This window comes from Populus nigra, chromosome 12 (assembly GCF_951802175.1).
Source record: "Populus nigra chromosome 12, ddPopNigr1.1, whole genome shotgun sequence".
In the NCBI taxonomy this organism is placed as follows: domain Eukaryota; kingdom Viridiplantae; phylum Streptophyta; class Magnoliopsida; order Malpighiales; family Salicaceae; genus Populus; species Populus nigra.
The window spans coordinates 14,604,283-14,664,999 of NC_084863.1; the positions used below are offsets into that span (position 1 = coordinate 14,604,283).

At 30.8% G+C, this 60,717-nt stretch overlaps 3 protein-coding genes, 1 long non-coding RNA gene and 1 other non-coding gene across 8 annotated transcripts; 3 read left to right on the forward strand and 2 right to left on the reverse strand.

The window, feature by feature from the left end:
• Nucleotides 1-16,650: 16,650 nt before the first annotated feature.
• LOC133669352 (probable protein phosphatase 2C 52) lies at nucleotides 16,651-21,165 on the forward strand. 4 transcript variants are annotated; one of them, XM_062089451.1, is made up of 7 exons: nucleotides 16,653-16,816; nucleotides 17,961-18,031; nucleotides 18,163-18,665; nucleotides 18,749-19,096; nucleotides 19,225-19,342; nucleotides 19,433-19,656; nucleotides 20,446-21,165. In XM_062089451.1, the coding sequence occupies exons 3-7, from the start codon at nucleotides 18,408-18,410 to the stop codon at nucleotides 20,917-20,919; spliced, it is 1,422 nt and encodes a 473-aa protein (XP_061945435.1). In that variant the 5' UTR covers nucleotides 16,653-16,816; nucleotides 17,961-18,031; nucleotides 18,163-18,407; the 3' UTR covers nucleotides 20,920-21,165. The 4 variants fall into 4 exon arrangements, with proteins under 4 accessions (XP_061945432.1, XP_061945435.1, XP_061945436.1 ...); XM_062089452.1 differs by lacking the exon at nucleotides 16,653-16,816 and adding an exon at nucleotides 16,851-17,749; XM_062089448.1 differs by lacking the exon at nucleotides 17,961-18,031 and having other exon boundaries at nucleotides 16,651-16,816.
• A 1,036-nt stretch (nucleotides 21,166-22,201) lies between these two features.
• LOC133669353 (putative cell wall protein) lies at nucleotides 22,202-22,831 on the forward strand. The gene has a single exon (XM_062089453.1). It carries the CDS (start codon nucleotides 22,260-22,262, stop codon nucleotides 22,548-22,550), a length of 291 nt encoding a protein of 96 aa, XP_061945437.1. The 5' UTR covers nucleotides 22,202-22,259; the 3' UTR covers nucleotides 22,551-22,831.
• Nucleotides 22,832-23,603: 772 nt separating this feature from the next.
• On the reverse strand, nucleotides 23,604-25,517 carry LOC133669354 (uncharacterized). The gene is made up of 2 exons (XR_009833884.1): nucleotides 25,039-25,517; nucleotides 23,604-23,918 (listed from the first exon to the last, which is right to left on the reverse strand). It is a non-coding gene; the product is annotated as an uncharacterized LOC133669354 (long non-coding RNA).
• Nucleotides 25,518-30,012: 4,495 nt separating this feature from the next.
• TRNAQ-CUG (transfer RNA glutamine (anticodon CUG)) lies at nucleotides 30,013-30,084 on the reverse strand. The gene has a single exon. It is a non-coding gene; the product is annotated as a tRNA-Gln (tRNA).
• Nucleotides 30,085-41,117: 11,033 nt separating this feature from the next.
• Nucleotides 41,118-44,671, forward strand: LOC133669121 (indole-3-acetic acid-amido synthetase GH3.10-like). The gene is made up of 4 exons (XM_062089147.1): nucleotides 41,118-41,795; nucleotides 42,179-42,280; nucleotides 42,469-43,289; nucleotides 44,053-44,671. The coding sequence occupies exons 1-4, from the start codon at nucleotides 41,470-41,472 to the stop codon at nucleotides 44,589-44,591; spliced, it is 1,788 nt and encodes a 595-aa protein (XP_061945131.1). The 5' UTR covers nucleotides 41,118-41,469; the 3' UTR covers nucleotides 44,592-44,671.
• The last annotated feature ends 16,046 nt before the right edge of the window (nucleotides 44,672-60,717 follow it).

Here is a 60,717-nt window from a genome sequence, read left to right on the forward strand (position 1 = left end):
TAACATGCTAAAGTAAAAAAAAAAATTATTTTGACATATTTTCAAGAGAAATATATTTTGGCAAAACACCCTACACCATAATACCAAACCCAATATTAATCTAATATTATGCACTCTATAGTTTTCTTTCCTAAAACAAATTTTGAGTCTAGTGGCTACAATTTCTCTTACTATATATATATATACTCTAATTAGTGGTGGGCAGTGAAATATAGGAGTTTTCTTCTTGATTGTGTATCCACTATTGATCAAGACAAATTATATATGTCAATTAAATGATTTTATTATCGATTTCATAAAAAAACTTGTGAATATATAATAGTTTATTAAGAGATTTTAATGGATATGTAAGTATATTTTAGAGGTCCAAATCTGTTTCTTTTTTTTTCTTTTTCTAGTATTTATATATGTCCAAAACTGTTTAGTTGAAACTTCACCAACAAAAAAACTATGATTTTTTTTTGAGATAAAGAAAACTAAAAAACTCTAATAGGAAAAAAAATGAAGTTTACAAAGAAAAATATATTGTTAATTTGGAGTTGAGATACAATTAGTAAGCTAAATTGTATTGGTTTGCTGCTTTTTTCATCAAACTGATGTTGTGGTTAATTATGATATAGTTTGTTTTCAGGTGATGTACGTGGAGCTTTGGCAGCTTGCATTGATCATTTAAAATTAAAAAAATAAACTTGCATTGACAATTTTATATGATCCAAATTGCAAAACACTTTTGACAAAAGTATATATTTTTATTGTATCGTATAAAGTGAAAAAGAAAAGAAATATATTAATAAGTACGTAGCCAGTTCATGACCAGAAGAGACACACGCATATATATATATATATATATATATATATATATATATATATATATATATATATATATATAAAAAGTATAAAAACGGGTAGAAATTTGTTGAAATTAAGCTAAACATGGGCGGCCTAATTAATTTTTTAAAAGTACCTCAGTTTTATTGCAAGAACATTATCCAATTAATTCTGTGTCCCAGAATCTGTCTCTGACTGTAAGGAAATTAAACAGGTTACTAGCTAGGCTTCCATTGTGTGCCAAAGAGAGGAAGAATATGTAGCCAAAAACAACATAAAAGAGAGAAGACTTAATTTCCTTTGGATTTAATAATTCACCATTGACGTGTTTTAATTGCAAGAATTTGTTGCCTTCTACGTACGTACAAGTGAGTGTTTCACTCATTGAAAATGTAAACCACATTTTTTACGTTATTATTAATGAAATAGAAACTTCTGTCTCTAGACAAAATCCACGGCCAAATTTATGTATAACTTCAAAAAAACAAAATTGATGTATTGGCTTTCTTTTTTACAATAAAATATTCCAACTAATCTGAGGGATAAAACATATATTGCTCTATTTACTTTACAAAATACGTGATGAAGTAATGAAAAAATCTCAATATTTGGACTTTACTGAAGGTGACTTATACCTGCAAAATAATTTTTTTATCGGAATAAAAGATCTTTCAATATTTAAATTAATAAATATATGAGGGATAAAACATGTATGTGAAAAGAGAGTATGGAGTAGAGAGGGTGATATATGATGTGAATTTGAGTGAAGTTGTATTTGAAATCTTCTTCTGTTTATCTAGTGATGGGGTGTATTTAATATTTATATAAATAATTTAAATAATTTTTTTTAACTCACAGCATTATTTGAAATCTCAAATTTTGTTTTTTTATTCTTGAAACTTTTAAATAAATCTTGAACTTGATTTTATTCTATTTATGATTTTTTATTTACTTTTAATTCCACGTAAAATATGAACAGTAACAATCATACAATATTTTGTTTTTAAAAAAACAAATAATGATTCCAGTTAATAACTTTGTGTTCATTAAAATAAACAAGAGATATATTAATAAGAAAATTTATCTATAAAAAAAATCAAATTAATTATATTTTTTGATTTAATAACAATAATAAATAATCCCTTCATACTTGGATTTTTTTTTATGTTTAACAAAATTTTGATTTCCCTACAGCGTAGTGCAAACATACAAACTACTAACTCCTACAAAAACCTAAGGTTTGTTAAGATTCTTCACTATTCATGTAAATAGTTAAGCACCTTTCACTATTTTTTTTTTAAATCTTCCTTAGATTTTTTTTTATTTGATCCTTTTGGAGCCTAATTTTATGAGATAAAAGTTTTCAATTGAATTAGAAAGATAAAATTTGAAGTGAGAAGACTACAATAAAAAACATAGAACTCATCATAAAACAATAAAGTTATTTATTTTGCCACAAACTGACCACGAAAAAATAAGAATCCTTGTGTGAATGAGTTTCTAATAAATGTGGTTTCTCTCTCTAAACATAACATCGTAGGAAAAGTATATTGGTTTTGGTTTTGTTTTATTTATTCGATTGATTTTTGTTTTATAGTGATTTTGGAGTGAGAAGTGGTTTATATAGGGTTTTATGATGTTTTTTAGGTATTTTAAGGTGACAATAAATAGAAAAATGATTTTTAAGGAAATTCCCTGAATTTTTAGGCACCACAGATATAAATGTATTCTAAGTAGCGGCTCAACAAGTGACATGTCATCGGCCATTGCATGCGATATATTGCCTGCTTAATAAAAAAAAATGGACACAGCATCGTCCGCTCCTGAGACAAAAGGAAATAAATCTAGACACAAGCCTGAGTTTTTTTTATTAAGGCTAGGTGCATTGGCCTTGCCTTTTTTATTTCCTTTAATTTAAGTTTATTTTTAAGAAAATAATTAATTTAAAATATTATTAATTTATTAATTTATTAAAATTTTAAATTAATTAAGAATATATATTAGATATGATTTTATTAAATGCCATTTATTTTTTATTTTATTTTCGAATAAGAGTTTATCAGTTTTTTTATACTATTAGCAATTTGTTTTACAGCCCATCATCATTTCTTAAAATTATGTTCGGTTGATTTCTTGATAGCATATTTTTTTTTTATTGTAATATAACTAAATAAAAAATTTATAACTAAATAAAAACTATTTTAAAAAATTGATTTTATTAAGCTCAGTTAAATTCATTATCTAATTCACGGCTTTAGAAGGTTATCTCAGATGGATCAGGATCGATCAAAAATATCACTATCTTGATATTTTTTTTAAAAAAAAATACTTATATATATATATATATATGAAAATAAATTTTGATCATTTAAAATAAAAGGTTTAAAAAGGTTGTGCTAATAGCAATTTCTTGATTGAAAACGTAAATGCCATCTCTATATATGCAAGCATTAATTATATAGAAACTTGAGTCTTGAGACAAAATCCACAGCCAAATTCATGTATAACGTAAAAAAGTTGTTATCCAGAAGTTCAAATGCATATTTCCTAAGGAATTTGATTCATTTGAAAATGTAAATGTTATCTGCTAGTAAAAACACCACCACTACTACTACAACAACAACATAAATAAATAATAGCCTATAAATATAAGAAAGTTATCTGTTATGAGAGATAAATATATCTTACATATATTAATAAAACAATAAAAATAATAAGTCTCTTAAGAGATTTTATATATACCTATGAGTATAAGAAAAACATTACATCAAGACAAACAATTATTTTAGATGGAGAGACATGATAGTTTCTTATACTTTAGTACTTTTTTTTAAAAATCGTTTAGGATCATACACATAGCCTTAATTAGAACTTGGTAATTGTTGAATTCAAATGCTTTATGCCATACCCAGGTTTTCTTGAGCTTAGCTGACTGCCAAGCTCAGGATTTTTAGATCTGGCATGTTTGTCAAACATACGTTCTCTCTTAGGCTTTGCTGACCATAAAGTCTAGGTGCTTTGGGTTTGACATGTTTGTCAGACTCGTTCTATCTCTAACTTGGCTAACTATCAAGTTCAAGCTCTTTAGTTCTGTCATATTTGTCAAACTCGTGTTATCCTATAATTGATTGACTACTAAGTCTAAGATTTTTTTAGTCTGGCATATCTTGAGCTTAGCTGATTGTCAAGCTCAAGTTCTTTAAGTATGGTTTGTTTGTCAAACCCAGACTATCTTAGACTTTGCTAAATACCAAACCTAAATATTTTTATTTGACGTGTTTACTATATCGATTTTACTTGTGTAAGATTTTTTTTATTTATAGAAATCTTAACCAAATATTTTGAATCAACAATTAGTATTGTGACCTGCAACTGAAATTAGAGAGAGTCCAAAAGGATTTTAAAAAATCCTTATAAGTTTAGATAATTAAATTTATTGAGATAGTGAAATGGTATATTAATCTCAATTAGGCAGCTCAACAACGATGAAAATCAATCCACAATGTCGGTTTACATGACCTTCATTTTTGGGCATGCACAAATCCACTTCAAATTCTGCATTATGCTTGCACTGATTAGCAGACTCCCATTATGAAAAGGCCTTTGAAATCCAGCAAATAATTGACTAATAGCAAAAGCTAAAATGATGATCAATTCTTTATAGAAATCTAATACGTAGACAACAGTACTCTACCTGGTGGATTCGTAGGTCAATGGCCGTATATCCGCAAATAATAGAATAATTAGTAGCAGGAAATAGGAGGTAGTACGTAGGTGATGCTGATTGCTGAAGATAGAATAAATTTCTCCGATGTATGACATGAGTCAACTTCTTCTTATTAATTTCAGACTAGCAATGGCAATTTAATTCAAAATTGATAGATGTCGATTCAGTTCAACCCCATTGGTTGAGTAAATTTTAGACCTGATAAATAATAAGTAAAATAAAAATATTATCAAACTTGATCCGTTTAGTTTATACTCATCAAAAACCCAAAATCCGATAAACTAAATATAAATACCAAAAAAATTCGACTCGCGGTAGCTGTTATCATCCCTAGCTTCTTTATTGGCAGTTAAGAAGCCCGGGGCCGAAACCCTTGCTTTTGAGCCCTAACTGTGTTCGCACAAGAAACCAGGATTAAGACAGCCATCCTCTCCATGCAGGACTTCCACGCCGGGCTAGGAACATGCCCTAGCTCATAAGGAAGGCATGACTCCAAAGAAAGTTCAAAGGGGTCCAACAAGAAGGGCCGACTTATCCAAGAGCCTGAGTGGCTCAACAGTGAACTCGTGGTGGAACTCGACTCGGCTCTGACATTGGAGAGGGTCATGCGTTTATGCGATTTGCACGTCATCCTGTTATAAATGAGCTCACACAGCGATGGTGGTGATGCCAGACACATTTGCGCTCTGTAGACGGCTGAGATGATAGGGTTTTTACTTCGAATAGAGCACCACCACCAGTTAGGAACTGATATCCTGGGCTAGATAATGCCTTGCCGTTTGTATCGCCTTCTCCATGTGTTTCACAGTTATAGAACCCCACAAAACACCATATCAGGCTGGTAAAAAGAGAGCATTCATAAAGCGAAGCACGATAGCAGTATATCCCCTTGCCTTTATCTTCTCTATTTACTATAAATTGCACACAATTTTACTCTTACATCAATACTGATTTAAATATCGAAAGGCCCTTTGCATGATACGAAGAACTTGTGTTTTTTTTGGGGGGCTCTTCTTTGTTAACTTACGAAGCCCGTCAATCTATTACAAAGATCAAGATATCTCTTAGAATTTATTGCAAACACTAAAAATCTGTGCATTCATGGGGATTTTGAGTGGGAATTATCAAACTTTGAGGAGGATCGAGTGAAAAAAAAAATAAAGTCTCTTTGTGAATCAATTAATAAAGTTGATTGTAAGTAGTTGGGGGGTTTAGGAGATTCAATTTGTAGTAATTATAAAAGATATTCCCATGTCGAGTCTCATTTATTAATGATTAATCGTAATTTAAAGTAAATCTCAACTATAATAGCCTTTTCTTTATCCCAGATGATCCTATAAATCCTAAGACAATCACTGTTAAAAAAGGGAAACGGGCATAGATTGATCTATCCGAAGGTAATATCAATTAATTTGGTTGTGGTTTAGAATTACGAGGGATCCTTGGAGTGTAGTAACAGTTGTGGTTCAAAATATTTTTTGTTTAAAAATATATTAAAATAATATTTTTTATTTTTTAAAAAATATTTTTAATATCAACATATCAAAACAATATAAAAATATAAAAAAAATTAATTTTAAATAAAAAAATTAATTTAAAAAAAATATATAGTTTCAACGGATTTCTAGACACTGTTAAGAAAAATGTTGAAAAAATTGTAACAACTTGTTAATCTAGCATTAATCCCCATGAAAGACTTGCTAAGTGGGAACCGTATATATAAATAACTTGTAACCATCTAGGTAGTGATCCAGTGGTAAGAGTTTGGGACCAAGAGGTTTGCTTCATTTGTGGTCTCAGGTTCGAGCCTGATTACTCATATGATAGCCACTGGAGGCTTTCATGGTCATTAATTTCAGGGCCTATAAATTAATCAAGATACACACAAACTGACCCGGACAACCACGTTAAACTTTAAAAAAAAAAATTATAGGTTTCCCATTACTATTTCAATTCAATGAAACATTGAAAAATTTGACCAGCACAGTGTGTGTGGATTGGTTGAGTAGATAACGTGTTGTATGGATAAGGATACAAATAAGGGATTAGAACATAGGGGCCCGGTGGATTAAACTACGAGAAGATAATATTTTACATACGTTTTCTATATTAAATATGGATTATCCACTTCTATTTCTTTATATATATATATATATATATATATATATATATATAGGTATTTTGGGATTAATTCTTGTACATAGAGATTGAATTTTATTTTCAAATCTAGAATATATAAATTAGATTATTCATATAAAAATTAAAGAATTTATAGAAAATTTACTTTAAAGAAAATGTTTGTACAATTCAACCCTTAATTTCAAACTAAAAGATCTAATTTTGTTTTTTTTTTTTTCACCGGGGGATATTTTAATAACTCAATGCATACAAGTAATTAGCATGGTAATATGACCTCATTATTCAAAGTCCTAAGCTGTATTCTTTGAGCTCTTAGTTCTAGCCTTCAATTAGCAATGTAGTTGGGACTAATCAAGTGACTTACACAGCAAGTCAAAACTTCATTATAAATTATATTTTTAATGATTTTGATAATTATTTATTTTTAGTTTTAAATTGATTTCTTTTTATATTTTTAGATCATTTTAATATATTAATGTTAAAAATAAATTTTTTTAAAATAATATATATTATTTTAATATATTTCCAACCAAAAACTTCTTCCAATTAAAATTTATATAGTCATGCAGGCATATTGCAACCATGTCAACACCCTCCCGTTTTGGATTATTTTATAATTAACCTGTGCCAAAATATGTCCCTTTTCTCCCTTGTAGGGAATGACATAGCTTCAAGATAAGATAACCTAAGACTTGAGGGTTTGGAAACAAGTGAAAGGTACATAATTACCTTGACCATTTCTTGAATTTTGTCTGCAAGGGTAAAATTTCGTAAAGGCCATGATAAAACTTGTCATTCCAAGAAATTTTGATCACTTGTACAGCATGGCTGTTTGTAATTTGATCTCAGAGAATTGAATTGTACTCTAATTTTTTTTTTTCTAAAGGGTACGGAGAGGGTGGTTAAGATGGTAGTTCAAAGTATTTTTTTAAAAAAATATACTAAAATAATAATTTTTTTATTTTTAATATCGGGACATCAAAACAATTCAAAAATATATATATAAAATTAATTTATAATAAAAAAATTCAAAATTTTTCAAAAACATCATTCAACAACACTTTGAAACACACCCTAAATTAGCTACATTGATCATATTTGGATTTGATGTTAATAGAAACTGTTCATTTCAATAATATATCTTTGTTCGATAAGTCATAAGTGATACATGTATAGATAATCAAGGGATTAAGATGCTTTACCAACTTTCAATTAATTGGTGATCACATGTTCCATCCCTTCTCATATTTAATTTGTTTGGTATTCTTTGTCTAATCATGCATTCAGTGCTCATATGCCACGATTATTCTTTTAAAATGCAGAGTTTTTGTTTGATAGTGGGAATAACTTGGTTTTTTCAACCCACATGGCGGCCTAGTACAATGAGTTTTTGGTATTATCATAGTCAAAACATATTAAATTTATGTTTTAAATATTTTTGTTATAATTTTAATATGTTGATATTAAAAATTAAAAAAAATTAAGAAAATCATTTTAATATATATTTTTAAAAAAATATTTATAAAAAATACCAAAAATATGTTTGATTGAAGTTAGGGAGATAGAAATTCAAAATAAATATTCCTGCAATTTTAAAGTGAATTTTGTTATTTGATAACAAGAAAAAATATGAATTTTTTCTGTCATCGTTATCTTTATCTTGTCTGTGTTAAAGATAAGAACTAAACGCTATCTAAAATCTATCAAATTGTTTGGTTTTCTACTAAAGATGGGAGAACTTTTTTGAAAGAATGGGCCAAGAAATTGCTATTTTTTGGCAACACTGGCTACCAATTTGTAAATCATGAGGAAATATCGAAAGGAACATTTTTAATTTATCTCTTTGGAAGATTTGATTGATAAAGAAACAATTTGTTTTTTCTAATTATCATGAAATGGCCTAAAATTGAGCCTAGATCAACTCATTGGCATGCCTATGACAAGGATGCTGAGGTTGTCTGGGTCAGACATGACATGGATAAGGTTGGCAATTAGGGTTTTGGAAGATAAAATGGTGGTGTACTGCTTTTCTTTCAAGCTTTCCACTCTTTTCTGCCACAATTACCGGCAAGAAAGTACTGAACGGACAACATCTCTAATTAGGACTAAGGCTGTTTGGTCTCTCCCTGTCAAGCCATGTTTATCTGCCATGATTTGGGGTTGAATGAATACGTTATTAGAAGCTAAATCGGATGCATGACCTTCAATCACACGCATCATCAATCAAGGTATTCCTACTACCTTTCTAGTTCTTTCTCTCCAAAGTTGGTTTCACTTTAAAAATTAGAAAATTAATTTATTTTATATATATATATTTTTTATGGTTTTGATATGCTGATGTTAAAAATTATTATTTTTATATATTTACTAGCAAAAATCACTTAAAAACAACGGCTAACACATTCTCGTACACTTCCTAAACCTCATATATCAAGTGTTATTTAAACTAATTCTAATCGCCTCTTCGTTGTTGCTCGCAATACCAAATAAAATCTAAGTGGTGAAATATTTTTTTTAATTTTTTCAAAATCAAACTAAGTGTTATTTAAAATCTAAGTGGTAAAATCAAAGTTTTTTTCAATTGAATATACATTAAAATATTTTTTTAATTTTTAATATCACCATATCAAAATAATCAATATCTATATATAATTTTGAACATCACCCTATCTAAATAATCAGTAATGTTGACTAAAACCACGTAGAATTGTTTGAAGGTCTTAGAGACCAAAATCCATTTAGATGGGCCAAGGAGTGGGAGGATATATTCAATTGAGCAATCGAGCCATTGAATCAAGGGTCCTGCTTTTATTATCTCCTTTAAGAAGTTAGTGGTTTTCTTTTTTTAAGGTTACCTTTTAGTAATATTCAACAAAGACTAATTTTTTTTAAAAAAATGCTAAATTTTATTTTAAAAATATACTTTCTACATAAAAAAAAAAGAAATAAATATATTAAAAAAACAATTTCTCGAATGTGGTCGAGTAGAGATGAGCAAACGTAATTTTAATCCCATAGAAGCCCATTTTAGGATTACTTAGAGTTTGAGAGGTTTTGGTGATCACAGCAAATGTGGTCGAGTAGTCCATCTAAAACCCACTAAGACCATTGCATCATTTTTTTAAAAAAAAATTTGGGCCAAGCAACCCAATGTACACAATAATTCTTTGAACACCAACTCACTTTCACACTTGAAATTGATGTATAATTTATTTTTTTCTTTTTATTCTGAATATTTTTTAACTATTTTTTTTTCTAAACAAGATATTATTTTATTATTATCTCAAAAAAAAACAAATACGGTTGATAACAAGAAGACATGTTTTATTATTTTTTCTATTTTAAAAACTTATAAATTCATTTCAAAATTATTTTACAGATAAATTTATTGTATATTTTTTTAAATACATCTCGTCTTTTTTATCTTGAAATACTAATTTAACGTTATGTAAAAACACATCATTCCTTCATGATATTAGTTTGATATATTAAAATGATTTAAATATTTTGCTTTTGTAGCCCTTTTACTTTTTATAAAATTGGGAAAAAGAATAATTAACGAGGACCCCAATCCACGTTGAGTACAACTTGGATCCATTCAACTTCCATAAACTAAGTAATCCAGCGTGCATTGGCCATACTTTCAAGAAGTTTTGATTTAAAAATATTGGAACATGAAGTTCTTTGCTTCGTAAAGAAGATAAGGTTAAAGCTTTGCCACCCCCTTTTAATCATGGTGTTTTGTACTGCTTCTTTGCATTATATATCCTTTTTTACTTTAAAAAGAAAAATGAGGGAAACTGTAGTTTTTACTTCTGCTGGTTATCCAATATCCTATTTGAAAATATAAATACTGTTGTTTTTTATTTATTTTTTTAAATTTTTTTTATATTAATATAACAAAACGATTCAAAATATAAAAAAAAAAATTAATTTTTAGCAAAGAAGACTTATAATTAATTGGGACTCAAATGTATCATTTAAACATCATTGCCAAGTCAAAATATAGTATTTAAGAACAATACAAGAGACTAAGAAACTAGCTGAAGGAGAAAATAGCATCAAGGATTAAAAATTATTTTTCATCTTCATGTTCTTTAATATACTCAAATCAAGTCCTTCTGTTACTTTTTTCAAGATTTCTTTCATATTTTACATATAAAACTAATAAAATTATATTAGTTTCTTTTTAATGTTTTTTTTTGTAATTAATAAATAAACTTAAGGGCAATTGGATCTTATGACATATATAAAATATATTTTGAAACAAATATGGGTGGCTCATGCAACACACACACTAGTAAGTGGGAGGAACTCATGCTTTTTGGATAGTGAGTGCGGGATTCTCTAATAGTCAAATATCACATTCAGCAATGGTGTTAAGAGGAGGCCTACTAGGATCTTATTGGTGGCAGGACGTGTGTCATCGGTGGACCAGTGGTGTGTCTTCGATAGATTTTCTTCTTCTTCTCCTTTCGTTCTCTCTTTTTTTCTTGGTAAAATACAAAAGTTTCATTTCCTTTGTTTTTTATATAGTTTGGTCTTTATTTTTTTTTATTGCTACTTTTTTATATCTTTTTCAAAATAATTTTTTCTTCAATTTTATCCCTTATTATTTATTTGATTTCATTTAAATTTTATATCAAATCTGGTCTTTATTCTTTTGATTGCTACTATTTTTTATCTTTTGTAGATTAATTTTTTTTCTTCAATTTCATCCCTTATCATTTGATTTTATTTATTAATTATATCAATTTTGGTTCTTATTATTTTAATTTTTTTTTAATTTTTATCATTTTTCTATTTGAATTCTGTTTTCAATTTTATTCCTCAACATTTAATTTTGATTAATTTTTATGTCAAATGTGGTCCTCTTTCTTTTTATTACTATTATTTTGTATTTGGATCCCTTTTTTTAACTTTTTTTTCCAATTTCATCCCTCATTATTTTGTGATTGAGAATTTTACTTTATTTTTTAAAGATTTTCCTTCTGTGAGGTTAATCCTAAATTCTTGATCATGATCACAGATTTCAAATATTAACACAAGTTAACTTTGATCTTTTTTTTTTGTTCTTCATTAAACTTTATCTTTTCCTGATCTCATCCTTCAATGTCTACTTTATTAGGAATTGGTATTCACACTTTTTTTATGGTGTTATTTCAATCTCATGTTTATGGTCACGAGGTCAATGAGTTAACCCGGGTTAACTCAAATATTTTTTCTCCATTGCTTTTTTTTAATTATATTTTTTTTGTTTCGCCCCTCGACATTGCATTATTTGATAATTGAGCTTTATTATTTTATTAAATTTTCTTTTGAAAGGGTTGCCTTGATATCACCATCAAATTGCAGATTTGACATGCTAACCCAAATTGACTCGAGTTGGTTTTTTAAACTTTTTTTCTTTGCTAGTTTTTTGTCGGTTTTTTTATTGTGTGGTTGTATTTTTTATTTATATTATCAAAATTATAAAAGTTTATTAAATCTAGTTAAGTCAATGATGCGAGTCTCAATTTTATTTCCTTATTTGGAACGATTGAGTCACCTAAGCATTGTTTTTATATATATATAAATGATAAAGTTTAGGTCAATCCTCAGCATAGCACAATCTACCTATCATCTGTAAGCTAATTCTCAACTGACATGAAGTTTATGGAAAGTTTGGCAAGTTTAAACAATCATGGACTGTTATTTATTTGATTAATCTATTCATGATTTTTTTTGTTACATGAAATTCATGATATGCATATCTTTATCAATATCATAATGCTTTAATTTTAAAAAAGCTATTCTTATTACTTGGGGATTTTTGCAATTTCACATTACTATAAATTGAGAGTGATTAAGTTTATTTTGGATTAAAATCAACAAGATCTGCTTAATAAAAACAATATACTTTAAGAAACTTGTAAAGGGACAGCATGTGATAAAAAGATATAGAAGAAAACTAGCCCATTGGTTTGTACTACGCCGTGGGTTGGAGAAAAAACACTTAAAAGCAACAACAAAAAATATCTAGATATTTGTAACATATCTCCTAAAAAAATAGATTTTAATCATGAATTGAATGATATTTTTATTTAATATTAAGATGGAAACACGATGGGTTAACCTGGTCTAATATGTGAGAGTTGTAGGGACAATCTTGAAAAAAACAAAATGAAAAGCTCAATCTTCAATTAACTCAATATTGAAGGATAAAAGTGGTAAAAAATAACACTTAACTAAAACAAAACTTAAGTGAATTCAAGTCAATCAAGCAAACTCATGATGCAAGTCATGCTCATCATCGGATTTAATAAAGCACGTGAGGTTTTTTTAAAAAGAAACATTTTCTTAAAAGGAAAAAAAACCATGTTAGACGTGTGTGGCCGGGATAGCAAAAGTAAATCATTGATAACAGAGGATGAAATTATAATTTTTTTTAGTTTTAAGCTATAAGAAAAAAGATCATCGATAATATATGATGAAATTAATTTTTTTAAATCGAGGGACAAAAAAGTATTTAAAAAAAACAAATAATAATTTGAACGCTGCGGATGAACACGTTAAACCTATGAAGCGGTTCATGAACTTGATTGGATTCAATGATTTCTTTTCTCAATTATTTTTAACTCAAATATAAAACAACAAAACTTAAAAAAAAAAGGATCCCAGGCACATTAGGCCAAAAATAATAAGCCTGAACGCATGTTTCATTTGTTAACAGGGTAGACGACATGTTTTTTTTTTAAATAAGACAACAGACGATGCGCCATTTGCTTTGTCCAAAATTCAACGACCATGGATCACCAAAAAAACATGGTTAGTTTTTTTAGTTTGAAAACGTATTTTTAACTTTTTTTTATCCAAAATACCTAGAAAACATCCCAAACACCTTGATAAATGTATTCATGATCTCAAAAAACCAAAACGATGGCTCAATAAACCAAAATTAACCCAAATAAAAAAACACTCTCGTGGTCAGATCTACCTTTTTAGGCAAGGAGAAGGAACAAAAACACATAGGTGAAGCTCCTTTCGTGAAATGGATTGCTACCAATTTCAATCATTTTGGTTACTGAAATCATCTTCAACGGCCTCTCTCTCTCTCTCTCTCTCTCTCTCTCTTCTCTTCCAAAAAAGATTGAAAATTAAAAAAAAAATAAACTTTGGTATCAAAATCAAATTTCTAAAAACTAAAATGATTGATCACTTGTAAACCGAAAATGGAGTGAGATTTGTGATTTCAAGAAAGTTTCAATGGAATCCACGCAAAATTGTGATATGTTAATTAACTAAACATTTATAAAACTATAATTGAAACAAAACACAGTTTCAACCACACCGCACCACACTCGTTTGTTTTTATATGACAAAAGTGCTTTTAAAAAAAATTATTTTATTTTATTTTTTCTTTACTTCAAATTAATTTGTTTTGTGTTTACATATTGTTTTGATGTGCTGATGTCAAAAATAATTTTTTTAAAATAAAAAAATTATTTTGATGCATTTCCAAATAAAAAACACTTCGAAAAATAACCGATATCGCACTCTCAAACACCTCCGCTCACCAAAGAATAATAATAATAAAAAAAGAAGTGGAGCAATGCATTGATAAATAGAGAGAGCAATAGTATAGTTTCATGTACAGAGAAAGAAAGCAACATAGCAAAGAAAGTAAAAGAAAATGGCCCCAATTTTAGACCATTTCGTAAAGACTCAGAGCATTAGCAAGAAACCATTCCAATTGGGTTGTGGAAACGATGGTGATTCTTTTGATCGTTCGACCTCAACACCAAAAGAATAAAAGAGAGAGAGAATATCTTGAAGTAAAGATATTTTAAGCATCGATTATTCTTGTTTTTATAACTGGGATTATGGGTTTACATATTGTTCTTGAATAAAAGATATTTTAATTTGTTTCCATATGGTTATTCTTGTTTTTATAACTGGGATTGTGAGTTTTGTCGAATTGATTTTTAAAAATATTACATCCCATAAAAATAAAATCAATAAAATATCTAATTATTTATAGAATTGTTATTATGTTCTATTCAATGGCTAAAAAGCTCTTGCAATGTTAATATTACAATTTTATCATTGAACTAAAAAAAACCCTAGCCACCATGGTTCACAATTTCTTCTTCTTTTTAATTTTCAATCTCTAGCAATGGATGGAAATTACCAAATATATGTTGGACATTATCAACATTTCTCTCAACACAACATAGTCTAATACACTAAATAGGAAACTTCTTATTTTTCTTTTGAGAATTTAGTCAAGAATTCAAGATATATAGTCTTCATTTTCCATATGAGAATTGTTGATGCTAAATATCAATATATATATATATATATATATATATTAATGTGAAATATATACGCAATATTCATCTCTCCTGCTAAATAATTCCCAAAACCAACACCACTCCATGCCAATAATAATGAAAATGTTAGCCCACATAGGCTGCATATGTACTCAAGGATTTATTTATTTTCCCCTTCTAGAGTTGTTGCATAATCAATGTGAAGGATATTAAATTATCCACCCATCTTAGCTAGACTTTTAAGAGCCGCCATCTCACCCCCCAATGGTTGGTGCCATGATGCATCTATTTATAGGGCTAGAAGATCAGCACCTGGCTACGAGTATTTTATTAATTTTAACCTTAAAATTAATAAAATACAAGTATCTTATATATATATAAAAAAATAATCGAACATAACTTATTTATTTGTATTAAATTCACCAGTTATTTAAGAGAAAACATGAATACGTGGCAATGAGGACTCGAAAGTCTAAACTTGAAGGGAAACTAGATTGTATCATGGCATCTTAGAAACATACAAGTAGTAGTGCACGGGCACAAATGATTATGGCATATAGCTAGGCATGATAGGAAATACAACTTCAAGAAGGCCCAGCTGAGGCCCATCAACTTTTCCCACCAATCTACCTCCAAAAATTTAAAGCATTCATGTAATAATTTTTTTTATTTAAATTAAGAAAAGAAAGGTGGTATTTAATTAAAAATAAAAGGGACAGAAAGCAAGCACGGAGGGTAAGTGATTGTGGGTGGGGCTTAATTCTACCACTTGCAATCACCTTTTTCATGGCCCAACATTTATTTATTTTATTTTGTTTTTCCCCTTCTACTGCCACGTCACGTGCCCAAAATCCCACCTCTTTCGAACCCTGAGCGTGTTGCCTTTCACAAACGCTCGACTTTACGTGTAAAACACACTCTCTTAGCCTTGACAAGAGACCCGTAACCTGACAATAGACAAGCACTCCTTCCGCTGCCTGCGCTCGTCTATGGACACGGATTCGAGATGTCGGCAATCTTCTTGTGAGTATATTTTTGAACATAATTTTATAATGTAGTAAGTTCACTTGGTAAGAACAGGCAGGACTAAAAATAAATTTTAAGATGATTTTTAAAAATAATAATAATGATATTAAAACAATGAAATATTTGATTGATTTTAATTCTAGTTGATGTAAGTTAATTCATTAAATTTACTATTTTTTTTTCGATTAATATGGGTGTCTGGGTCAGCTTGCATGTACCTTGATTAATCCCACGAGTTCTAAAATTAACAACCATGTAAGCTTTTAATAGCTATTACATGAGTAATTATAAGATTTCAAACATGAAACTATAGAAAAGACAAATTTTTTAGTGTGAAATTTTTACTACTGATTCACCATCTAAACAACTTATAATTTTAATCATAGAGATGATCGCAGTGAGCTGACCGGGTTGGATTGTTCCCAAACACTACCGGACACCATCGTTCTTCCTGCATCTCAGCTTCAAGCTTTTGGCATGAATCAATCCTAACGCGCTCAAGAGATGCGAGTGTTGGTTTCTTCAACAACAAAATTATCTAAAAGAAAAAAAAAAATCATGATTTGGGCTTTGTGCCTACACCCTTAACACAACAGTTACTGCCGGCCATCCCCCCCTCGCTATTAATGCAGACACACAAACCACTCTCCTTTCTCTCTCTCTCTCTCTCTCTCTCTCTCTGAATTTTTTCATATCATCTAAACTTGTTTCTATATTGTTTTGCTTTGTTCTTCCAATCCTAAACTCTGAAGTTGTTTCACTTCTCAACAAAATTTTCTTGAAGGTCAGTCTTTGTTTCAGTTTTTACTGTCCCTTTTCAGGAATGTTGCATGTCTTTTGATGACAACTGTGTTTTTCTCTGTTAAAGATAATGGTAGCATTAATTTCAGTTTGTCTTTTGATGATCCGCTGATATAAAAAAATATGATTTTAATATTTTTCTAAATAAAAAATAATCGCAATTATATTTCCAAATATCCTCTTAATGCAAGAGGTTTAAAGGTCTGACACATGGAAGTTAAAGTGTTCGTTAACAAACTTCGTTTGGTTACTGAGAAAACTGAGGAAACCAAAAGAGAAAGAAAGATGCTTGCTTTATGGATTATGGGGTGTTTTTGTTTACAAAAATTAAAACTTTCTGTTCTCTGGTATACTATACCAGATGGGGTTCAAAAAAAGGGAAAATTTGAATTTGTGCTCTTTGTTTTTTGGTTTCTTTTTTGAAATTCTGTGGCTGGCCAAAGAGGGAAACAGAGCTTGACTTGAGTTAGTTTCTAGTACTAGTAAATTTTGTGTGTTTATGTTAAAGATAATTATGTAATGGTTACTTGATATCTTTGTTACATTCTCTTTTTAAGGCCATATTTTGATTCGGTTTTGACAAAATCGTACCTTTGTTTCGTCCTTTTCTACTTTTCTGTTTCTGCTTTATCACTTCTTGGTTTTCTCTCTCGTGGGAATTCAAAGTTCTACGTTTTCTCTCTCCCTCTCTCTTTACTTTGAAATAATGGTCTAGTCTTAGTTCTGAATTGCTTTTTATAAAGTGGAAACTAGTTACAAAAGGATGTATAGTTTGTTCTATTTTTAAGCCTTTTATGGACGATCCCCCATAAATATGAGGGTTTTAATTAAGATTGTGCCAAATAATATGCTACTTGTTGTCAACTCTTTGTGTTGATCTCTTCTTTGGTTCTCCTGTGATGCTCAAACTTAAAAGGTAAACATTTAAGAATCATGTAAATATATTCCATTTTATTGTTTTGATTGTAGTGTATTTTGATGCATTTTACTATGTAGGACAGACAGGTTTCTTTTTTCTGGTTTGTTCTTGAATTTTATGCTCCCTATTCTCCTCTATTTGTCGGCTTCAATTTTTTAATTAGTAGTTTGTGGATTATTAAATAACATGTTTATATCTCTCCAAGTAGTGCGACAATTAAGTGAATCCTTATGAAGGACAAGATACTCGGACAGCGTTTTAAGAATATGCCATTCCAAGGTCACATGGAAGATTATTAAATTTGGTTTTGTTTGATTTGTTGAGAGTTTAGTTACTCGCAGTCATTTCTGGTTTCTAGCAAGGTATTTAATTAACAATCAATCAACTGTTGTCTTCTTGCTCGTGTTCAGCTGGTTCCATCGTTGATTCAAGCAATCGCCTATGGATTGTATTTGACCAAGATAAAGAAGACCATGGATTTCTACATCGAGGTGTAACGTGATTTGTGGGGGAATCTTTAGTCTTTTGGATAGCCTTTTTCTTGGTTGACTAGCTAGCAAATCTCAGAATTTAATGTGAGATCTGTTCTGGCAATCGGAGGAAACTTGTCAATTATTTACACCACGCATGTCTTCTTTGTTCTGCGGTTGAGCAAATGGGGGCTTGTGTTTCAACTAGTCGGAGTACTTGCAGTAGTAAGAGCAATGGAGAGCCAGTTCCTCCCCCTTGCTTGGGGATCGGTTTTTGCGGGCAAAAGAGAACTAAAAGGACATTCTCTGATCATTTAGTTACACTTCAGCATTTACCATCCATACCTAACAGGGTTTTCACCAATGGAAAGAGCCGAACTTCATGTATATTCACACAACAGGGTCGCAAGGGAATAAACCAGGATGCAATGATTGTATGGGAAGTAAGTTTTATTCTTTCCGTTGAGATTAACTTTTAATGACATTTGGAGGTTTTTTTGCTTGGTCACACTATGGTTCTTTGTAGGATTTCATGTCTGAAGACGTGACCTTCTGTGGTGTCTTTGATGGTCATGGTCCACATGGCCATCTTGTTGCCCGCAAGGTGAGGGATGCCCTGCCAGTAAAATTACAATCATTCTTGAACTCTTGTCAATCAAGACAAAATGGACCAGGTCAAACCTGTTTCATGGGGAATTCAAAGAAATCAGATGTTGGGGATTTGGACAAGGATGGCTCTGTCGAGGATAAATTGAATTCTTTATGGAGAGAAACATTTCTGAAGTCATATAAGGCTATGGATAAAGAGCTGAAATCCCATCCCAATTTGGACTGCTTCTGCAGTGGGAGCACAGCTATTACTATTGTAAAACAGGTATTGTGGGATTAAAGCTCATTCTTGATATTGCATTCATTTAGCTTTGGTAGGAAGTAAAGCTTACTCCTCATGTCCCATTTATTTAGATTTAGCCTTATCGAATACGTTTATTTGTGAATTTAAAGGGATCGAATCTGTTCATGGGATATATTGGGGATTCCCGTGCAATCATGGGATCCAAGGACAGCAATGATTCCATGGTGGCAGTCCAGTTGACTGTTGATCTGAAGCCTGATTTGCCAAGTAGGTCATATGCATTATAATTATTATGTATTTTGATGTTATACTCATCTTTGCAAACCCAATAGTTGATTTGAAACCAAATTGCTGCAGGGGAGGCTGAAAGGATTAAGCGGTGTAAAGGTAGAGTCTTTGCATTGCAAGATGAACCTGAAGTGCCAAGAGTTTGGTTACCATTCGATGATGCCCCTGGTCTGGCAATGGCTCGGGCATTTGGGGATTTCTGTTTGAAGGAATATGGAGTGATCTCAATACCTGAGTTTTCACACCGGACACTTACAGACAAGGATCAGTTCATTGTTCTTGCCTCAGATGGTGTATGTTTTCTCCTCTGATATTTTCTCCTAGCAATTCCTTTTCTAATCTGTTAATATTGAATCTGATTTTCTTCCATTTTGTGATACTAGTTGATGGATCATTTTAATTTGATATTTTTAAGGTCCTTTGTTTGCTGACTAAAAATTTAGGGACTGTCGTTAAATATGTGAATGCCTTTGACATTGTTTGATATCCTGTATACTGCGTAGCAGAGAGGAAAGCTTGTAGAGGAGTGTTGAGTGTATTCATATACCAATCAAGCAATAGCACTTTTTGAAAGGCATATAAGAACAAAAGCTCATTGTGGTGGATGGTCCAAATTTATTTCTCACATGTATGTAGGTTCTGACTGTGAAACATGTGCATTATCTTTGATTGTATTGCCAAAGTCGTTGGAGTTCTCATTCTCACTCAGATTCTGCTTAATAGCAGCGAAATGTTCTTGGTGCATGGAATTTTTTGTTCACTGTTCCCTTTTGATTATTCGGTACATGGTGACACCTCTTCTTTTGTCTCATCCATGTTATTGGATTTATTTTTATAACTTGTGAACCAATTCAATTCCTAAAACATCTAAATGGGCTATTAGGAAATATATCACAGTTGCAGTGCAACTCCTACATGCTGTCAAGAACATCCAAATTCATCAAGATTAACAGTAATGCAATATTGAAGCTAATGATGCGAAAGCAATCTTGGAATGCTAGAATTATAACCTTGTTATGGTTGTTTTTGAGATAGCGCTTGGCAATATATGTGTGCTAACTATTAAGTTTGAATTGCTTCAGGTTTGGGATGTCTTGAGCAACGAAGAGGTGGTTGAGATTGTATCCTCTGCTCCAACACGGGCATCAGCTGCAAGAATTCTGGTGGATTCAGCTGCTCGTGAATGGAAGCTCAAATACCCAACTTCAAAGATGGATGACTGTGCTGTAGTGTGCTTATTTTTGGATGGGAAAATGGACTCAGAATCTGATTACGATGAACAAGGCTTTTCTTCAGCGACTCTTGATCAGAGCAATCATTCTGGTAATGCTGCTGAGTCAGATGATGGGCAGAAATCCGAGCCATGTTTGCAAAGAAACTTTACTGTCAGATCTGCTGAAGAAAATGATACTTATGGAAGACTAGCAGTTGAAGTTGATGGAGATGGCGAAACAGTGAGTGCTGATGATCAGAGTTGGTCAGGTTTGGAAGGTGTCACACGAGTTAATTCACTTGTTCAACTTCCAAGATTTTCTGAGGAAAGGCCAGACCCATAATTTTTGTGGTTATCTACGTAAATGAAAAGAGGCTGCCATCATAGTAATATTTTGGCCCTGGGGCCGCATTATATTCAAAGAACGTCCTTTTGTTCTGGTGGCATAATGTTTTGAAAATTTACCCTGGTAAATGATTGCCACAGCCTCTTGTTTTGTTTTATGTTACAGAAATGTAGAAAGACAGCTTTGTTCAGAGAATTGAACCTAATCAACATAGCTCTGTTAATATGATTTTGATTCTGTCAAGATTCTGAATGTGCTTATATTGATCGTGTTGGAAGATAAAGTCCTGCGTTCACTCCAAAAACTAGTGATTAAAGGAACACTTCACTTGGCTTGCCTGTGATGGATTTTCTTCCTGTTTGAATCCAGCTCCCTTTTAACTAGTCACTGGTACATCATTTTCAAATGTGCCGAGAGACTGGAAGCAATAATTTATTGGTAGTCTCTTCTTGGTATGGCGGTCGAAGTCAGGACTTTGTAGTTGCTTTGGTGCAGGTTATAGTACTGAGAGCAGTCATTTCATGCATAACATGTGTAAAGTGGAAGACCCTCTTCAGATTCCAATCCTCCATGTAAATTCTATAACTTGCAGGTTTGGCTTAGATGGTGATTGAGTTTGCTTCCCACAATATCATTTTAAATTCAAATTAATGGGAGGCTGCAACAAAGCATTCTTGTTAACATATCAATCTGAAAGAGGATGGACTGTCCAGTACTCACTTTGAAGAGATTTAATCTGAGAGAGAGAATTCTATTTCCATCAGGACTAAGTTGAAGTAATATTGCATGAAATACAAGTTAACATTACGAACATTAAATGCAGTATTGCAAGGAAAATCATAGCATATCAACAGCTACAGGAAGGGGCAGACATGCCATTAATAGATCCTCATAGTCCCGTAAGAACAGAGATGTAGGTGGAGAGACAGGGGACCAATTTAATGGCCGCCAAGCTTGGTGATGAAAAATAAGACCCAAAAATTAGGTAAACAAGGTTAGCTCTGCAAGTTTCAACAAACCACCTTACAATGCACTTCCAAGAGCCTCCCATGCAATTCTTAGAGGAAAATTCCATGGCCTTTAAGAGGAAAACAGCATTGTCATAGCTTAACTAACCACAAATGAAAAAAAGAAGAGAGACTCGTGGAAGCCATAAAAGTATATGCTTACCCTATCTTCATGCGGTATGGATTTAACCAAATAGAAACGGCTACTTAAGTCGCCGCGAAAAGTTCACCTAACTCACTCAAATCCTGACCATAAGAAGAGCAACACTCTTCTCACTTCTTCATCAATCACTGCTAACATATCTCATCTGCTAGCTTTGTAGTCATAAAATGGCTTCCAAATCACAGTTCTCTCTTCTCGCTCTCCTTGCCCTGCTTGCAATATCCGGGCAAGTACTCGCAGGGCGTCAGATTCCGAATAATGTGGATGTGAAACAGCCTGATTTCCTGATATCTGACAACAGTTTTCTCATTCCAGGCATTGGACGGGTGCTGGTTCCACCAACTCCCAGCTTTCCTTCTTATGATCCACATATGGGCATTGGTAACTATAGTCCAGGTGGAGACGATACATTCCCTCCAATTCCTAATGGTGGTGTTTTGACAGTAAACCACCCTTGAGAGCAGTATGCGGGCTGCTGCTTTTTAATAAAAAGCTATGCTAGTTGCATTTGTTTTATCTTTTAATCAAGTATCCTAGATACATGAATTTATGTAATGTTGTGGCAGGGAAGCTGGGGTCTGTTAAGCTTGCTTACATGGAAATTAAGTGTGCTGCATGTACCAGTCCAAGTTTGTCCCTAGAATGTAATGATCACTTTATTCTGTCTTCTTTATTGTTTACTTTCAATATTGTTGTAATTGTATGGTTTTTATGAAGACTGAAATTCTTAGCTATTAAATTGAGCTTCTGCAGGTAAAAGCCCTACCAGACAATAATGACAGATCAATTTCAATGCATTACTACTAATCTTTTCAGGTATTCCCTGGCCATTTTTATGGTTCTTCACCTGCATTTTACATGGCCAGTTCATCAATGAAGAGAGATTTTGTTCTTGTAGTTCACTGGTAGTGTAAAACATTCACTTACTAGACAAATCAAGAAACCTATTCATCAGTATAATTTAGTGTTTACTCTTCAATATAAGTAGATGCAGATGAAGGAAGAGCTTCTAATGACAAAAAGGAAATTAAGGGACTCATTTGCCCCCTTTTCTCAGGAAAGTACAATGAAAAAGACATAATTGATTAGATAACACACAATCTAATACATAAATTTCATCCTTGATTGATTAAAAACTAGGATTTGTGCACTAAATCACTGAATCTTTACATCGCCATCACCACTACTGATCTATATGATTTTGTTTTTCCACTTTAAGAAGTCTTATTCAAAACCAAACTTAATGAAGGTGGCTTGTTGTAACCATCAGCAACATTTACATTGATCTCTTCCTTCTACGAGCTATCCACTTCTTTTCATATAATTACTCAAACTATCCTTAATTGCAAGCAAAGGCAGTAACACATTTACACCTTGCTGGAAAACCATCTTCAATCATAAACATCAAAACCAGACAAAATCTTTCAATAAATAGACACCTTAACAGGTCAATCAACACATACAATCACATTCAACAAAGCAAATTTCCAGTGCAGCATTGGTTACCAGGATTTTATTGCAAATTAAGTTCGTTTCTCATTGTAAACCATTGTTAGAAATCCATTAGTAAATAAAGACAATGAGAAGAAGAAGAATAATAACACAAGATTCCAAGTAGTATTTTTCATTCAAAAAAGAATGCTTGGCTCTACCTCAAAACATGACTGGAAAAGCAAACAATCAACCATTCTTATTTTTTCTTTTTCTTTTTCAAAGTATAGTTTTTCATTAAAAACCTCTGAGAATCCAAAAAAGACAACTCCCGAGAATGCTCTCTGAATCTGGAACTTCCGAAATGGCGAAGTGATAGTCTCATAAGGAATAATCTGCAGCAAAGATTATAATATCCCTGGGTAAGTAAATAAAAACAGGTGGGAAAAGAAATATACCAAAGAGAGGAGCATACAAGAGGGATAGTATGTAGATCTTTCTGTTGGAGTTTAAACTCTAGCATAATCTTGTCATTGGATAAGAAGTGAACGAAAAAGATAAAATAACAATGTCAGTTCTTCAGATCGATCACCTGATATAGTAATTTCTTAGTCACAGTTGGCACTTGACTTCTCCAAAAAGAAAGCAATAAGTAACGTGGCAAATCACTTTCATAGAAACTTTGCCAAGACAATATGATGGAACTAATTAGCATACCTACCCACCAAATATGGTGTGCACTAGACTTCATCATATATGATCTTAATTACAACCACACATGCTTTCCATAAAAAAACCATAAATCAAGAATCTGCCTACTCGTAAAGGTCTTAAACATCAAGTCACCTGCATCTTGTAATTATAAAAGTGGGAATGTGTCATGTTTTGATTCAGGAGAGGAGACATAATTAAAGAACCAAACATCATTATTACTTGAGCTACCCATTTGAAAGCTGTATTTCATGTGTAAATGTTGTCTCTAACCTTCGCAATAAATAACAATCATTTGAGTTAACAAATCTTCAAAGTCATCTATACCCAAGTATCACTCCAATTAATAGACCAAAACCAGCCCTTTAAAAACTCTCACCGCTTCCTCTTCCCCTCTTTAGCGGCAATAAGCTACCACCTCATAATCATTGCACCTCAAAACCATTTGCAATCTTTCAATTCGAAACTGAAAGAAATTAAAAAAGATTCACAATTCTTTCTCACTCATTCATGATTAACATGAAAATTTATATAAACTCTCATATCAAAGACTTATGCTAATCAAAATCCATCAAAATGAGAATTCAAGCCCTTAAGCCATCACAAGAACAATTATCTACTCTAACAACCAATAAAACTGACACACAACTATAAAGTTACAAACTTTCGATTCTCACGAGGTTATTAGCTTCTCCAAATAAAACCCACTAAATATAAACAAAAAACAAACAATAAGTAATTCAAGTTTTGGAGAATTACCAGACAAAAGCAAAAAAGGAGATAAATGGGGTTTTGGAGAATTACCTGACAAAAGCAAAAGGTTGGGTCTTCGCTAGAGAGAGATAAGAAATTAGAGACCAACAATCTTGAAAACAATGAAGATAAGGAAAGCCAAAAAGATGCATAGGAATAAGTAATCCACAAAAACAAAAAACTTGGTTGATCCATGATTTCTTTTCTTTTTATCATTGTTGTAGTTAAGGTTGTTGTTGGTTTGGTTTGGTTCTGCATCATCAAGTGATTCAAGTTTTGCCATTGTTGTTTTAAAACAACAACTGTTGGGTTTGCAGAGAGATCTTACAGAGGAGGTTCGATTTGGGGATCTAGACTCTGGAGCTTTGTTTTGTCTGATTTATGTCTCTGTGGTTTTTAAGGTTTGCTAAAATTGGGTCTTTTGCGTCCCGCGCAATTTTCTCACCAAAATGATTTGTGGACTGTAGGCCCACTACTTCTACCCACAGCAGCAATCCATATTGTGTGAAGGGGGCGCCGATAAATAATTACACTCCGAAAAAACTGGATTACTTTGACCTCGGGTAATTGAGTTAACTTTTTTTTTTATTAATATTATTATTATTATTATTATTACTATTAATATTAATATTAATATTAATAATGTGACTGTTTGAATCAATTTTGTACATAATTTGACTATTTTTATAGGTTATGAAGTTAACAATCATATAAGTCTTCAGTAATTTTGAGATTTGTGAGACTCGAACTAATAATTTTAAAGAAACAAATTTAAAATCTGATCAATTGATCTATATCTGAAATTCAGGGTTGAATTAACTATTTTTATTAAACTGAGTTGTATCTTTTTATTTTTTTTAAATAATTTTTTTGTTATATATTTTTTATTAGATTTGAGTGTATCAACCAGTCATTAAAAACCTCTTTAGAGCTACTTGAATTTTTCAGTCAACGTATTAGAATATACTAGGGGTAACAATTATGATATTAATCCCATTTCAGTTACAGGAAGGTTTGGTTTGGATGATTAATGGATTTGCTCATGTGTCTTTATTTTGGATTTGAACTCAGAAAGAAAGACTAAAACAACGAAATTCTCGTGAATACATCAATTTGAATGTATTCAATCTGTCAAAAACATCCTAATGCTAACCCAAATTCAAGTAACCCAACTCCATTTAAATCAGTAGCGGATACTCCGGTGTCAGTTTCAACCCAAATCCTTTTGCCATCTCAGGCAACTTGTAGTTAATCTTCTAATAGAATGCATGAATGTGTACTTCTGGTGATGGTTAATGTGTTGTTTAACATTAATCTTCCAAGAAACCAACCTTACAAAGAGTACAAGCATGAGCTCCTGTTATAGTCCTGGTGATTTTTTTTTTCTAATTTTTTACTGTCAAGGAGATTTGAGATACGTCATGATATACAAGAATGCAAGCATAACAAGGAACATTGATTACTTTACAAATAATTTGTTGTAGCCATGGTTACCATCTCAGTCTCAGCTAGACACAGCAATCTTGCAGGATTCTGTACCATGTCTTGATTATTCTTACTTAGCGCCATGTACAACTCAATACAAGAATCTCTTTCTATCTCTACACAAAAAAAAAGAAGCTTTCCTGATGCATGAAGAGGCATCTTTTGTAGTTCGCCTTTTGATTTGATGGATATGATCTCGAGTGTGAATACTATAAAAAGTCTCTAATACTTGTCATGCATCATGCAAAGATTCATTATTGATGATTTGAGAAAGAGATCCATCAGATAAGAAACTATTGATCCATCCAAGAATCAATTGATCAGTACGCAGCCACACTGCTGCAGCGGGATTTGTTTGCAACCCACCATTCTCACCGATGATAGTTGATTCCGGGCAGGGGACTTCATCCTTCACGAATTCAAAAAGACCATAGCCATGTAAAACATGAATAATTTGTGCTTTTCATAGAAGATAATTGTTTGAAGCTAGCTTGATGGAGACATCAGATAAATGTGAGTTTGGGAGTGAAATCTCAAGAGAAGAAGCAAGGAACATTGTTTGAACTGAGAAAGAAGATGTCATAGGGGTAGAAGGCTCCGAGGAAAGCTGAACTTGCATTTCTATGTATTGTTCTTGCCTTTAAATATGCATTACACATATTACAGGTCATTGATTCTTACTATATATATATACATGATTTATGTGCAGAGATTATGGAAATCATGAAGTAAATAAAATGAAGAATTCTAGCAGAGGATCTCTGCATATATTTCCATATTTCTTCATGAGCCTCCTTGAATTGCAACAGTCATTTGAATGGTTAGGTGTATGCAACCTACCGCTATACTTGCAGGCGGCTGCTTCTGTAGTTTGAACCTGCAGGATCCTGGTTGCAAGGAAACAATCTTTGCTGTTGCTCTAAGCCTCACCCTAAAACAATAATACTATGACAGAAAAATTATGGTAGAGGCTGGTCTGTGAACTAAGTGGCCTGTCCACGTGCATATTGCCATTGGAAAATGCTTGCAAATTAAGATGATTTTTAAGCCTATTGACAGCCAATACGCAACCCTTCTTGTTGGGACATGATTTTCCAGTTCACTTATTTATACAAGGTGAGAAAAGGTGATATCAGCATATAGGAAACTAATCAAGTGCATTCCAACATGAACCTGTACAAAATTACAGTTCCTCAGATCTACAGTATAGTTTAAATTACTAGATGCCAAGCCCAGGAAAACTAAAGTTTTGGGTTCCACCGGTCAGAGTCAATGGACTTCCAAAATGAAGATATTTTAAAGGGGAAGTTCAGTTGTTATGTACCTCATCAGCACTGCTTGATGAGCTCGAGTTTGCCTCAGAAATTCGAGCTCTCGATTTCTCACTCGAATAACTTCAAACAGAAAAGATAACTCAGTGTTAAATTGAGAATCAGCAAAGCATTTTCAAAATAGCAGGACATGGAAGAAAGGCTATAGCACAATATTATCAGAAAACAACCAAAACTATGATAATGCTCACAAGTTATCACCAGAAAAAGAAATCAAAGAAAGGCATGCAATGCTACACAAACAGTAAGAAAAAGACATGCTCCTTTCGAGTTCACAATGGTATTTGCCAGGGGCCCCAGGTACTTTGGAACCCTTTAATGTCAAATGTTTATTACACAGTGCAGCCAATCAGTCACCAAGAATGCACACGTCGTATAAATAGTATAGAGCAATATATATATATATAAAGTCACAAAACTCAGTTGCAAATTAAACAAACGATAAAGACTCATAGCCATTCTTGCAGGTCTAAACTGTTGAGACAGTGGAGCTACTCGTTAAATACTTCTGTTTTTTGCTGGTCAATGACCATGGATGCTTACATTGACAGTACGGTCACCCAGATGAGCTCCACACAATCTACCCAAAGAAGCCTTTGTTCAAGAGGGATAACACCATAGGTAATCAAATGAGAAAACGGCCAAAGCTTCCATCCTGCCTATCAAGCAGATCAGCAAAAACAGTTTACTATCACCAAGACATTAATAAATCGATGAACAACTATCAATCAGATGGAAGTTGTTTAACATTAACCTCAAAGCATAAATGCACCTTAAGAATTGCCCTGGTGAAAAACATTGGAGGTACATTAGGGTATGAAGACACCAAAATGGACCTTTTCCATTGTAATATTCTTTTTTGCTGCAAGTCCATGCTACTTTTAGCACTGTTAGAAACAAATGACTTTTAATTTAGAGTACATTGACCTGTTCAAGGTTTTTCTTTTCCCGATAAAAAATGTATTCAATAAGATTTCACAGGATTGTCAAACTTCAAAAAAAATTCTTGCTCGTAGTCTCAATTGATATGGAGGGCATTTTCAGGTGGGCTATTAACCTGTGCTCTTCACGATCACAAGTTCAAATGTTCAACGCCAGTCAAACATCAAACAAGATGGAAATTTGAAAACATATTGATGCAGGTTTAACTTGAAAACAACAATTAATTAAAAAACACATAATATTTTAATTTGCAAAAAGAGCTGCCGAGATATAACTCTAAATTAGCAAGTTTATTTTTTCTAAATTAATGATAATCAAGTCTTTTCTTCTTAGAAGATTTACAAAATCTTAAATAAGCTAGAAAGTCTACTTCAACTAGAAAACAAAGAGACAAAAACAAAGATTTAAAATTACAAAGAAAAAATTATAAAATCTAAAATAAGCAAAAAATCCAGAAAAAAAATCATAAAACCTGCCAAAAACAAGAGAGTTGACAAAATTTTTGATATTTAAAGATCCAACGGTTCACGTAGTAACACAATAATTGCTGTAGAGAAAATAGTCTCTAAACTCGTAAAAATCTGAGTATCATCCAATAATCAAATAAAAAATTATGGTTATTTTGAAGATGTTATTTTCACTTGACGCGACCAAACATCTTCTTAATATAACATGTTTTATTGATCTATATATATATATATATATATATATATATATATATATATATTAGATTATTCATATAATTTGTCTATGATGAATTCTCATCTAATTGTTACATATTCATATTTAATTGTTAAAAACTAATCGTTATCATACTCGACTAATCACGTATTCTTTCCTTTATTCACTTGTTCTAGAGAAACATTTAGCTAAATTTATTAGCCAATAGAAAAATCCAGAATGCGATGAACAATGCTGATAACTAAGTACAAGTATAAAATCGGTTTCAAAGCCAGTAAATCAATGGCTTTTTTCCCATAAAACAACTTTAGTATCATAGCCATATCAAAATCAAGAGAAACAGGTGTCAATTGGGAGAATTTATTTATATCATTCACAACTTGCAAGCTAAATAGATAGTGTATTATTAAAAACTGATTTTCAATTGGAAATTTATTAAAATAATATTTTATTATTAATATAAATATATCAAAATTCTCACAAAAAAATAAAATAAAATATTAAATTAATATATTTTTAAATAATAAAAAAAAACAAGTTGAACGGATTAACAAACCCACAAAAATAGTTTTAGTTAAAACATTTAAGGTCCCACCGAGATTTGAACTCGGGTTACTGGATTCAGAGTCCAATGTCCTGACCACTAGACCATGGGACCATTTCTGTTAAAGTTTGCGTAAATAATATTATATAATGATTACTTACTTTAAAAATCCTCCATTTTCTTCTTCTGATGGTTTCTCACTCGAAAAACCCTATTGTAACCTCGTCCTCTCTGCGACAACCCTACACCCCTTTCCACCTCTCCTACCCTACAACAATCGTGGGTCTTCATCAAAACCTCCAAAAAAATTCCCCATACAAATTTTCACTTCCAATCCTAGGTGGTTTTTCACTGACAGCAGCTATCCGCCTTCACCAGAATGGATAGAGCCCTTTAATGACCCCCCTGATATAGCCTCAGAAACCCCTCAAAACCTTAAACCATCTCCTTGGGTTCACCAAATTTCGAGTCTTTACTTAGATGGCTCTATGGATATGGAATCAGGATTGGACCTTTTTTGTAACAAGTTTTTGATCAAGTTATCACCAAATTTTGTTTCTTTTGTTTTGAAATATATGGAACTTCACAAAAGACTTGATCTTGCTTTAAAGTTCTTTAATTGGGCTGGTAAGCAAAACAAATATACTTATAATCTTCAGTGTTATGATTCTTTGTCTGATGTTTTAGCTATAAATGGTGATTTAGATAATGTAAAGTCAGTGTTCTGTAAGTTTAGAGAAATGAGGCTTTTGATGAATGCTTCTGTTGTGAATTCTTTGATTAAGAGCTCTGGTAGTGTAGGGATGATAGAGTAGTTGTTACAGGGCGGGGTGTCGTAGAATGAAGGAAAATAGGACTCGACCGAGTTTGTTCACCCATAATTTTTTGCTTAATGGTTTGGTTAATTCGATGTTGATCGAATCCGCTGAGCATGTTCTTGAGCTTATGGAGAAATGGGACCTGGTGTTACTTATAATACTATGATTAAAGGGTATTGTCAGGAGGGAAAAGCCCAGAAAACATTTTAGAAGCTTAGAGATATGGAGTTGAGAAATGATCATGTATTTGACTTTAATTCAGGCGTGTCATGCTGAAGGAGATTTTGATTTGTGTTTAAGTTTATATCATGAAATGGATGAGAATGGATTGGAAATCCAACCTCATGCATAAGGTCTAATTATTGGGGGACTGTAAAGAGAGGAAATGTATGGAAGGATTTGTTGTTTTCTAGAGGATGACTAGCACATCGTCCCACGCTACACCGCAGGTTATAGTAAAATTTCTTTTGAGAGTCTACGTGTCTTTTTAAAAAAATTAATTTTGACTAAGATTATATTTTAATTTAATATTAAAATAAAAAACTTTTGTTTTATCTTAAGTGGTTAATCTAGATTGATCTGTAAAATTTATAGGGATAATTTTAAAAAAAAATTAAAAAGATTTAATTCTAAATTAAATCAACGATGAGTAAATCAATGAAAAATAACATTTGATTAAAAAAATAAAGTGAACTTAGAGTCAATTACGCAAACCTGCGATGAAATTTATGCACGTAACCTGATTTAATAAATTTTTTGTTCCAGAAATTATTTTTTATTTAATTACATGACAATAAAGCACGTGATTTTTTTTTGTGAAATGATATATTTTGTAAAAGTAAAAAAATCATGATAGGCATGTTGAGATAACAAAGTTAGATTATTGACAATAAAATGTGAAATTGTATTCTTTTAGATTCGAGTTAAATAAAAGAAATAAATCATCGATAACAAAGGGTGAAATTATATAATTTTTTTAAAATTGAGGGACACGAAAAAACCTTAAAAAAATAAATAATACCCCATCAAACTGCTACTCGAATAATGGACTTAAATGGATTCAATGATTTGTTTTATCAATTTTTTTAAAACCAAATAGAAAATAGAAAAAAAGAAGGAGCCTAACCTTATGGATCTTTTAGCTCGGAGAGCACATCTAGACCTATTTTATTTTTATTTTCTAATTTGTTAAAAGGGCAAATCATTTTTTTTTTTTTACAGACAACTAACAATGCATCTCCTGCTTTCTATAATTTGCTGGAAAATCTAGGGTTAGTTGTTTTCAATTTAAAACTCATTCTTAACTCATAACATCTAAAAAATATTATAAACACATTGATAAACTTATCCATGACCGTCAAAAATCCAAAAACATCTAAAAAATTGAAATCAATCCGAAAACAAAATGATTCCCGTGGTTAGATCTACTTCCTTGAGTAAAGAGAATGAAAAAACACCTAGGTCAAATTACTCTTATGAAATAAAACTCATTTACATCAAAATAACACCTAGCTAGGCTAGCTCATTGGCTTGCATTATGCAAAAAAAAAATGATCAAACAAAAAAAAAATCTAGGTATAATTGCATATAATTAGAGGTTATTTTTATCTGACATAGAAAATGAATCATATTGGATCAATCTAAGTCATTGCAGGTTGACATGCGGGAGTTGTGGGTATAATCTTGAAAAATAAACAAATTAAGAACCTAAATCTTGAGTTAATTTAATGTTGAAGGATAAAATTAGAAAAGAAAACTCAATTTTGTTTAAAAGAAACCCAAGTGAACTTGAGTCAACCAACCAAGCTCTCAATGCAAGTCATGCATGCCATCAAATTCAATAAATTTTTTTTTATTCCACAGATTATTTTTCATTTAATACATTTGTATGACAATAAAGCGAATATAATATTTTCTAAAGAAATATTTTTTAAAAAGAAAAAAAATATAAAAGACGCATGAGACCGAGATAGCAAAAATAAATCGTTAATAACAAAAGGTGAAATAATATTTTTAAAAAATTTTAAGTTAATTAAAAAATAGTTCATTGATAATATAGGGTGAAATTATATTTTTTTTCTTTTTAAATTCAGGTATTCAAAGTGCATTAAACAAAAAATAAAAAAGTGAAACAATAGACTGGATGTTATGCTTTAACTTATCAAACTTGTGGTTCAGATCATGAAACTAATTACTGGTTTAATTTATTTATTTTTTGTATCCAAAACAAGAGCCAAAAAAAGCCCAACATGCTAGGAACAGCCCAGATACGTGAGCTTTTTTATTTCTTTCTTTTAAAATACTGTGATGATGTGTTGTTTTCAGCCTACAAAACTTATTTTTTAACCATTTTAAAATAAAAAAAATACTCAAAAACCAGATTTACAATATGTAGAAACAGTTTAAATCACAAAATCAAACCAAATAAATGTTTTCTTCCTTCATTTATGTCGCACCCGACATCGCGGCGGCCCTACAAAATATTCTTGATAATTAAAAAAAAAAAACAGATTTCTGGCATCTTGTTCTTTTAGGGGAAAATGTCTTGTTTAAGGAGTCGCCACCTAGTATTATGGTCACTAGGAACCCTAACTGGTCAACAGAGATTCTATGATTCGGGATTGATTACGTAAAAGGGAAGATATTATCACCCCTTAAACGTCCTGCCTAAGGCAGGCTGCATTGCTAGTTTTGTCTTAAATTGCTAAATGTTTATTAGTTTATGCTGTGATAATTTACTTATAATATTCCTGACTCTGGCGCCAGTGAATATTCACATAAAAAATTATTTTTTTACGCATGCATATATTTTTTATTTTTTAGCTAAATAAAATAAAATATAACGAATAAAAATAATATAAATTTAAACCAATAAAAATAAATGTTTTCTTCCTTCATTTATGTCGCACCCGACATCGCGGCGGCCCTACAAAATATTCTTGATAATTAAAAAAAAAAACAGATTTCTGGCATCTTGTTCTTTTAGGGGAAAATGTCTTGTTTAAGGAGTCGCCACCTAGTATTATGGTCACTAGGAACCCTAACTGGTCAACAGAGATTCTATGATTCGGGATTGATTACGTAAAAGGGAAGATATTATCACCCCTTAAACGTCCTGCCTAAGGCAGGCTGCATTGCTAGTTTTGTCTTAAATTGCTAAATGTTTATTAGTTTATGCTGTGATAATTTACTTATAATATTCCTGACTCTGACGCCAGTGAATATTCACATAAAAAATTATTTTTTTACGCATGCATATATTTTTTATTTTTTAGCTAAATAAAATAAAATATAACGAATAAAAATAATATAAATTTAAACCAGTATTTTTATTCCCAACTCTGGCGTTGGTGAATAAACCAATAAATTTACATTATTTTTATTCATGCATACACATTTTTTTCTTTTTTTTTAATTTTTTTGTTTTTAATTTTTCTATTTTTAATTTTCTATTTTTTGGGCTGGGCCCATCTCAGCCCACATGGGCTGGGCTGGATCCAGCCAGCCCGGCCTGGTCACTGGCCCAAGCCAGTGACCCGGCTGGGCAAAAAAAGAGAAGCACGCGTGAAGTAAATTCACGCGTGCATGAATAGTGTGAAGGTAATTAAATTACCTTCACACTGCATTTGAAAGACTTAATTGAATGCAGAGAATGGAAACTTACCTGTGCAGCGGAGAACGGCGCCGAAGACGATGGCGCAGTGGCTGTTTGCTTTTGTTTCCCGGTGTAGCTCCACTGTCTTTTGGATTGTTCTTTTTCTGTAGGCGCGAAATGGTTGCTTCTCCGTTTTTCTTTCCTTCTCTGTTTTTCTTTTTCCCCTTTGAGATTGTGCTTGGGAAGAAAAAAAAACTTTTGGTCTCTGCTTTCGAATTCCCCTGCTCTGGACGAAGACTACGATGGTAAGGGTCCTGGAACCGGGGGTTGGCTGGACCCAAGCTTTCTCGGGTTCTTTGCTTTGTTTTTGCTCTGGTTCTGCCTCTGTTTTTCTGGGTTTTCGGTCTCCTGCTCTCTGGGTTTCTCCTCTGGTTTTTTAAATTGTGTCCTCCCCCGATTCTGTGAGTCCCCCCCTCAGTTCTGTCCCTCTCTCTACTGTCTTTTTTTTCCCCCTGTGTCTGCTTCGTTTCCTCTCTGTTTTTGCTCGTCTGGTGGTGTTCCCAGTATTACTTCCTCTCCTCCGGTTTGTTCCCTTTTCTAGTTCTCTGTCCGATCTTCTCCGTCTAAGACGGAGACAATGGTTGTAAAAGCACGAGGTGCTGCTGGTTGATGGACCAAAATTTTCCCTGGTTCGGTTTCTCTCCGTCTCACTCCCCGGTTCTGTCCTTTTTTTTTACTCTGTCTTGCTCCCCCCTTTTTTTTAGTTCGTGGTCTTTTTCCCTCCCTCACTGTCTTTTTTTCCTCCCATGTGGCCTTTCGTTCTTTGGCTTTTATAGCCAGAGAACAATGTCGTTTCATCCATTGATTGCAGGTGTAATGGTGGTGGCGGGCGGCTGAACCGTTGAGGAAGACGAACAGTGTCGGCAGTTTAATGGTTGTTTTCATTTTGGCCCCTTAAGTTTTAAAAGTTTTGTAATTAAGCCCTTCGATTAAACTGTAATTGGCCCCCTGCATTTGTGCGCCATTTCAAATGTAGTCCTTGGATTTTAATTTTGCAATTTGGACCCTCAATTAATCCCAAACTTTGCTATTTCTTCAATTAAGTCCCTGATTTCATTAATTTAATTAAATCCAAGTCCAATTAAGTCTCAAAACTTATCAATTATCCAATTAAACCCTTGATTTGATTAATTAAATTAATTTCAAGCTTAATTAAGTCTCAAAACTTATCAATTCACCAATTAAACCCTTAATTGAATTAATTAGATTAATTTAATTAAATCTCAAAACTTCCAATCATGTTGCCCTTAACCCAAATTTTAATTCATTTTTCATTTATTTCATTTTACTTGCTCTTCATCATTATTATTTTTTTCATCATCATTTTTTTTATATCCTTTTCAGTAAATGAAATAATTAAAATAAAAGGTCAAAATTTGGGTTATGACAATTTAGATATGTTTTTTATGCAAAACCAAGGCTTCAAAATACCATAAGACTCTCCTTGATATAACCTACCATACCATACCTTGCTGAACAATCTTTAAAGCCATGGCCTTCTAATATGTTCTTCACCTGTCAAGCTTTATATAACGTCATTAGCACACTCTCATCTGCAATATAGTATTCCAGTGTGGTTCCTTGAATATCTCTTCCAAGTAGCTAATGAATCTTTCTCAGTTTTGTCCCAAAGTTCTCTTGATTTGGATCTTTTTTTAGGCGGTTAAATCCAGAAAAATCAATTTATTTTTGGAATCAATTTAACAGTAAGTTGGCTGAAATATAATTGAGCAAGAAAGTGAATCTTTTCTCCTTAAAATTGGCTAGATAAATGTGAATTCTGCATGCCAAAACAGATTTCTCATTATAAGATCATGCCCAGTGTAGCAGCGGGTAAATATCAAACTTCATTGTGATTCAGAGGAGCATTTCTTTCTCACAGAAGTATGTCTTCTCGTTTTTTCTCTGTTTATGTTAGTAAAGTTCTGAAATTAGATATATGCCATATAGTTTGCCCTTCTTTGCTCTGTGTTACGTACTACAATATAACGACTGTTAAGTCTTTAGCTCAACTCTCCAAGCTACATTCTATGCTTCAATATTATGAGTTATTATTCGCCTTCGATTCTCGGTCTTCTAATCGATAAACATCTATCTCACCGCATTCTTGGCCATAATAATCCAGTAATAGCGTGAAATTTTGCTGTATTTGTGGACCTTGTGGGTGTGATGTCGCTATATCTCTTATAATCCCGCATGTTACTGGCAAAAGCCAGGAGCACGTGTAAATTGGCCTTGGGGACCTTATCCGAGTGGATTTCATTACAGGTCCGCATGCAGAAACATCGTTGTAAAATAGCTAGTGCTGGAATCTAGACAATGCTGTCGTTATTCTTTTAATGCTAGCAAATGTTGCTGTACTGTTGTTTAGCCCGATTTATTTCAGTGATTGATAACAATACTGCAACTGCATCCACTATTCGAATGCAAGCAATAGCTTAATCTTCATATGCAAAGAAAGTGATAGTACATAAGCATCAGTAAAGCACGAGCGATGAGTTTGCAAGTCTCTATATGATTGAATATAAAGTGGGCTTCTTTTTTTTATGATCTTGCTTTCTTGAGGCATCAAATATTCCATTCCCATGCAATTCAAAGCCACACCTTGTTTGTTTTGTTGGTAATGGGAAGGACTTGACAAACAACAACATGGCTCGAGTTGTTAGCAATGTCAATGGCTCCAATTACATGGCAGATTTAGCCTGGTTGGTTCCACTCCTACCAATATTTGAGATTCTTGCGGCAATATTCACATATACATGTTGCAAAAAGATTGATGGCTGATTGATTAGCTTTACTAGTCCCCTTAGTGCCAAGATTAGTTATTTTCTTCGGAATGCATGGTCCCCTTCAACACAAGTACTTTTATCTGTTCTGAGTAGTCCCTTTGTGTCTTTGGCTCTGTCCATCAATGTAGCCAGTCAATTCCAGTGCCAGTCTGCATTTGGTTCATAATGGCAATGGTTAAACTAAGTTTCTCTCGAGAATATGAGGTGAGCAAGAGTGTAGAAATGAAAAAAAATTATTAACTAAATTCTTTTTTCACTTTTTATTTTTATAGGGAATTTTAAAAGTTAAGAGGTTAAAGAATTAATTCTCATCATTATTAATTATTAATTAGCCACAATAAATTAAAAATTAAATTTAAAAAAACTAAAAAAAATTAAATTAATTTCTTATTAATCTATAATTTATTTATCTAAAACAAATTTCCAATTGAATGGTTACTTAAAGAAGGGCGGCCACAAAAGTTTTGAAAGTTCACGGGGCCATTTATTAATTTAATTTTCAGCTTAATTAATAAAGTTTTTCTTTTTTTTTTGTCTGGAATCTGAAAGTTAATGGCAGGTTTAGGGCAATTAACCTCTGTGAGAATTCATGGCGCAGATGACGATGCTGTTGAAAGAAATCCAATACGTCTGTTCAGTCTTTCAAGCCAAACTATGCGAAATTATTCATGAATACATCTCACTGAAGATGTTTTTTACAATTGGAATATGATTTTAAAAAATATATCTACGTTACCAAATTCATCTGTGTTCATTCAATTTAATAGAATTGATGTATGTCGTGAACAAAATCCATATTATCTGATTAAAATATTTGTGGAGATCATATCTTTCACTCGTGGCAGTAGAATATTTTCTTTTGTTGAGACCCTTCAATGAAAATCAACATGTCAACGTGGTTCTAAGCAATATCTAGATATTTTATACTAGTTGAATGGCTCTCAAACAAAACCATGAACATTTGGACCTAAAGATCTTGAAAAAAAAGCTGAATTTTGGACACTACAAGATATATATATATATATATATATATGGTTAGTGAATTATATATATGGATAGTGAATTATGCATGTGGGGGCAGAGATTGTAACTTAGCTTAAACCAGCAAGAGGTCACTTCATTATCCATCAAGTTTATTGCTCAACTTTGAGACTAGAATACTTCGTTTTCATAACCTAGAGAGAGAGAGAGAGAGAGAGAGATCATCAAAAGAAAATATTTCGATGAAAAGCTTTGTAGATCAAGTTATAGATTGGCTTACAGAAGACCTGTAATCTTCTACTTAAGAAAGACAATTGATTGGCTTTATTGAAAGAGGATCTGGATGGGGATTCTTGAAGTTTATCGATCAGCATTATTGTATGCCTTGGTGACACAGAAAGTACGAAAATGTTAATAGCCATTAAAGATCGGGGGACCTTGAGCTTACAGAGTGGCACAGCTGTAGCAGCGACAAGTATATGGTGGTGATTGAGGAAAAGGACCCTACAAAATATGATCAAAACTAATTTAGGGGTCTGAATCGGAGGCCGAGGAAAATGAACTAGGATCACTCAAGTGATGGTCCGGCCCTTAATTCATCCTACGGATAGATAGGTGGCATTTACGAAGCCTAGAAATACTGTCAACTACATGGGCCAATCTATTCCCATATGCTTACAATTTTCAACTCCAACACCGGTAGGGAAGTAGGAAAGGCTCACAGTTATTAAATCCGGATCAGTTTAGTGGATTGATCTAGAAACTGGATTTTTCTAGAATTTTTAAAAAATTAGCCAGTGCAATGACCGAGCGGATTAATCTGCGATCTGAGCGAAACCTGGTGTTTTTTTTTTAAATATAAAATTTAAAATTCATTAGTATATATATTCTATGTTTTCAATAAAAAAATATATGTTTTTTCAATGTGGGAAAAAAAAATTTGGTTTAAATACTTCAACTTAAAAGCTTAATATAATATCTTTTTAATGTGAAATAAAAAACTTTTTAAAATATTCTTTTAAATTTCATTATTTACAATATGTATAGCTTATATTTACATGGATTTTTTTTTAATTTTTTCATATAAAATATTAAATCTTTAATTTTTTTAATTTTTCCGGATTAACCCGAGTTGACTCATGAAACCCAGGCCTCGGTCCCTTGACCGGGTCAACTCCCGGGCCGGGTTTAATAACTATGGATGGGATGATTAATTTTCAATTTCCTTTCAAATATGAAGTATGGCCAGAAATTAAAAAAAAATAAAATAATTTAGTGTTTTTTTCTAGTTATAAAACTAAAATATGCCCGATGATCAGCCCAAGACTTAAATCGGTCTAGGTTGAAAAACATATTGGTTAAGACATTCACCCGACTCAACCTGATTAAAAATTCAGTCTTCAACCCATTGAATTTTTTTGTTTAAAAAACATCATTTTGATTCTTAAAAAAAAACTAATTAACTTGGATTGACGTTCTTGATTTGTGATCTAAGCTTTTCTCTATTAATAAAAAAACTAAAAAAATATTATTTTCTTTCAACTTTCTAATTGGTTTTGAAGTGTTGGGTTAAAATGGTAGATGTCTATGTGTTTTAAAGTATGGGAAGATATTAGGCAATGCCTATGGTAATTATGACCCATTAAATTTAGGACATATATATGGCTTTTTCATTTAATTAAATCGGCTGAGAAGTTGTTTTTTGGGATCTATTAGATTTGGTTTAATTTCCTTAATGAGAAGGTCCATAGAACATGCTTTAATGTTATTAAGGTTTGTAGTTCATCCCACACTTTAACCTAGTCTATAGGCTTTAATTAGTTTTTGAAAAGTGATTAGGTACGCACGCACGCACCCAATCACTAATTTATATTTCTTATACAATAAGTTAAAAATAATATTGTTTTTTAATGTTCGTAGTCTTTTTTTAATTTCATTATGCATTATGTTGTTGATGTTTTATATGTTGAGATTTTTTTTTCTCTTACATATTATTTTAACTATAAGATGTTTGATAAAGTTTTAAAATTAAATTAGATACTAATTAATTGAAATAGGATCAGGCTCAGATACCGAAAATGATCAAATTTTAATAAGGTTTTAATAATTTTTTTGTATTCAAATTTAAATATAGATAATACAAAACTTACACATGAGAATCTATTATTATCCCTAATTTTTTTAATAATGAATATTTCTAAAGACAAAAAAAAAAAAGAGAAGGAAAGGTAAAGGTAAAGGCAAAGGCAAAGGCAAAGACGGGAATTAATGCTTCAAAATAAAGTTAGTATGTCATCCTATATTAAAAAAATAATATAAATTATATTTTATAATTTTAATTAATAATTTAAGTTAGTGAATAGAAATAGTTTTTTGATATTATATTAAATTTTTGATGACCTAACAGTCACGAGTTCAAATCTCACTAGACCTATTTATTTGATAAAAATTAAATACAAGGTAATATGAATCTTTACAAGTTTTAAATTTAAAAGATTTTTATTTAAAAAAAAATATGTTAATTAACAAATAATATAAATTATATTTTAAAATCTCATCTAATATCTTAAATTATTAAATTAACATGATTTATAGATAATCACCATTCATCACATTCAAATGGTGGCTTGCAAATTGGCGAGAAAGAAGAAACAAGCATGATGCGAAGCTCTCTAACTCCGTTTGGCTTTGGCTTTGGCCTGAAAAATGTGTGTGTGTGTGTGTGTTTTCCAGCCAAATATAATTTTAAACACGATATTACTATGTAGATAAACAACGGTCACTAAGCTAGCATGTAATGGTTTGCTTTTTCGGTCCCGGCCCCTTGTCACATTCTTCTGCATACATCTATCAATTTTAATGAAGAATCTCTCTCTCTCTCTCTCTCTCTCTCTCTCTCTCTCTCTACCTAGCCATATTGATAACATGGCCATGTCTTGTGGTCTATATCCTATCGTACGATTGCGAGATGGAGCTTCTCTGCAATATTTAGAGAGAAGAGTTTTTTGAGCTTTTTAACAAAGGGACCAGCCTTAAGATTAAATTTTCATAATTTAGAGAACGATATCTTTCAAATCTTCATGATTTAGAGAACGAATCTTTCAATGTATATGGGCTCTCTTTTGTTTCTGTCTATTGTACACAAGAGAGTGTCCCCTACTTATAGCTCCAATATCTATATTAACACCATTATTTGTCTATACTTCTTGTATTGAACCAAGCTAGCTAGCAAGCTACCTCAGCATTCATCACCTTCATGGAACCAAAAAACACCAATGGATCGTCAAGAAGCTATGAGCATGACATTATCGGTTGGTTTGAGGACATATCAAAGAAAGCCGGCCAAGTTCAGACCGAGACTCTTCGCCGAATTCTTGAGCTCAACTGGGGTGTGGAGTATCTCAACAAATGGTTAGGGGATATCAATATTCAAGACATGGATGCAAGTGCATTGGAATCTCTGTTCACTTCTTTGGTACCTCCTGCTTCCCATGCAGATTTAGAGCCTTACATTAGCAGAATTGCTGATGGGGATACTGTTCCGTTACTCACTAAACAACCTATAAAACTTCTCTCCTTAAGGTGTGTCCTCTTCTCTTCTCCTCTCCTCTCATCTTTTTTTATATTATTTTTTCAAGTTTTTGGATGCTTGGACCATATTGCTATAGCAAAAGCTTATCTTTGTAGATATCATGTGGAAAATGGAACCAGAATATTAATTGATAGAGTTGTGAGTTATGGGCTCTATTTGGCTCTTGTTCAGTTTTCTTATCTTTTATGATTTCATGGGATATATACCTTAAGGTAGTCCAAGGATTGGTTGAAGTGTACAAAAGCTCAGCCTTTTTACCTTGATTTGAAAGGATTCCATTAGCCCATGTTTCCACCATTTGTAAGAGAATATTTCCAGAATTATTTCCTTTTTTTATGATTCTAATTTTGTTCACGGTTACAATTTTCTCAAGTTCTGGAACCACAGACGGAAGGCAGAAGTTTGTTCCTTTCACTGACCATAGTGCTCGAACAACTCTTCAAATTTTCAGCTTGGCAGCAGCTTATAGATCAAGGTTTGACCAATCTCTCTCCCTGTTGGTCACACATAATCCAAATTTGTATGGTATCTAAGAAGACAATTAAGTCAAGAAAAGATGGATAACTACACTTTAAATGTATTGTATTGAACAGTTGAAAAAAAACTGTACAAGTAATCATTTGATTTCTTGTACTCTCTCTTTATTTTATGTCGTGGATGTAGGGTTTATCCAACAAGGGAAGGAGGAAGGATCCTTGAGTTCATATACAGCAGCAAACAATTCAAAACAAAAGGAGGGTTAACAGCAGGAACAGCTACAACCCATTATTATGCAAGTGAAGAGTTTAAGATCAAACAAGAAAAAACAAAGTGCTTCACTTGTAGTCCACAAGAAGTCATTTCTGGTGGAGACTACAAGCAATCTACTTATTGTCATCTTCTTCTTGGCCTCTTCTTCTGTGATCAAGTAGAGTTTATAACCTCTACTTTTGCTTATAGCATAGTTCAAGCCTTCACAGCATTTGAAGATGTGTGGAGAGACATATGCAATGACATTAAACATGGTACTCTTAGTGAAAGAATCAACTTGGCAAAGATGAGAAAGGCTGTGCTGTCTATCATCTCTCCAAATCCAAGCTTAGCTTCAAAGATAGAAGAAAACTGCAAGGAGTTGGAGACTCAAAATTGGCTTGGTTTGATTACTAAGCTTTGGCCAAATTCCAAGTATGTTTACTCCATAATGACAGGCTCAATGCAACCTTACTTGCAAAAACTAAGGCATTATGCTGTGGGCTTGCCATTAGTGAGTGCTGATTATGGATCAACAGAGAGTTGGATTGGAGCTAATGTGGATCCTTATTTGCCTCCTGAAGATGTTACTTTTGCAGTAATACCAACCTTCTCATATTATGAGTTCATGCCACTTTATAGAGAGAATCATGATTGTGGCTCAGCCATCGATGACTTCATCGAAGATGAACCGGTACCACTCTCAAAAGTCAAGGTAGGACAAGAGTATGAGATTGTCCTCACTACTTTTACTGGTATGTTTAGATCTTTTTTCCCCTCGAGTTGCTATTGCATTTTCCATTGATATCTTCGTGAATCTCTCCAACCCCATTTCTTGTAGCTTGGTTGATGTTTTCGTCATATTGCCCATGGTAAGTAAAATTGGCAGCCAGAAACTACTGAGTATCTTTCATGGGAATGGACCAATTGTCCTGGCACATTTAATCATAGAAAATCAACATCATTGCATTATTTATTTTTGTGCCACCATTGATGTATTAATTTCTTGATTAGTCAAGCATCGATTTTGACATAGACATGGCATGTCGACGATTCACAAAACAAAAAATCTTGCATGAATCTAGTCCCTTCACATGATTGGCAGCCACTTAGCAAGTTTTAGGAAAGTTGGTTCCAAAAACTTAAAAGTAAGGTTTCGATCTATGGTCACGAGACTCTCAACAAGCCATCCTCTTACACTACCGATATTCAGTTTCCTGTTTGTAACTTCTTGTAGCCTGGTGTGCACGTTCTATTGGTTCAATCGGTTCAAGACCGTGGTTTTATTTGATTTTCAAGGGTTTTTTTTTTTTTTTGGAAATTAGATAGATGATAACTTTAGAATTCATTGAGTTTTCAATCCGTTTATATTAGGAAATGAGAATGACTAAATGGTCAAAAATTCAAAAAAAAATAAAAAAATCATGCAATCCTTTTTCTTCTTCTTTTCTTCCAAGAGGGACCAAGATTAATATATTATAATTTGATGAAGATTTCTTCTTCTTCTTTTTTGTTCAGGGCTTTATAGATGCAGGCTAGGGGATGTAGTGGAGGTTGCTGGTTTTCACAAAGGGACACCAAAATTGAACTTTATATGCCGGAGAAAGCTAATTTTAACTATAAACATTGACAAGAACACTGAAAAAGATTTGCAGCTGGTGGTGGAGAAGGGGTCTCAGCTACTCATGAGCAAGGCTAGAGCAGAGCTTGTGGATTTTACTAGCCACGCTGAGTTAGAAACACAGCCAGGTCACTACATAATTTACTGGGAAATCAAAGGAGATGTCGAAGAAGAGGTTCTTGGTGAGTGTTGCAAGAAAATGGATGCATCTTTTGTTGATCATGGCTATGTGGTGTCAAGAAGAACCAATTCCATAGGACCTCTAGAGCTTTGCATTGTCAAGATGGGGACTTTCAAGAAGATCTTGGAATATTTCATAGGAAATGGAGCAGCATTGAGCCAGTTCAAGATTCCTAGGTGCACCAGCAACCATGGACTCTTGAAAATTCTCAATGGAAGCACCATTAAAAGGCTCTACAGCACTGCGTATAGCTAGTTAATAATTAATATAATTCCAAGAATTTTTGTTTGGTGACTTAATTAGTCTACTCAATAAATAATTTTTGTCTTAAATAATTTTTTCTGATCACTTTGTTAAGAGCATGTGACTAGACTTGTTAAACCAATATCCAACACGAAGTGTTGGGTGTATAAATAAAAAGAAAAAAAATTGTTTACATATAGCTGAAGTATTAGTTACTACACGTGATTATTTTCGGTTAGGTTTGGTTATTATTAAAAAAAATAACTAAATCAATTTTATTTTTTAAAAAAAAACTGAAACTAGTTCAAATTGACTGGTTTCGGTTCGATTACTTTAGAACAAAAACTGGTTTTTTTAGTTTGACTCGGTTTTTTTCTGGTTTGGCTTGATTCTTTTCTGTTTGGCTCTTTTTTTCAGTTTGCCTTGGTTTTATCAGTTTGGCTCCGTTTTCCTGGTTTGGCTCGATTTTTTTCTGTTTGAATTCGGTTCGGTTTTTTTACTTTCAGGCTTATAAAACCGAAACTGAACCGAACCGATCAGTTTTTTTCACGATTCGGTTTTCTCGATTTCTTTTTCCGATTTACTCGGTTTAATCAATTTTTTAGTATTTTTGCTCATCCTTTTAATTCCGATAAGTAACTAATAGTTACTTATCTGAATTATTGGGTTACATATATAAAGGTAAGAATATTTTTTAAAGATAAAAAATTGTGATACAATAAAAAAAAATCAAGAAATATTACTTAATAATAAATAAGATGTTAACAAAAAAAACAATATACTAACACTAATTGAAATTAATAAAAAAATGGACCCTATAATAACCTGAATTCATTAAAATTACTTTTTTATATACTAACTAAATATGTGTTTGTTTTGTAAAATAATATATTCCAAGAAAATAATCATTTTCTTGTAAAAGGTTATCGAAAGGGTTATCTTCCATTTCTTTGATATGATAAAATATTTTTCTAGAAAGGTTTCTTGTAATCTACAAGTTTGGATTAAATTGTTATTTTTAGTAGGGGTGGCGTTGAAATGATGATGATGAGAAAGTGGCGATTACATTAATAATAAAATATAGTGGTGGTAAAGTGAAAATGGTGATATTAATAATAAAATATCAATTGTATTAAGGTGCTAGCTATCCCAAGTCTTATCAATTATCAAGTGTGCAGATATCTTGTAGATAATTTTTTTATTTTTTAAATTAATTAGATGCTGACACAGGGTAACTCTAAGATAATTAAGAGGGTGTTTGTTTTTAAAATATTTTTTTGTGATTAGAGTTTGAAAAATGTAAATTTTAAAAAGATATGGTTAGTTGAATTTAATTACGTGTTTAGTAAAAATTATAGTTAAAGTTTTGATATAACAAAAAACATGTATAAAATATTTAGTTGTTATATATAGAAGTATGGTTGCGGTTAGTTTTTAAAATGTGTTTTACTTAGAAATACATTAAAATAATATTTTTTTTATTTTTAAAAAATTATTTTTGATAACTGCGCATCAAAATGATCTGAAAACACTAAAACAATATTAATTTAAAGCAAAGAAAAAAAATTAAATTTTTTCAAAAGTGTTTTTGAAAATAAAAAATAAATAAGATTTAATGAAACCCAATTAAAAAAATATTTAAAAACTGCTTTATAAAAAACCATATTTCAAACTTAATTTTTTAATATATTAATTTAGTTTGTTATTAAATATTTTTATGCATCTGTTTCATCACAAACACAAAAGTCAACGAAAAACAAACGCAGCATACCATACAACTTGTTGGAGTTTTTTTTTTGGATTTTAGCTAGCAGATGAGTTTCTAACGTTATAAAATGATATATAAGAGATTAAATTGAGGAGACAAAGGGGGGGTAGATATTTTGTTGTAATAATATTATCTATATAATAATGGCGATCAAAATAGACTACATGAGTTTCGTCAGTCTCATAATGTTTTTTTGTAATTTATATGGTACACTATGGTCTTTCCTAGTTTTTTTTTTGAAATTATTGTACCAAGATTTTTTTAAAGATACTTGCTGCATTATTGCGGGAGCTTTGAGGTGTTTATAATATATATTTTTTCTATCTCCTCCCTCCTCAATTCATTTTTTTGGATCATTTTATAATTAATTTTAAAAAGATTGCATGCATGTGAGTCGCATTTCAACTGCGCTACTTTACTAAATAATTTTTAGAAAAGATGCCACTGTACTAAGATCTGAAAAAACTCCAACATGGTGTCCTTTGTTCATCATAATACAAAGAGTATTTTTAATCCTATTGTACTTCCTTCCTTGTGCAGTCAAGGGAAAGTTATTTAGTTAAAGGTATGGAATAGTAACTTACTTTACTGCATATACAAAGAGTTATTTACCTACAGGATTTGGAGGTACTTTATTATGAACTATTAAGTAAAGTTTTTTAGTTTGGGAGCTTGTTAATGTGTTTTATTCTTACATCTTTTAATGTTTTGAATTCTAGTTTACTGTAATTTTAATGATAAACTGGTTCTATCAATAATATCTTGATTATTTTAAAAAAAATAATGAAAAATTCTTATCCTACATAAAGGATACACTTGGGAAAACGCCCTAAGAGGTTTTTTCTTAATTATCCCTCTTTTCTATAACAATTTTAAAGGGTTGGTTCAGATACTAAGAAAAACATTTACTCATTTTGAGATCTTAATTAGAAGACGATGGCATGATTTATATGTATTTCTCATTAGCCTACTTCGTTGATTCTTTAAAGTCCTATTTGTTTGTTGGAAAGTAGTTTCTTTTTAGAAAGTGAATTATTTTTTGATATTTAATAGTGTGATGAAAAATAAATTAGAAAACACTTTCTAGTGTTTGGTTATATTATGAAAAATGAGCTGGAAAATAACTTATTAATGTTTTATTTTTTTCGAGTTTATTAAAATAATGAGGGACAAATCTTACAAATTAAAAGGTTGAATGAGAATGAAATTAAAAAAAATATAATTTCATAAATGATCTCAAATAAAATAAATAATAATTAAAATAATAGAGATCAAATCTAAAAAATTAAAAAATTAAAAGATGAAGAAATTAAAATAATAATAATTAACATTTCATAAATTATTTCAAATAAAATAAGTAACAATCAAAAGAATAAGAATTAAATTTGATAAATTAAAATTTCAATTAAAATTTCATAAGGAAAAAGCAAATAACAATTATAAAAATAGGGACCAAAATTAATATAAAAATTAAATTCTAAGGGATGAGATTGAAAAAAAATATTCAAAACAATATATATATATATAGCAATCAAAAGTTTGAGGATCAAATTTGATATAATCCGCAAATAATATGACATTTCTAAATTTTTCACAACTTCCAAAGAGTGTTTTCCGCCCAAAATAAGAAAAACACTTTCCTGAAAATCAAGCCAAATTTTTCTTTGACTGGAAAGTGTTTTCCGTTTACTGGAAAGTATTTTCCGTTAACCACCAACTTTTTTAATGACAAACAAACACAGAAAAGTTTGGAAAGTAATTTTCCGAAAACTATTTTCCAGAAAACAAACACAACAATCTCAATCTCAAACCCTGAATACATACATGACTATAAACATAATATCAAGACATACCCATGACACGTGCACAATACACACACATTAACTCTGTAGACTCGTGTTATGCTATGAGACTTTTTTATGTTAAAAATGATGTTTAAGGAGTGCAAACATGTTTTAAACATGTTTTAAATAGAGACCTGATTTGATCAAATAAATTAATTTTATTTTAATCAGATAATAAAAAAAATAGATGATAACAATAATAGCAAATGGACTAATTGTTTTTTAAAAAATAACAATAATAACTTGGAAAAATATGTTTTTGTAGAAGATGACAAATGATGTAGCTCAATTTGTTTCCTATTAAATACTGAAGGATAAAGTTGTATTAAAAAAAATACAAAAGACTCAATTTAATACGAGATGGAATAACAAACCTGTAATTAAAGGAATAAGAAGTAAGTCAATCCGAGTTAATCGGCCAAACTCACTACCTAGATCATGAAATTAAGATAACCCAGTTAAAAACCATAAAAACCTACAACACTAAAAATAAAATAAATAAATAAACATGAACAAATCATATGCATTGTGCAATGAAATCTCACTATTAAAGTTGAGAACTACTAAAGTTTTAACTTGGTATGTACTAACCAGTTGTCATATGAAATGTCACTATTAATGATACGGTGTCGGCTCTATAAGGCTGGCCGTGGTTCATATTAACCGTCGGGATTTCCAAGGATATTCATCTATTTAAAAACAATGACTTGAAAATTACTTTTTGTATAAAGTTCTGACTCTGCAGATTTTACCCTGATAGAAACCAAGCTCTCCATGAAGGAAAAAAAACAACAAAAAAGTGTCTTTCAGTAACCATTACCACATTTCCATATATATATAATACAACGTTTCATGAGTCTCCCGTCATTTCTTGTCCTTGACAATGATATACATCAAGAAACGGCTACAAATTCATCGATTTCTGTAATTTTGGACCTGTTGGAAGATTATCATGCAAAGAAAAACAGCACGATTTGTAAAAGCATATATATATATATATATATAAGAAGCATAAAATTTAATGGTTTTCAAGAGTTACTTATTATGTTTATTTTTAAGATAAGTATATAAATAGAAAAAATCAATCCCAGATCACATAAAATGATAAGAATATTTTAATCTAAGTTGAGATTTTATTGTATTATTCTCTCTACTCTTTATGCCTATTTTTCTTGGGATTAATTAATTTGTAGCATTTTTATAAGTGGAAGGAATTAAAGGAAATATTTAATATGTTGGAAAGTGAACTAGTAAGTGCTAAAAGAGTATGCAAATATCATGTCAATATTTAACAATCAGATTTTAAAAAAAAATGTTAGGTGAAATTGAAGAATGAAGTAATTTATATGTAAAAATTATAAAACCAAACTACAAAACATGTGAACAATCCCAAACCTTGTAAAAAAAGAGAGGGGGGGGGGGGGGTTAGAGGTCATTGGAGTATAGGATTTGAAATTAGTAGATTTATTTTGTTATTTTATTCAAATCCAATGATTAAAAATTTATATTTTTCTACTGTGTGTTAGAAAATAATATAAATCATATTTTGAAACCTCACCTCACAGTTTAAGCTTTTGGGTTGAATTGATTTTTTAACATGGTATCAGAACCTTGATAACCAATCGATCACGAGTTCGAATCTCATCATCCTCATTTATTTGATAAAAATTAAGCACAAGGTAATGTGGACGTGTGCAAGTTTCAGGTACAAAGAGCTTTCACTTAAGGGGGTGTGTTAGAAAATAATATAAATCATATCTTGGGGCCTCACCTAATAGCTTAAGTTTTTTGGATGAATTGGTTCTTTGACACTTGGTATGAAATTAATAGATTTATCTTGCTGTTTTATTCAAATCCAAATATTAGAGATTTATATTTTTTTTACCAGGTATGAAAATATAATTTATTTTTTAAATTTATTCAAATCCAATTATTAAACATTTGTATTTTACTAGGTATTTAAGATCTGTTTTTTTCTCACACAATCTGAAGTTACCGTGATTTTGGTAAAAATTGCTGACTCATTTTCTATAATAATTTACATAAACAGAAGGGACTTGCTTGCTTTTTTGATATATAGATTTATATAAACCACCTCGAAGTTATGGAAACAACCTCCTGAACACTTTCAGGGGTGAAAAGGACAAATTCCAGCTGAAAAGGTGTTCCTGTCCTCTTTTAACTTCGGACGATCGGCATGTATTGTGGTGTCCGGCATGTCAAATAAAGGGGAATTTCAGCACATGTTGTTGCTTTTTTATACGTCATCGCAGTGAGATTAGAGATAACAATTATGGTAATCATAGTTATAACTGAGGTTTTAGTAATTGAATAATCAAAATTTACATGTTTTTTCTATGATTTATTAAATTTACATGTTTAAAAAAATGAGTAGAGTAAGCCTATATTGATGGTTAGCACAACGATATAGAATGGGTCAAATGTTTTTGAACGTAAGAAAAAAAAAGTCCAGACAATGCAAGGATTTCTAAAAAAATTAAGAAAATTTGAGACTCGGGTCATTGAGTTGATTGGGTTTAATAATTTTGGTTAATTTAATAATATCAAAAACAAAAGGCAACCTTAATTTATTAATACGAAAAACAATGCAAACTTAAATGAATTTCTTAAACCTGTGTTCTTTTAAAATCACCGCTAGTAAAATCTTAGACCCGAGCTCAATTAAGAAGTTCAATTTTCAACCAATTTAATGTTAAAGTATAAAATCATAAAAAAAAAAATCATTCCAAAAAAATAATAATGAAGGGTGAAATTGAGAGAAAAAAAAAACAAATTCAAAAACAATCTCAAACAATAATAAAAAGAATAAAGATAAAATTTGACAAACTAAAAATTTAAAGGTAGATAAAATTGAAATAAAAAAGTCAAATTTTAGAAATTAATTGATATAAAAAAAAAAAGAGGGAGTAAATCCAAAGGAAGAAAAATGAAGGGCTGATTTGCAAGTTTAGAGGTCAAGGCGTGGATTTCTAGGGAAAGAGAGAAAAGAAAAAAAAAAAAAAAGTTGTTGGCATCAAACCAAAGATTTATTATCTGCACACGTCGCCTAGAAAAAAAAAGGACGTTGAAATGAATTGAATGATACGGCGAAACAACAATTAAACTATAAAGTCAGCCACACATGCATCTTGAAGGCGGTTGAATTGTGCGTCAACAATTTTTTTATTTATAAAAATAATACATTGCCCCTAAAACAAAGTAAAAAATCATTATGAAATAACAAATAAGCCCTTGCAATCATGTTTTGAGAATTTTAATTTTAAAGGCAATATAATAATTATATTGTGCTTTAAAAAGTAAAATATAATGAAAAGCCTCTAAATCATAGTTATTTTGTTTTATTTTAAGATCATAAGGTAATTTAACGGTGTAAAAAAACTACAAAAAGATAATGTTACCCCGGACAATTCAAAAATAACAAATGGATCCAATAAAAACACCCATTTACCTTCTTTCAAAGTATGTTAATTTGATTTTTTTTAATAAAGAATAAAACCGTTATTTTACTATTTTAATCCCAAGTAAAAACACAATATTTGTACAATAGTTTGACCACTTTCTTTGGTTTTTTTATAATTCAATGGAGAAGTCAGATTATTTCAGAATCCTGAAGTTTGAATTGGTACTGAACTCAACGGAGTCAATAATCTACACCGACAATGTAAAACAAGCAAGTCGTCTGATGGTTCTATGCTCAATTTCAAACAGAGAAGTCTAAAATGCTAATGATTTGAGCATCGATACAAAATGGATGACTTTCAAGATCATTGAATTTTAATAAAGTACTAATAAATCTAAGTGATGGACACGACATTGTACTGATATGTTATAAGCATCTGCATTGCATAAACTTTAGAAATTTTGGGGTACTAATATTGCAGTATTTTTGAAAAAATTTAAAAGTATTTTATTATTTTAAATTAATATATTTTTTATATTTTCATATCATTTTGATGTGCTTATATTAAAAATTAATATATTATTTTAATGTGTTTTGGAATGAAAAACACTTTAAAATTCAATCATTACTACACTTTCAAACACTCTCGAGTCAACTATGGATAGTTTGTTTGAAATTTTGATATGAAAAATAAATTTTAAAAATTAAAAATAATTTTTTAAATATTATTTTAAAAAATAACTATTATTATTTTCTTGAAGGCAACTTGGAGACGAGTGTTGGTGGAGTACCAAGATGACAACTGGGTGATGCCCAGTTCCAGTCCTATGCTTGAAAGATCTTCCATGTTGCCATTAAACGATGGCCTCATGTGTCTGTCTGTCTGTAAAGATGCTCGAGGGCACGAACCTTCTGTTTTAACTTCCGAAGGACTCAACTTGAATCCTTAACCACTGAACGAATTTTTCATTGATTAATATAGATGAATTAGGTAATTAGCCCTCAAAATATAATTAAATGACAAAATAGCACAGGATAAATAAAAAAAACAACATTTCAATAATAATGTTACAGTTAAAAAACACGACATTTTTTTTTGAAAAGATAAGGTTAGGTTGCAAGAGAGGATGGTTTGCCCCCTTGGAGACAGCCAAGCACTAATTAGCCATTGATTAATTCACCATTATTGCAACAGTACAGCTTTTCGATCGATCGAAATCACTGAGCTGTGGAGACCACGTCACGGGGTCACAGATAATCAGCACGCGTGCATTTTTGTTTGTCCTTGAGGGAGCAATGTCTTTGCAGTACAATGATGCAATTCTTTTGATGGGAGAACACAGCAATCTAGAATAAGATCGGTTTTATATTTAAATTATTATTTATATCAATTTTATCATTATGCTATTTTTTTTTCTTGATAATAATTACTCTTTATATTACAGGAACATCTCAAAGATTGTCCAGAAAGAATAATGGAGACCTTAATTATAGCAATTAAATGATTGGATCCCATTTTTTTGTCCTAATTATTGATGTAATTAGTACACAAGCAATCTTCACAGTTGCAGACATTCGTGTGCTTTGTCTCATAAATTCATAATCAAAAGCTTCACGAGGAGGAACTACACTTCATCAATCCATGAAAGGACAACGTTTTCATTATGATTTTCAGTTGGAGTAACTTTTCTTTTCTTTTCTTTTTGTGGTTTGATTTTTATCAAAAAAAATAATTAGATTGAATTTTTAAAAAACCAAAAGGATTCAAATCGATTAGTTTTGGTTTGGTTATTTTAGAATAAAAACCAAAACCAGCCGACTGGTTTCAGTTTGGTTTAGTTCGGTTTCGGCTCGATTTAATTATTTTATATTAAAAACAAAAAATTATATTGTTTTTTTGTAATTTCTAATGAGTTTGGTTTCGGTTTGGCTTTGTTTTTTTATTAATTTCGGTTTGGTTTGGTTTTTCAGTTTCAGGTTTATGAAACTGAACTGGTCAAATTTTTTAAATATTCTAATCGGTTTTTTTTATAATATAGTTTTTTTTATTATTTTTTTTCTAATTTTCTTGATTTAATCAGTTTTATATTTTTCTCTCACCCATGATTCCTAGCAAACAAACAACAAGCTTTGATTAGTGACCTGGTTTTATTATTTAGAAAAGAAAAGGATTTTCAAGGAAAACTCCATGCCCTAGCTTCTGCGGGAAAGCATGCGTCTTTGTCATATAAATGTCTATAAATATGAAAGGACATAAAAAGCACACCCACGCACTGATTTCCACATAAAACCAAATGTTTTTTCTCCAAATTTGCATCATTCATGTTCTTTCTCCTTGTGGGAATCTTAAATTGTAATCTCTCGATATCCCATTAAGTTATAATTAAGCTTATGAATTTTTTTTATTTTTTTTTATGTAAACAGCTTCCTTGCTGCACGATAAAAATATGATTTTTATGTGAGCTATATATGTTCATGATAACAATATTGATAAAGCCAAAGTACACTTTTTTGAATCGAAAAGGATCTTGCGCGAAAGCTAAAAGGTTTCGGTAGAACACTACTGAAGTCTTGTAAACTATATGCCAAGAGATATTGGGATCGATCGATATAACCCTTCAGCTTCAATCCAGTGAAGCAGCTAAAGTCTTATTTTTTTCAATTACATGAGATTAGTTTTGGAATTATGTTACAATTACCAAATTGAAAAAATGGGATTGAAATATAATACATGAAAAAAATCTAAGTTTAATCCTAAATTCTCATCAATTTTTATTTTGATTCAAGAATTTATTATATATTTTTTAGTTCTTAACTTTGAGATAAAAAAAGAAAAAGCTGTTGGAAAACAGGAAGAAAAAAGAAATATCATCGATTTGGTCATTTATTGGCTACAAAAATTGTTGTTCTTGGTACCAACATGAGCGCCATTTCGACAAGAATAGGTTGATGGTGGAGTTTTTTTTTTCTAAAACCATGCTTGAAAAAAAAAATCAAGTTTCATTTTGATTTTTTTATTTAATTGATTCCTTTTTAGAGTGTTTTGAGATTGTTTAGTGATTTATATTGATTTTTATAGTGATTTTAGATGAAAATTACCTTGAAAATAGAATTTTAGGAGAATAAAACCTCTCTTTTTTCACTTTTTAACCACCATAATAGTGAACAGATTCTAGAAACAACGAGCAACAGTAAAATCAGATATTATAATTTGTTAACTCCTTTCATGACTTCTATTAACAAGAATTAGTTTCTAACTTTATAAGAGATTCTTACTATGTTTATGTTTTTGGTATTCTAGTGCAATGTATTTTTGTAAAAATAATTTTTAATTGAAAATATAATAATATTTTTTTATTTTTGATATTAGTACATCAAAATTATAAAACAATACTTAAAAAACATCAATTTAATATTTTTGATTGAATCAAAAAACAAAGGGACCCTCCATACAAATACAATTGCTTTTTTAAAATACCTTTTATTTAAAAATGCATAAAATCTATTTTTCTTAAATGATTTTTTTTTATTTTTCTTACATCCTCATATTTAAATGTAAATATATTTTGAAAAACTCTCGAACAAAACCACTCTGTGACTTCTCTAAAATGGCTTACTTAAAAATATTGATTGGCTAAATAATATAGCCTATAGGTTTTTTCAATTTTATTCTTGGTGCTAGGGTTTACAGTTAATGGAACCACAAAGACATTAACTATAAAACAGAATACAAACAAAGATAACCAGAAACAAATATGGGCCTACTAATCCGGTGCTTCACTTACATCCATGATCCAACAACGATCCAAATAAAACATTAAGAGGCTCATGGGCCTCGTTTTTGGGCCAGTGGACCCCACTCTATATTTTTATCTTAGGGTTAATTTCATTTTAAGCCGTATCAATTTCTTCTTAAAAATATTGCCTAAGAAGAGCACAATTTAAGTCCTATAATATAAAGCACATATTCAAAGTCTACGTGTCTGCAGGAGAAGTTCGTTCCCTCGTCCACGTTGGATTTTGTCGGCTGAGGTGTATGACCCGACACGTGACGAGTGGAAAGCATTGCCTAAGAAGAGCACAATGAGGTGCAAATGCGTTGGGTACTGGGTTGACACGGCAAGGAAAAATCCATGTGGTAGGGTATTTGCTGAGAAAGGAGATGGTAGTAAAGGGTGTCACGGCACACATTGGACCGTGTTCTGCTGAGGTGTACAACTCTGAGCGTGACAAGTGGGATCTTGTGGTAGGGATGTGGCAATCAGATGTGCCACCTAATCAAGTATTAGCTCTTGTTATCAACTTATTTATCTCTGAAATGCAGTAACGAAAGCAATATATGTATGAAAAGAATCGAACAATCTCAAGTAACTTGTAATGGATGGCCCCACCAAGTGGGCCATTTCTCATGAAACATGAACAAAAGTGGGCCCAAGCTGTTGAGAATCAAAGGATCATACAGCCCATTCCACAACTTGTGCTGTAAAATATCATCTAAAGAAGAGAAAGTCTCAGCAAAATAAATCAGTAAGAGAGTCCTTCACGTGAGGCCCAAATTTGCACGGGCCACCTGTGACTCGGTCCCACAACCTGTCAAGCCTCACCACACACGCCGTTGCACATGCCATTGACTTCTACTTTGACATTTTAAGTAATCGACGGCCCTGATTTAAAATTATTGTGATGATCATCTCGGTTCTTGGGAAGGATCGGGTTCTTGCTGTTTTGCCACGTGGTCTATCGTGAGACCACAGCTCTGGGATCTTTGACACGAGAGGCACGTGAAGCTGGGAGCTGTGTTTATTCTCCTTCAGTTACTGTAGCAAATGCACAGGATAATAGCTTGTCAATGTCCCTACATGTGAATATTTTGGTGGTGATTAATGCTTAATATCAAATTTATTAAACATAAACTCGCTGAATTGGGATGATTTGGATTAATTTAAAATGATATTATTTTCATTTTAAAAAAAATTAAAATAGTATTATTTAAAAAAAAAAAATTAAATCAAGTTTTAATTAGATTAAGTTGACTTATGGATTAATCTACTAAATTAATTATGTTAATTTTCACCTGATTTTTTTTAAAAAAATATTAGCTTGAGTCAAGTTTCTGATCGACCGATTTTCATATTAATTTGTTAAAATAAATTGCTTTTAGCTAGATTTCATAAATGGAAGATTTTTTTTAATTTGGTTAGTTAATTTTTGTTTTTTTTATATTTGCAAGTAATGAACAATTTATGATCATTTGATCCTCAGCTCTTTACAATTTAAGATTAAGTCAGGTTATAACAGTTATTTGATGGAAAATAAGAATTAAACTCATTATCTATTTATATTTTTAAACCCAAGTGTTTGCCATTTTATGATTTGTGCTATTTCTTAACAGGTAATTTATTCTTGAATTTATCAATATTTCCCTGTTTTTTAATTTGAAATCTAAAATATAATATAAGAAAATAAAATAAATAAAATCACTTATTATTTAAACCAAGAACACAAAATAATTAAGAATTTACACTGTTATTTTAAATTGTTACTTCACCAGAGTTGTTATATATATAAATAATTAAAATGGATTATTAGTTAATTAATTGCTTTTACTTTCTTCAATCCATTTGATTCTGTGCTTCAAAAAGATTTAACAAAGAAACATTATCCGAGGAGTCTTAGCGTTCATCAACAAACAGTAAATTTAACTTTAATTTCAGTAACTGACTACTGACAGTCTTGTACTAATTGAGAAAATTTACTGGTTTTTTTTTCATCAAAGTAAAAATAAAAGTTTATTTATTTTTTTTGTTTTAAAAGTATTTTTAAGAAAACTTTTAAAAAAATCAAATCAAATTTTTATGTATTTTCATATTATTTTGATGTGTTGATATTAAAAATAAATTTTAAAAAATAAAAAATATATATATTATTTTGATATATTTGTAAATAAAAAATTATTAAAAAATAATTGTTATTATAATAATAAAAAACTAAAAGAGAGACATCTCTGTGTGTGTCTATATATGTATGTATTGGAATTAATTATTATTATTATTATATTAACATATGTTAAAAAAAAAGGGCATTTCATTCTAGCAATGCAGTGAAATGTTTAGAATTTTTTTACTTTGATTCTTAAAGTTTTTGAGGATTTTTTTTAAAATTTTAAACTTAGTTTTTTTTTTATTCTTTAATATTAGATTTATTAGTTATTATACTTCATAATTTATTTTGATTTGTTTTCTATGAAGTTATTTCAATCTCGTAACCTGGATTGCGAGTTTTGCGGGTTAAACATGCTTACTCGGTTTTTTTTGTTCTTTTTTAATTAATTTTTTTCAGATTCATACTTTAATATTGAATTCATTAACTATTAAACTTTATAAAAAGATTTATTTGTTTTCTATGGAGTTATCTTGGTCTCCTGACTGAGTTTGGCAGGTTAACTTGGATCATTTTGTTTCTTTTTTATTTGATTTTCTTTTTAATTTAATATTTGATTGATTAAAAATTAGGTTTTATAATATTTTTTAATTGATTTTTTTTCAGATTCATCATTTAATATTGAGTTTTTTAAGAATTAAACTTTATAAAAAGATTTTATTTATTTTTTATGAAGTTATTATGGTCTCTTGACCAGGTTTGGTAGGCTAACTTGGGTTAGCTATGTCATTTTTTTTCTTTTTTATTTGATTTTTTTAAATTTAATACTTTAATATCGGGTTGATTAAAAATTAGACTTCATGATATTTTTTATTTGCTTTCTATAGAATTATTGTGTTCTTATGATTCGAGTTGCAGGTTAGGCCAATTAACTCAGGTTTTTTTGTTTTCTTTTCAGTTGAATTTTTTTTCAATTTTATCTATCAATATTGGGTTGATTGGGGATTAAGCTTCACATTTGTTTCAGTTTGTGTTTTATGAAGTTATCTTGATCTCATGACCTGAGTCACGAGTTTGATCGGTTGACTCAAGTGGTTTTTTATGTTTTTTTTTAGTTGATTTTTTTTTTTATCATTTAATATTGAATTTATTGGGAGTTGATCTTCATAATTTGATTTCAATTTTCTTTGTATGAGGTTATCCTAATCTCATAATTCAAATTTGACAAGTTAATCGGGGTTGACTTGACTTATTTTTTTAGTTGAATTTTTTTATTAATTTTATCATTGAACATTAGGTCGATTGAGAATTGAGTTCAATAAAAAAAATATTTGTTTTCTATAAGGTTATCGGGGTCTTATGGCTTGAGTAATGAATTTAACTAGTTAACTTGAGTTGATCCGAGTCAAAATAATAATAAAAAAATGTTATCTTGATTTTATTAGTCATCGAGATTGTCTTTAAACCTATCAAATCAACCAGGTCATGCAAGATTAATCCCTATATAGTTTGATTTTTGTTCTATTAAAAAATATATTAACAACTTCTAAATATTTACATCAAACAAAAAATGTAAATATTTATATATAACTCAGTGGCGTTATATATATATTATCTTAATGGTTATGAAGGTATATTAGAGCTACTTTCATCATAAGATAATAAACGATTTTTATATATTAAAATGTGCCATCATCTATAATACGAGGACTATATGTTAACTAAAAACTAAAAGAAGCTTGGGAAATCATCTCTTTCATTGATCACATGAATAGTTAAGTGGTTGGCCCCTCTATTTTTCCTTTTTTTGTTTTGAGTTCCATCTTTCAAATTTTTTTCTTTTATTTTTTTTTATTTTTAATTTTATCATTCAATTTTTTTTATTAATTTTGAATTAGTTTTCATAATTCATTTTAGTTTTTTATATGGGTTTATTGCATTATCGAACAAATATATTGCTATTTAATTGATGTATAATTTTTCAAACATTTATTTTTATTATCATATCGTTAAGTAATAAATAATTTTAAAAAACAATTGTTAAACCCAGTAAAGTCTAAGATTCAGGTCATAGATGAAGCCACGAAACATGATCCGATTCAATATATCACCATTTTAATATTAAAAAAATATGTGATCTTGAATTTTTTTCTAAAATTAAACCATATTTTTACTAGCCGTCCGCGTTATTTTTGGGCCCATCAAGTTGATTAGATTATATTAAGATAACTTTCATATAAACTAATTGTAAACCCACACTAAACAAGGTATTGGGTCAAAAAATTTAAAGATTAATTTATTGGATCGAGTTTAATAATAATATCAAATAGTTATCTTCTAAGTCTTAGAATGTTTTTATAACTTATTGAAAGATTTTACCCTTTACAATGTTGATGGTTTTTAAATTCCAACAAATCAAATATTTATAGTAAGATAAAGATAATTATATTAATAATTATATAAACAATTAAAAATTTTGAATTTTTTACTTGATTGTTTCACTGTTTATATAAAAAGTGAAACTTTCCTATCTTTTTTTCATCTTTTATTTTTATTTTTATTTTTATCCTCATATTTTTCTAGTTAAACCTTTTATGATCCAATTCCATGAAATAAAGTTTAAAATTGTAGTGGAAAGATAAAATTTAAAGTGAGATAAATACAATGTAAAAAAAATATGATGTTAATATCAAAGTTTTTAGAAATTTTATTTTTATCCAAAAGTTTATTTCATTCATTTTTTAATCTCTATATTTATGAAATGACAGAAAAAACTCATCGAGAAATGACAAGTTTGTTGGTTGACCACAATCCAACCATAAAAATAAGAATTTTTAAGTCAATGAATTTTTATTATCAAGAAAAGTTCAATGAAGTTTTTTTTTTATTTAACATATAACAAGAAACTTAAATCAGGTTTGATTTGGATTTTTTTGGATTCAGCTGATTTCTGTCTTTTCAGTGATTTTAAGGTGTTTTTTGTATTAGATGACTTATGAATGTTTTTATAGTATTTATTTGGTATTTTAAAAGAAAATAGACCGCAAATAGATTTTTGGGCTAAACCCTATCAATTTTCTGTCACCACAACGATGATCAAATTTTAGGTAAGAGGCCTAGTAGGTTATAGGTGATTTGCCACCACAAGTGACATGTCAATTGTTTAGAAAAATAGAAGTGGATAACATGTCGTTTGCTCCTAAAAAAATAAAAGGCATGGGCTTG

Excerpts from the sequence above, each read along its gene's own strand:
- LOC133669352 (XM_062089448.1), top strand. The coding sequence starts at position 18,408 with ATGGGGGCTTGTGTTTCAACTAGTCGGAGTACTTGCAGTAGTAAGAGC. Across the intron at positions 19,097-19,224 it reads CTATTACTATTGTAAAACAG|GGATCGAATCTGTTCATGGG; the intron begins GTATTGTGGGAT and ends GTGAATTTAAAG. Across the intron at positions 19,657-20,445 it reads TTGTTCTTGCCTCAGATGGT|GTTTGGGATGTCTTGAGCAA; the intron begins GTATGTTTTCTC and ends GAATTGCTTCAG.
- LOC133669353 (XM_062089453.1), top strand. The coding sequence starts at position 22,260 with ATGGCTTCCAAATCACAGTTCTCTCTTCTCGCTCTCCTTGCCCTGCTT.
- LOC133669121 (XM_062089147.1), top strand. The coding sequence starts at position 41,470 with ATGGAACCAAAAAACACCAATGGATCGTCAAGAAGCTATGAGCATGAC. Across the intron at positions 41,796-42,178 it reads ATAAAACTTCTCTCCTTAAG|TTCTGGAACCACAGACGGAA; the intron begins GTGTGTCCTCTT and ends AATTTTCTCAAG. Across the intron at positions 42,281-42,468 it reads GCAGCAGCTTATAGATCAAG|GGTTTATCCAACAAGGGAAG; the intron begins GTTTGACCAATC and ends TCGTGGATGTAG.